A 60,973-nucleotide genomic window follows, 5' to 3' on the forward strand; every position below is an offset into this window, starting at 1 on the left:
CTATGTAAGAATGCTGTTCATCGATTACAGCTCAGCATTTAACACTATAGTACCCTCCAAACCTGTCATTAAGCTCAAGACCCTGGGTCTCGACCCTGCCTTGTGCAACTGGGTCCTGGACTTTCTGACGGGCGGCCCCAGGTGGTGAAGGTAGGAAACAACATCTCCACCCCACTGATCCTCAACACTGGGGTCCCACAAGGGTGCGTTCTCAGCCCTCTCCTGTACTCCCTGTTCACCCATGACTGCGTGGCCATGCACGCCTCCAACTCAATCATCAAGTTTGCAGATGACACTACAGTGGTAGGCTTGATTTGACAGAGGGTAGTGAGGTCTGCACAACGCATCACCGGGGGCAAACTACCTGCCCTCCAGGACACCTACACCACCCGATGCTACAGGAAGGCCATAAAGATCATCAAGGACATCAACCACCCGAGCCACTGCCTGTTCACCCCGCTGTCATCCAGAAGGCGAGGTCAGTACAGGTGCATCAAAGCTGGGACCGAGAGACTGAAAAACAGCTTCTATCTCAAGGCCATCAGACTGTTAAACAGCCACCACTAACATTGAGTGGCTACTGCCAACACACTGTCAATGACACTGACTACTCCAGCCACTTTAATCATGGGAATTGATGGGAAATGATGTAAATATATCACTAGCCACTTTAAACAATGCTACCTTATATAATGTTACTTACCCTACATTGTTCATCTCATATGCATACGTTGATACTGTACTCTATATCATCGACTGCATCCTTATGTAATACATGTATCACTAGCCACTTTAACTATGCCACTTGGTTTACATACTTATCTCATATGTATATACTGTACTCGATATCATCTACTGTATCTTGCCTATGCTGCTCTGTACCATCACTCATTCATATATCCTTATGTACATATTCTTTATCCCCTTACACTGTGTATAAGACAGTAGTTTTTTTGGAATTGTTAGTTAGATTACTTGCTCGTTATTACTGCATTGTCGGAACTAGAAGCACAAGCATTTCGCTACACTCGCATTAACATCTGCTAACCATGTGTATGTGACAAATAAAATTTGATTTGATTTGATTTGATTACCAACAACGATGAGACGGCCTACATGGAGGAGGTGAGGGCCCTCGGAGTGTGGTGTCAGGAAAATAACCTCACACTCAACGTCAACAAAACAAAGGAAATGATGTACTTCATGAAACAGCAGAGAGAGCAGCCCCCTATCCACATCAACGGGACAGAAGTGGAGAAGGTGGAAAGTTTTAAGTTCCTCTGCGTACACATCACGGACAAACTTAAATGGTCCACCCACACAGACAGCATGGTGAAGAAGGCGCAACAGCGCCTCTTCAACCTCAGGAGGCTGAAGAAATTTGGCTTGTCACCAAAAATACTCACAAACTTTTACAGATGCACAATCGAGAGCATCCTGTCGGGCTGTATCACCGCCTGGTACGGCAACTGCTCTGCCCACAACCGTAAGGCTCTCCAGAGGGTAGTGAGGTCTGCACAACGCATCACCGGGGGCAAACTACCTGCCCTCCAGGACACCTACACCACCCGATGTCACAGGAAGGCCAAAAAGATCATCAAGGACAATAACCACCCGAGCCACTGCCTGTTCACCCCGCTATCATCCAGAAGGCGCGGTCAGTACAGGTGCATCAAAGCTGGGACCAAGAGACTGAAAAACAGCTTCTATCTCAAGGCCATCAGACTGTTAATAAACAGCCATCACTAACATTGAGTGGCTGCTGCCAACATACTGACTCAAATCTCTAGCCACTTTAATAATAAAAAATTGGATGTAATAAATGTATCACTAGTCACTTTAAACAATGCCACTTTATATAATGTTTACATACCCTGCATTATTCATCTCATATGTATATACTATACTCTATACCATCAACTGCATCTTACCTATACCGCACAGCCGTCGCTCATGCATATATTTATATGTACATATTCTTATTTATTCCTTTACACTTGTGTGTATTAGGTAGTTGTTGTGAAATTGTTAGATTACTTGTTAGATATTACTGCATGGTCGGAACTAGAAGCACAAGCATTTCGCTACATTCGCATTAACATCTGCTAACAATGTGTATTTGACCAATAGACTTTGATTTGATTTGAGTTACACATGGAATAAACAAACGCACAGTCAATAACACAACAGAAAAGTATATATACAGAGTGTGCAAATGAAGTAAGATTAGGGAGGTAAGGCAATAAATGATGACCTGGAGCCAGTGGGTTTGGCAACGAAAATATAGCGAGGGCCAGCCAACGAGAGCATACAGGTCGCCGTGGTGGGTAGTGTATGGGGTTTTGGTGACAAAACGGATGGCACTGTGATAGACTTAGACTGCATATTGAGTAGAATGTTGGAGGCTATTTTGCAAATCGCCGAAGTCAAGGATCTGTAGGATAGTCAGTTTGACGAGGGTATGTTTGGCAGCATGAATGAAGGATGCTTTCTTGCGAAATAGGAAGCCTATTCTAGATTTCATTTTGGGTTGGAGATGCATAATATGAGTCTGGAAGGAGAGTTTACAGACAGACACCTATGTATTTGTAGTTGTCCACATATTCTAAGTCAGAACCGTCCAGAGTAGGGGTGCTAGGCGGGCGGGCATCTGCAGGCAGCGATCGGTTGAAGACCATGCATTTAGTTTTACTTGCATTTATGAGCAGTTGGAGGCCACAGAAGGAGTGTTGTATGGCATTGAAGCTCATCTGGAGGTTAGTTAACACAGTATCCAAAGAAGGGCCAGATGTATACAGGATGGTGTCGTCTGTGTAGAGGTGAATCAGAGAATCACCAGCAAGAGCGACATCATTGATGTATACAGAGAAAAGTGTCAGCCCGAGAATTGAACCCTGTGGCACCCCCATAGAGACTGCCAGAGGTCCGGACAACAGGCCCTCCGATTTAACACACTGAACTCTATCTGAGAAGAAGTTGGTGAACCAGGCGAGGCAATCATTTGATAAACCAAGGTCGACGTGCAAACTAAACGACACGTTAAACAAGCACACCCACTGGTCACATGAAACACTGCATCGAATGCGAACTACTGGAATGTCATTTTACACTTATATTCTTACTGTGACAAACAATACACAACTCAGTCTTCCAAAGTATTTTTTTTCTGTTAAGGTTTTGCGTAAATTGCAATAATATTAGTTCACCGCTCAAAGGTTTGGTCCTTGGTTTAAACACAGCACTGGCCCAACGCCTTACATTTCAGACATGAGAGAAAAGTCAATACTGACGTGTATCATACACCAATTTGGGATTAAATCTGGTTGGAAGTCATTTTCTTATTTGCAATGCTGGGATGTTTATGTTTGTGTTATGGAACTTTGGCACCCCCTGGTGGTAGAATCACTAACAGGTTTTTACACAACCAGAGAAGATACAATACATGTTCCCCTCTTTGCAACACACCCCAGGTCAGGTGTTTCCAAACTTGTTTGGCCCACGACTCTATTTTGATATCAGAAAAGTATTGCGACCCCACCATGTAAAAAAACCCAGCAAGTGTTTATTTAATTTTACTTGGGGCAATGACAGTTATAACAAGTCAGTCTGACAGTATTTTTGACAGTATTTCAATCTGAAGGAAAATACATTTAAAAAAATTATGAAATGCAGCCAAGAGGTCATGGGAAGATCAACGTCTAATTTTGATTCACATATGACTGAGTCTTCTAACGGGAATTGAATGTTAAATTTAAAAAAATAACCTTGTCATTAGATTTAGGTTAAGAGTTGGGTAAAAAAAAAAAAAAAAACATTCCTAAAATTCCTTTATAGTGATGACTGTTTGCAAATCCTATCAGTTTCCCACATTGATCGAATGTCATCACATTGAATATTTTTTTTGTAGTGGAAATTTGATTGTTTTAATTTCAATATTAGACGTACATGGAGGACAGCGACAGTGATCATTTATAGATTGAGCTTGATAGTTTAGCTGCATCTGAGTAGAAACCTGATGACAGTGACAGCTTGAGTTCCACATGTTCTCCACAGAAAAGGGATTCAATCAGTTCGTGCCCATTGGTTTTTACTTCCAACCATTCAAAAGTAAGAGCCACATTTGTAGGAAGTTAACAGAAACCGTTTCGTTCGTCCCAACTGCTTTCTCCGGTGACCCCATTTTCAAATTAGGACCCTTTTGTTTGGGTAATGTTGCCCTATAGGGGTGATAGGTTGCCTAGTGGTTAGAGCATTGGGCCAGTAACTGAAAGGTTGCTAGATTGTCACGTCCGTCGTTTGATGGATTGGACAAAGGTGCAGCATGGTAGGCATACAAAATACTAAAACGAACGTAAAAGCTACATGCAGTGCAGAACGCAACTACACACTAACATAGTCAGGATCCCACAACTAAAGGTGAAAAAAAAAGGCTGCCTAAGTATGATCCCCAATCAGAGACAACAATAGACAACTGCCTCTGATTGGGAACCATACCCGGCCAACAAAGAAATAGAAAAACTAGAATGCCCACCCAACTCACACCCCAACCTAACTAAATAGAGAAATAAAAAGGATCTCTAAGGTCAGCGCATGACATAGATTGAATCCCCAAGCTGTTCCTAGGCTGTCATTGTAAATAAGAATTTGTTCTTAACTGATTTGCCAAGTTAAATAATGGTTCAATAAAATAGGGTCCTCTTTTCCCATTCCGGTCCAGTGTAATTTGTATATAGAATGTATTTGTTGTAGTTATGATTGATGTTATCATGTCTTTATAGATATTTTTTTGTTGTTTTACTGCTGGTGACATGTTGCCCCACCTAGTTTTACCCAATTGGAGACCAGCCCATTTTGCGTGCATGTATTACTTATTTAGGACTTTACAGTGATCTTTTATTTAATTAATGTATTTTCTGTGCCTTATTCTAATTTGCATGAATTTCTATGGTTTGCTGTGCCTCTTCATCTTTTTGTGTTTTGTAATTGACGTATTGTAGACTCCTCCCCCTTGGCTGGTCTCCTTGGAGACGGGAGTTAGTCCAGGTCTGCCACATCTGGGCCTGATCAACTAACAAGCTACCTGAGCTCCTTAAAATGGTGGTCAGCTGCTGGAGGAGAATGACTAGCTCCGATCCACTGCTGTCACTATCTTGTGACTTTGATTATCTGAATGTGCCGGTGGACTTCTGTTAAGAACACTTTTGTGATGGGAAATGGCACTCATCCAAGCTCTAGGCCTCAGCCAGAAGAGGTAGTAAAGAGCAGTTTACATTGCTTCTCTGTAGCCAAACACCAGGATCGTTTTTGCAGAGGAAGTCAGCTGGTCACCCCAGCGCTTCATAGTGAGGGATGGAGACACTACTAAAGCTTTGTCGCCAGGGATGGAGAGGTCTTAGATCAGGCAGTATCAGGGAGGCCTTCCTAGATGAATACAGAAATCTAATTTACATAAGTATTCACACCCCTTTGCTATTACAGTCCAAATTGAGCTTGGGTGCATTCAATTTCCTTTGATCATCCTTGAGATGTCGCTACAACTTGATTGGAGTCCGCCTGTGGGCCAATTAAATTGTTTGGACTTGATTAAGAAAGAAACACACCTGTCTATATAAGGTCCCACAGTGGACAGTGCATGTCAGAGCAGTCCAAGCAACTGTCTGTAGATCTCCAAGATAGAATTGTGACTAAGCATATATCTGGGGAAGGGTATTAAACCATTTCAAGAGTGTTGAAAGTTTCCAAGAGCACAGTGGTCTCCATCATTGAGAAATTTAAAAAGTATTTGCATCCCTGCATAGAGCTGGCTGTCCAACCAAATTGAGCAACTGGGCAAGAAGGACCTTGGTCAGAAAGGTGACCAATAACCCAATGACCACTCTGACAGAACTATAGAGTTCCTTGGCTGAGATGGAAGACCCTGCCAGAAGGACAACCGTCACTACAACAATGAAACAATCTGGGCTTTTTGGGAGAGTGGCCAGACGGAAGCCACTCACGACAGCAAGCCTGGAGTTTGCAAAAAGGCACGTGAAAGACTGAGATCATAAGGCAAAAGATTTTGTTGTCTGAGGAGACAAAAATGTAACTGTTTGGCCTGAATGCAAAGAGCTATGTCTGGCGAAAACCAGGCACAGTTCATCACCCGTTTAACACCACCCCTACCGTAAAGCATGGTGGTCGCAGCATAATGCTATGGGGATGCTTTTCAGCATCAGGGACTGGAAGACTGGTAAGGATAGAGGGGACAATGAACCCTAGACCCACTACAATTTGCATACCGCACCAACAGATCCACAGATGATGCAATCTCTATTGCACTCCATACTACCCTCCCACCTAGACAAAAGGAACACCTATGTGAGAATGCTATTCCATGACTACAGCTCAGCGATCAGTCCCCTCAAAGCTCATCACTAAGCTAAGGACCCGGGGACTAAACACCTCCCTCTGCAACTGGATCCTGGACGTCCTGATGGGCCGCCCCCAGGTGGAAAGGGTAGGTAACAATACACCCGCCACACTGATCCTCAACAGGGGGCCCCTCAGGGGTGCGTGCTCAGTCCCCTCCTGTACTCCCTGTTCACTCATGCCTGCACGGCCAGGTACAACTCCAACACCATCATTAAGTTTGCTGATGACACAACAGTGGTAGGCCTGATCACCGACAATGATGAGACAGCCTATAGGGAGGAGGTCAGAGACCTGACAGTGTTATGCAAGGACAACAACCTCTCCCTCAATGTGATCAAGACAAAGGAGATGATTGTAGACTACAGGAAAAATAGGATCGAGCACGCCCCTATTCTCATTGACGGGGCTGTAGTGGAGCAGGTTGAGAGCTTCAAGTTCCTTGGCATCCACATCACCAACAAACTAACATGGTCCAAGCACACCAAGACAGTTGTGAAGAGGGCACGACAAAACCTATTCCCCCTCAGGAGACTGAAAAAATTTGGCATGGGTCCTCAGATTCTCAAAAGGTTTTACAGCTGCACCATCGAGAGCATCCTGACGAGTTGCATCACTGCCTGGTATGGCAACTGCTCGGCCTCCGACCGCAAGGCACTACAGAGGGTAGTGTGTACGGCCCAGTACATCACCGAGGCCAAGCTTCCAGGCGGTGTCAGAGGAAGGACCCCACCCCTACGCTGCTGCTACTCTCTGTTATCATATATGCATAGTCACTTTAATAACCCTACCCACATGTACATATTTACCTCAACTACCTCGACACCGGTGCCCCCGCCCGTTGACACATTGACTCTGAACCGGTACCCCCTGTATATAGCCCGCTATTGTTATTTACTGCTGCTCTTTAATTTATTTATTTTTCTTATCTCTTACTTTTTTTGGGGGGGTGTGGGTGTTTTCTTAAAACTGCATTGTTGGTTAAGGGCTTGTCAGTAAGCATTTCACTGTAAGGTCTACCTACACCTGTTGTATTCGGTGCATGTGACAACATTTGATTTGATTTGAAAGGACCCAAATACAGGCCAATTCTTGATGAGTACCTACTTCAGAGTGAAAACAAACTTAGACTGGGGCGAAAATGTACGTTCCAACAGGACAATGGCCCCAAGCATATAGCCAAAGCAATGCTGCAATGGTTTCGGAACAAGAATGTGAAAGTCCTTGAGTGGCCCAGCAAAAGCCTAAACTTCAATCTCATTGAAAATCTGTTGAAAGGCTTAAAGATTGCTGTTCACCGCCACTCTCCATCCAATTGAACCGAGCTTGAGAAAATCTGCAAGGAAGAATGGGAGAACAAAATTAAAACAAATCCAGATGTGCAAAACTGGTACAGACATACCAAAGATGACTCAAAGCTGTAATCTCTGCAAAAGGTGCTTCTACAAAGAATTGACTCAGGGGTGTGATTATTTATGTAAATAAGATATTTCTATATTTAATTTTCAATAAATTAGCAAAAATGTCTAAACATGTATTCATTTTGCCACTATGAGGTATTGTGTATAAATGGGTAACACAACAAAATGTGGAATAAGTCGAGGGGTATGACTACTTTCTGAAGGCACTGCATATGGTCAGTTTAACAGTGGTGAGAGAGCACATAAGGAGAAATGATGGTGCTGAGAAAGAACACTGTTTTGGTGCAAACACTGATCGTCTCCTCATCACCATGGAAATAGAATTAGAATTGGACATGGATTCAATTTCTATGCTCATCACCTGGTACGATCAACCTGTCAGGTGAAAACAGAGTTCAGAGACCGCCGGGTGATTTCTTTTTGACTGGATGGTCAGGGGCTGGAACATAATTACAAATATGAAAAATACTAAAGGCTGATCCGGGAGGACCATGTACACTGAACAAAAATATAAACGCAACATGTAAAGTGTTGGTCCCATGTTTCACGAGCTGCAATAAAAGATCCCAGAAATGTTCCATACGCACAAAAAGCTTATTTCTCTAAAATGCTGTGCACAAATTTGTTTTCACATTGTTGTGCACATTGTTTACATCCCTGCTATTGAGCATTTCTCCTTTGCCATCCACTTGGCAGGTGTGGAATATCAAGAAGCTGATTATAACAGCATGATCATTACACAGGTGCACTTTGTGCTGGGGACAATAAAAGGCCACTAAAATGTGCAGTTTTGTCACAGAAGACAATGCCACAGATGTCTCAAGATTTGAGGGAATGTGCAATTGGCATGCTGACTGTAGGAATGTCCACTAGAGCTGTTGCCAGATAATTTTATGTTAAGTTCTCTACCATAAGCCGCCTCCAATGTCGTTTTAGAGAATTTGGCAGTACGCCCAACCGGCCTCACAAGCGCAGACCATGTTTATGGCGTCGTGTGGGCGAGCGGTTTGCTGATGTCAAAGTTATGAACGTTGTGCCCCATGGTGGCAGTGGAGTTATGGTATGGGCAGGCATAAGCTATAGACAACGAACACAATTACATTTTATCGATGGATATTTGAATGCACAGAGATACCTTGACGAGATCCTGAGGCCCGTTGTCGTGCCATTTATCCACCACCACCGCCATCACCTCATGTTTCATGTTCCATGTCGAAAGAATTTGTACACATTTCCTGGAAGCTGAAAATGTCCCTGTTCTTCCATGACCTGAATACTCACCAGACATGTCACCCATTGAGCCAGTTTGGGCTCTGGGTCGACCTGTACGACAGCGTGTTCCAGTTCCCGCCAATATTTGGCAACTTCGCACAGTCATTGAAGAGGAGTGGCCACAGGCCACAAGTGCAAGGCCTGATCAACTTTATGTGAAGATGAGTCATGCTGTATGAGGCAAATGGTCACACTTGATACTGACTGGTTTTCTGATCCATGCCCCTACTTTTCATTTGAAGGTATCTGTATTCCCAGTCATGTGGAATCCATAGATTAGGGCCTAATTCATTTATTTCAATTGACTAATTTCCATATATGACCTGTACCTCAGTAAAAATGTTGAAATTGTTGCATGTTGCATTTATATTTTTGTTCAGTATAGAACAGGCAGTAATGAGAGCTCTTAGGTGTTAATGGATAGGGTTCAGCCACCACAGGTCTGTCCGGCAAGACCAGGTCTTGAAAATGTTGTGAAACATCGCAGCACAATTGAAAAATATATGGCAGACGGAAACCAAACAAGGGTGGGTGGTCTATAGTGATAGGTGGGATGGGTCTTGATGTATTCAGAACAGATTTATTCAGATGATGTGTTCACCACAACAAACTCCTTGAGTACTGACTGCTCACAGAAAGTGAGAGTGTAAAAGTGGTTCTATGGAAAGATAGGAGAAAACAATAACCATGAGTATAGGCTTACAAACAATATACAGGCCCGGTAGATAGTGAGGGCATACATGCTAGTAACTAGAATACATATGACATACACAAATAATGCAACAATATCTAATTTCCCTGTCGGACAAGGATTTGCCCTACTTTCAAGAATCCCTGATCTAATCTCTACACATTTTGCTGAGACAAAGAAAGTGTTGCAGTTTTACAGCTAATTTCCTGTAAATAAATGTTTTTATCATGGTTTATGACGTTTTCATATGCTATATGGTGGCTAAATGTCACCATCGTGCGTGAAATATACAGACATACAACAAATAAGAGCAATGTGGCGATATTTTATTTATTGATTTGTATTAGGGAACGAAATAATCGAATGGATTTTGGAGACCGATGCACGTGATGAAAGCTGTCAATCAAAATAAGTTTGGCGAGGAGTCCTGATTGTGACGTAAACTGCGACCCCCATTCTATTTCTAGGGTTCCATAGACGCAACATTCTAAACGCGCTGGAAATTCCAGTGTTTTCCACACACTGGCTCATTAGCAAAGTTACATTTTCTGCTGCTACATCTGAGTTTAAAGATTGCAATAATTACTGTATGAATTGGCTAACAAGACTCGGGTAAGTAGAAGGCAACATTTGATTCAAAAAGCACGGTTTTAGTCGGGGTTATTCGACGTGTCATCTATGCTGATTTAAACTAAAAAATGCGAGAAAAGTTTCCACGATGAATACTCAATCAGAAGAGAAATTGGTAAAAACTTGCTGTACGACTCAATGTTTGCCACAGGTTGACACTTGTCCAGTTTTGTGCTTTAAGTAAGATGACGTTGCCCATGACAACACTGACCAAAGGTGGGTTTAGTTTAGGCCTGGCATTTGAAATCAATCTCTCTTTATTTTTCTCACAGTCATGTCTAGAAGAAGTGCAAGGCTTCTTAATGGAGGGTACTATGACCAGTCCTCTGACGATGAATCCTCTGGCTCCATTGTCTCCTACAAGGAAAGCCCTGTGCCTAGGTGTGTGAGTGAGAGAGTATCACAGTGTGTGCTATGATGCTTAGTGCACTTAACTGTGTGTATCAAATCAAAATGTATGTGTGTCTGTCTCTCTCAGGGTATTCAACAAGAGGAAAATGAGAACTGGGGGCCATAAGGGAATCCAAAATCCAAATCGGCCAATCAACGGCGATGAATTAATTGGTATTGCTCACATCACTTCCTGCCTGCGCTAGGGGTTGTCCAGATTGATAAACCCTATCTAGTCCCTTGTTCTGTCTTGCCAACTCCATGACAACGATCATATGAGTTGTGACAGCACAGGATTAAGTCCCTAGTCCCTAGCCTGGGTTAGACACTTTTGTAGATTGGAAATACTATGCAATAATATGCTATGTATTCCTAAAGTTCTACCTCGCTCACCCTCTCCATCTTGTTCTCTCCCTCCCTCCCTCTTCCCCTCTGTCAGGCATGGTGCCAACTGTGAGGGCTGTCCAGAGAAGGCAGACCTTCCTGTCTCCTGCTGTGGTCCCTGTTCCTGTGACCCCCGCTACCTCTGTGGCCCTGCAGCCCAGCATGAGCTCCTCCAGCATTGGCTTCACCAGAATTGACAGCTCAGGCTACTGCTCTGATTCTGAGGAGCCACTGAGGGCTAAGCCATGCTCCAGCGGGATAGGCACTAGGGCCAGCGCTAGCTGCAGTGAGTTCAGTGTGTCTATGAGAGACAACATTAGCTTGGCATTTGCATGTCTCTATATGCTTGTAAAAATAAGAAGAGAAAAAAAGCCTTGTTTGTTATCATTAGCTTAGCATCAGTGTGTCTCCAATATTACATTTACTGTAAGGGCTTTTTTAATTTAAGTGTGTCTGCTTGTAGTTTGTTAGCATTAGCTAATCTCATGTCTTGTGGCTGGCTTGTGTGCATTAGCTTAGCGTTAGCTCGTTATTTTGCTTTTGCCTTGTTTGTTAGCATTAGCATTATCTTTGGCACTGTGTCCCTGTAGGCTGGTCATGTTTCCCGAATGGTTTCCCATCCTGGTTTGTCATCTTCCTCCTGCCTGTTCTCCTGACCTTCCGTGAGTGTGACGTCACATTAAAATCAAATTAAATCACATTTTATTGGTCACATACACATGGTTAGCAGATGTTATTGGGAGTGTAGTGAAATGCTTGTGCTTCTAGTTCTGGCAGTGCAGTAATATCTATCAAGTAATCTAACTATTCCACAACAACTACCTAATACACACAAATCTAAGGGGATGGATTAAGAATATATACAAATATATGGATGTGCGATGACCAAGCGGCATAGGCATGATGTTATAAAAATACAGTATATACATATGGGATGAGTAATGCAAGATATGTAAACATTATTAAAGTGACTAGTGATCTATTTATTAAAGTGGCCAATGATTTCAAGTCTGTATGTAGGCAGCAGCATCTCTGTGTTAGTGACAACTGTTTAACAGTCTGATGGCCTTGAGATAGAAGCTGTTTTTCAGTCTCTCGGTCCCAGCTTTGATGCACCTGTACTGACCATGCCTTCTGGATGGTAGTGGGGTGAACAGGCAGTTGCTCGGATGGTTGTTGTCCTTGATGATCTTTTTGGCCCACACATTCATGTTCACACGTCTAAATATCGTCCTATGCACCTGTCCTCTGTGTGACCTGTACCACAATGTCTTCCCTGCAGTATTTGTCTTTCCAATCGTGTTCCCCACCATGAACCTCAACATTCCAATGAACCGCCCGACTCAACCTGACTCTCCACTCGACCTGACTCCAAAGGCTACGGTAGGACCTCTTGTTTTTCTGGTGACGTCTCACATGGCACTCTATACAGTGCCCCACTTATGTGGACTCTGGTCAAAGGAAGTGCGCTACGTAGGGAATAGTGCCATTTGGTACAGACTGTTATCTATGTTTTGATTGGGTGAATGCTGAAAGCTATGCATGGGCAACACTCTTGTTGACTAGTTAAAACTCTTTCTACAGTATGGAAGTCCTATCATGGATTCAGCTCTCAAAAACAAAATGGACACCATCCAGGTACAAAACAGAGCGGGAGGGCTGGGTGGAGAGAATGCACAAAATGTTTGTACATTCATTTACCTGACTTGTGCTTGTCTTGCAGAGAGAGATTGAGATCCTTAAACAGAAAGCACACCAGCACCAAGGCATTTCCCAGGTGAGAATACTCTACCTATCCCTTTGTAATGACATACCAAGATTTTAAAAAAAAGTTTAAAACGCAGGTCTGGCGATGTATTTTGTCTGATTCTTTCTTTCGGATGAGAGTGGAAGTACCAGGGATTATTTTCTATTTTTCTTTGTGTAGTATTGACAGTTTGTCATTTGAGAAGTGGTATCAATAATTGCCCTTCTGGAATGAACAAACGCATTCAATTGAATAAATTGTGTCCACCAGCAGATGGTACAAAGACTGAATATAGACATGAGGGGAGTAAGGAGCGAGATTAACAACGTCAGAGAGAAAGTGAACAGGTGAGTGTGGACCAGTCTTGAAACAACCTATATAGCTCCCAGCCCATTTACAGTGCCTTGCGAAAGTATTCGGGCCCCCTTGAACTTTGCGACCTTTTGCCACATTTCAGGCTTCAAACATAAAGATATAAAACTGTATTTTTTTTGTGAAGAATCAACAACCAAGTGGGACACAATCATGAAGTGGAACGACATTTATTGGATATTTTTTTTTTTTTTAACAAATCAAAAACGGAAAAATTGGGCGTGCAAAATTATTCAAAAGGCACGCCCAATTGAATGGCAAAAGGTCGCAAAGTTCAAGGGGGCCAAAGACTTTCGCAAGGCACTGTAAAAAAAAAAAAAAGAAAGTTATGTTGTCTTCTATTCTAGACGACAAATATCTGATTCTCACAAAGTAGAAAATACATTTTATTTTTGTGTTTCATTCTATTCTATTGTAGTGTCTCTATTTCTGTCTCTGCTGCCGGAGAGCGTCTTGCCCAGGACGCTGCAGAGTTCAGCAGCAAGATGTCTGATTTCCAAGAGGAACAATCCATTACCACACAGCTGGTCAGAGCCCTGGAGGACACCAGTGATACGGTAACACGCACGTACACGCAGGCACATGTGCATACACACACACACACACTTCTCCTAATGTGCGTGATCTCTGTGTTCTCTAGCTGCAGCAACAGGTGACCTTCATTCAAAACCATCCTCCCCCTGCTCCCACACCAGAAAACATACACATGACGCCTGCCTTTAAAGAGGCCATGGAGAAATGGCTGAGTGACCGACTGGCCCAGGTGGGTTGATTTGATTTATTTTCTGGTAAAATAAGCAGATGTCAACTTTTAAAAACGCATCATCGTGTGTGATTGTGTCTCGCAGAATGAGAGATGGGACGTGAAACAGTTGATAAAGGATTGCAGTCGTCCATTGGCGGACCGACTGCCTGACTTTGCCTTGGAGTCTCAAGGTTTGTGACATCATCACTGTACTTCAGCATATTCTTTGTATCTGTCACAGAAATATTCACAGCACGTGTGTGTGTGTAGGTGGCAGTATTGTAACAAGCAGATGCTCTGAGACGTATCAGACCCGTTCGGCCTGCGTGAGCTTCCTGGGGATTCCCCTGTGGTATCCTGCAGAGACCCCCCGGACTGTCATCCAGGTTAGTACCTCTCTCTCCCTCTGTGTCATCCAGGAACCTATATCTCTCTTTCTGAAGTCTGTCGTTGTGACCACCATGTTTTAAATACAGGTTAACCCTTCTCCTATAATTGTCTGCCTGCAGAAGTCTTAACATGATACAAAAATCCCCATCAAAACCCGTCTGTTTTACCTTGAGACGTTTTTTTTGTATGGGTTGTCTCAATCCACCACATCCACCGATATACGGTTTGGCCTACAGAATATTATGATGAGACTCTCATGAACACAATGGTGTTCTGTTTTGCTCTACGTCCCCCACGAGCATCATGGGACTTGCGCATGTAATCGAAACCACAAATGCTGATGCTCCAGATACTCAACTAGTCTAAAGAAGGCCAGTTTTATTGCTTCTTTCATCAGAACAACAGTTTTCAGCTGTGCTAACATAATTAAAGGGTTTTCTAATGATCAATTAGCCTTTTAAAATTATAAACTTGGATTAACTAACACAACGTGCCATTGTAACACAGGAGTGATGGTTGCTGATAATGGGCCTATGTAGATATTCAATAACAAAATCAGCCGTTTCCAGCTACAATAGTAATTTACAACATTAACAATGTCTGCACTGTATTTCTGATAAATTTGATATTATTTTCGATGGACAACAAAATTAGCTGATCAATTTTTATTTTAATGAACAAAAAATGTGCTTTCATCAAGGACATTTATAAGTGACCCCAAACTTTTGAATGGTAGTGTGGATGCCTTCAAATTAGTGGATTCTGCTATTTCAGCCACACGTTGCTGACAGGTGTATAAAATTGAGTACACAGCTGTGCAATCTCCATAGACAAACATTGGCAGTAAAATGGACTTACTGAAGAGCTCAGTGACTGTCATGGGATGCCACCTTTACAACAAGTAGTTAAGTCAAAATTCTGCCCTGCTAAAGCTTCCCCGGTCAACTATAAGTGTTGTTATTGTGAAGTGGAAACATCTAGGAGCAACAACGGCTCAACCGTGAAGTGGTTGCCCACACAAACTCACAGAACGGGACCACCAGTGCTGAAGCGCGTACCGAGGTCCAACTGCCTCTGGAAGAACTGTTTGTCAGGAGCTTCATGAAATGGGTGAAATGGCTGAGCAGCCGCACACAAGCCTAAGATACCATGCGCAATGCCAAGCGTTGGCTTGGTGGTGTAAAGTGGTGTAAAACTGACCACCATTGGACTCTGGCGCAGTGGAAAGGAGTTATTTTAGAGTGATTAATCATGCTTCACTATCTGGCAGTCCGATGGCCTAATCTGGGTTTGGCGGGTGCCAGTAGAACACTACCTACCACAATGCATAGTGCCAACTGTGAAGTTTGGTGGAGGAATAATGGTCTGGGGCAGTTTTTCGCGGTTCGGGCTAGGCCCCTTAGTTCCAGTGAAGGAAAATCTTAACGCTACAGCATACAATGAATGACATTCTAGGCAATTCTGTGCTTCTGACTTGGTGGCAACAGTTTGGGGAAGGCTCTTTTCACCATGACAATGCCCCGATGCACAAAGCGATATCCATACAGACATTTGTTGATCGATTTGGTGTGGAATAGCTTGACTGGTCTGCACAGAACCCTGACCTTAACCCCATCGAACACCTTTGGGATGAATTGGAACGCTGACTGCGAGCCAGGCCTAATCGCTTAACATCCGTGCCCGACCTCACTAATATTCTTGTGGCTGAATGGAACAAGTCCCTGCAGACATGTACCAACTTCTAGTGGAAAACCTTCCCGGAAGAGTGGAGGCTGTTATAGCATAAAAGGGGGACCAACTCCATATTAATGCCCATGATATTTTTTTTATGAGATGTTGATGAGCAGGTGTCCACATACTTTTGGTCATTTAGTTTAGTGCCTAAAGTAAGGGGTTTAACTACATGTAGAAACATATATTTAATAAAAATTATGTTTGATCTTTTTTTTCTTCTCAGATATAGGACAAACACTTCAGAACAAACTTCCTTTAGATTTTATTTGGGGGTGGGGGGAAATGTCTGTTCCATGTAGTGAATCTGTTATACAATCTATTTCTATGGGCTAATATCAGTAATGCCAAATTCAATGTTTCATCAAATTGTTTTATGTTTTGAAAATTAAAAATCAAATAGCTAAATGATCCTTGGTATGACAATCTTAAAACAATTCCATATGTACAAAATAAAAAATGTCTTGTAACCCTGCACAAGCAGACCTGATTCAGCTGATCATATAACCCTCAATAGGTTGAATGAGGGGTTTGTCCAGGGCTATAATGAAACAGTGTACTGTTGGGGGTACTGGAGGACCAGGGTTGGGGGTACTGGAGGACCAGGGTTGGGAAATGCTGCTCTAGAGTTAAAGATCGATCATCTTTCATCTCCTCAGGGCCAGCAGGTGCTGCCTGGCAAGTGTTGGCCATTTCCTGGGGCCCAGGGCACTATGACCATTGCCCTGTCTCACCCCATCCACGTGACCCACGTCTCTTTGGAGCACCTCTCCACTGCAGTCTCCCCTAATGGGCGCATCGACAGCGCCCCCAAGGACTTTGCCGTCTACGTGAGTTACCTCTGACCCCAGTGCCTGTATTCACAGTGTCTCTGAGTAGGGGGTGGCTCTTTTCTTCCCTGGTCAGCACTCCTACTCTGAGACTGTTTCCTTTTTTGTACCACAGAATTTGCACAGGGATGTTTTAGTGCTATGTTGAATACCTTTTAATTGACTCCCTCACACGTCTCTCACATTCTTTCTGTGTAGGGAATGTCTACTGTCGGCGAAGAGGGATCACTGCTCGGAATGTTTACATATGACCAGGCTGGAGATCCCCTACAGACGTTCGAATTGCCTGTGAGTCAAATGCTGACAAACTATTAGAGATACTCATAGTAAAGATGCAGGCTAATGAGACAGGTAGATAATACCTTTTGGGGCTAATGTGTATGCAAAACAATGGGTTGAGTAAGACTTCTCAAAATTAAATATGCTTGGACCTCTCTCGCTCTCCCCCCCTCCCTCAGAACCCTACTGCAGTGTATCGGTATGTGGAGCTCCATGTCCTCAGCAACTGGGGTCACCAGGACTACACCTGTGTGTACCGCTTCCGGGTTCACGGCAAGATGTCTTTCTTTTGAGGGCGATCGGCTATCCATCTCAAACCCTGTGTTTGTGTGTGTCCACCTAACCCCAGAATTTTCATTATACTGGAGCATATATTTAGCCTCTAAATAAAATCTCTATTGGGCAGTGTTTGTATGGGTTTGGTCACAGTTCCAACTTGAGTGTAATGATGGTGGCCATATTGTATTCCCAATAGATTTGAATTACACCAGAATAGTTGTAAATGTCATAAGTGTAGTACACAATTCTAAAAGATGTATCTTATTTGCAAAACTCATATTTACAGATGATTAAACCCCCATCAAATGCTATTATGACAGCCATATTGGATTTGGAGAAAACTCCAGGGTGTCCCCCAAGGGCCGGTAACCCTCCATGCCCTGAAATACCCTAAGGAGTCCTTTGACTGAGATAAAAACATCACTTTTCTGTTTCTGCAGCTGGACCCTTTGTTTTCCTTAGCCAATTACAGTAGGGTTTCTAAAACTTGGGGGGGCCTGGTTCCACGTTTTGTTTTTCTGCCCTAGCACTACACAGCTGATTCAAATAGTCAACGCTTGTTGATGAGTTGGTTATTTGAATCTGCTGTGTAGTGCTAGGGCAAAAACCAACTTCATTGGCTGATCCCTCCTGGTGACCCTGTTGGAGGGATCAGCCAATATTAAAGAAGAAAATTGACTACATCAAAATGGAGATTCCCTCAATGGCTCTGGCCATGCTGTAACAGGTGCTATAATGGCACAGATACAAAGAGGAGTGCCCGATCTCCATGGTTGTGGTCTCCCTACAGCAAGGCTCTATGCAACATGGCAGTGTTGCCATTGTTAATAAAAGTTTTTATTAGAATGCCAAAATAAACATGTCTCCAGCCCAACCATACCACACCCTCAAACAGTAAATATGTGTTTACATTGTACCTTTGATCACATGGTATTTGTGAAGTTCATGCAGTTATCCCCATAATGCAACACACTTTGAAAGGCAATCAAACAATATTTTTTACATGACCATACATTTCATAAATGGGAGACATTAGAGATGTGAAAAAACATTGTGTTTTGTAACTTCTACCTTGGGTAGGATTAAAAAAAAATAAAAAAAATTTTTTAAATGTGGGGGCATTGCCAATAGAGCTCACCAGCTTGTAGTCATAAACTGAAGTTATTTATCTCATGCTCCTTCAGTCATTCCTAAGGGGGAAAGAATAGGGTTTTGGGATAAATGCTGAAAATAAGGTCTGAGGTTAACACAGGCTTATGAGAGCTTATATGTTTTGTCCTATGAGATATCAGTCAGTTAAAATGAACTTTATGAAGACTTGCCTTTTGTTTATTACATCAATTCAGAAAAAGTGATGTTGGCTGATAATCTTTATCTCAAAGAACAAAACGTATAAGATCTTCTAAGCCTGTGTTTACCACAGGCATTTATCCAAAAACCCTATAAAAACTACATTTGTATTTATTATGGATCCCCATTAGCTGCCAAGGCAGCAGCAGCTCTACCATTTTAAAAACATTACAATACATTCACAGATTTCACAACACACTGTGTGCCCTCATGCCCCTATTCCACCACGACCACATATCTACAGTACTAAATCCATGTGTATGTGTGTGTATACTCCGTATGTTATTATGTGTGTGTGTTTGCATGTGTTTGTGCCTATGTTTGTGTTGCTTCACAGTCCCCGCTGTTCCAAATTTTACTGCTGCATCAGTTACTTGATGTGGAATAGAGTTCCATGTAGTCATGGCTCTATGTGGTACTGTGTGCCTCCCATTGTCTGTTCTGGACTTGGGGACTGTGAAGAGACTGTTTTGTGGGGTATGCATGGGTGTCCGAACTGTGTGCCAGTAGTTCAAACAGACAGCTCAGTGCATTCAACATGTCACAAATACAGGTAGTGATGAAATCAGTCTCTCCTCCACTTTGAGCCAGGAGAGATTGACATGCATATTATTAATGTTATCTCTATGTGTACATTCAAGGGCCATTCATGGCACCTGACCACACGACTGTAGTGTGTAGTAGTTCAGGTGCAACAATTAGGGCCTGTAGTACCTGCCTTTTTGATAGTGCTGTTAAAAGGGTAGAGCCGTGCTTCATTATGAACAGATTTCTCCCCATCTTATCTACTGTTGTATCAATATGATTTGAACATGACAGTTTGCAATACAGGGTTACGCCAAGCAGTTTAGTCACCTGAACTTTCTCAATTTCCACATTATTTATTACAAGAGTTAGGGTTTAGTGAGTGTTTTGTCCCAAATACAATGCTTTTAGTTTTAGTCCTAAATATTTCAAACTTATTCCTTGCCACCCATTCTGAAACTAACTACAGCTCTTTGTTAAGTGTAGCAGTCATTTCAGTCGCTGTAGTAGCTGACGTGTATAGTGTTGAGTCATCTGCATACATAGACGCAATGGCTTTACTCATAGCCAGCGTTATGTCATTAGAAAAGATTGAAAAAAGTAAGGGGCCTAGACTGCTGCCCTGGGGAATTCCGGATTCTACATGGATTATGTTGGAGAGGCTTCCATTAAAGAACACCCTCTGTCTTCTGTTAGACAGGTAACTCTTTATCCACAATATAGCAGGGGGTATAAAGCCATAACACATGTGTTTTTCCAGCAGCAGACTGTGATCGATAATGTCAAAAGCTGCACTGAAGTCTAACAAAACAGCCCCCACAGTCTTTTTATCATCAATTTCTCTCAGTCAATCATCAGTCATTTTTGTACATGCTGTGCTTGTTGCATGTCCTTCCCTATAAGAGTGCTGAAAGTCTGTTTAATTAATTTACTGTAAAATAGCATTGCATCTGGTCAAACACATTTTTTACCAGAAGTTTACTAAGGGTTGGTAACAGGCTGATAGGTAAAAAAAATATATCTGTCGTTCTGCCCCTGAACAACCCACTGTGCCTAGGCTGTAATTGAAAATAAAAAAATGTTTCTTAACTGACTTGCCTAGTTAAATAAAGGTAAAAAAAAGGGCGCTTTACTATTCTTGGGTAGCGGAATGACTTTAGCTTTCCTCCAGGCCTGAGGGCACACACTTTCTAGTTGGCTTAAGTTGATGATTTGGCAATAGCGTCTGCTATTATCCTCAGTAATTTCCCATCCAGATTGTCAGACCCAGGTGGCTTGTCATTGTTGATAGACAACAATACTTTTTTCACCTCTTCCACACTGACTTTACAGAATTCAAAAGTACAATTCTTGTCTTTCATAATTTGGTCCGATATACTTGGATGTGTATTGTCAGCGTTTGTTGCTGGCATGTCATCCCTAAGTTTGCTTATCTTGCCAATGAAAAGGTCATTAAAGTAGTTGGCAATATCAGTGGGCTTTGTGATAAATTAGCCATCTGATTCAATGAATGATGGAGCCGAGTTGGCTTTTTTTCCCCAAAATTTAATTTAAGGTACCCCAAAGCTTTTTACTATTATTCTTCATATAATTTCTCTCTGTTTCATAGTGTAGTTTATTTTTATTTAGTTTAGTCACATGATTATTTAATTTGCAGTAAGTTTGCCAATCAGTTGGGCTGCCAGACTTATTTGCCATACCTTTTGCCTCATCCCTCTCAACTGTACCATTTTTCAATTCCTCATCAATCCAAGGGGATTAAATGTTTTTTACAGTCATTTTCTTAATGGGTGCTGCTTATTAGTAACTGGAATGAGCAATTTCATAAATGTGTCAAGTGCAGCTTCTGGTTGCTCCTCATTACACACCACAGACCAGCAAATATTATTTACATCATCAACATATGAATCACTACAAAACTTATTGTATGACCTCATATACATTATATTAGGCCCAGCCTTTGGAACGTGGCTTTTCCTACATATGGCTATTATATTGTGATCACTACATCGTATAGATTTGGATTTTGCTTTACAGCAAATTTCTGCAGCATTGGTAAAGATCTGATCAACACATGTTGATGATTTTATTCCTGTGCAGTTTGTAAATACCCTGGTATGTTGACTGACAACCTGAACCAGGTTGCAGGAACTGGTTACAGTTTTAATTTTTTTCTTGAGTGGGCAGCTTGATGAGAGCCAGTCAATATTTAAATCACCCAGAAAATATACCTCTCTGTTGATATCGCATACATTATCAAGCATTTCACACATATTATCCAGTTACTGACTGTTAGCACTTGGTGGTCTATAGCAGCTTCCCACAAGAATGGGCGTTAGGTGAGGCATATCAAATCAAAGTTTATGATGAACCTGTAGCCATATTACTTCTACAGTATTTAACATTAGATCGTCTCTAAGCTTTACAGGAATGTGGTTCTGAATATAGACTGCAACACCGCCCGTGTCTGCATTTCTGTCTTTTCGGTAGATGTTATAACCATGTATTGCTACCACTGTATCATCGAAGGTATTATCTAAGTGAGTTTCAGAGATAGTCAGAATATGACTGTCATCTGTTACAAGCTAGTTATTGACTTCATGGACCTTGTTTCTCAGGCTGCATATGTTAATATGGGCTATTTTTAGCACTTTTCTGGGTTGCTTGATTGTTTTTAATGCTGTACTGAGAAGCTTATCTTAAGTAGACTTGCCCATGCTATTTATATTGGAGCTGATAGTGCAGGGTGAGCTGCACAAAGTGGTCTTCCTACTAGGGCACACCGCCTCAGTGCTAACAGTGTAACTGGTTCACAGGCTCATGATTACTGCATAGCTGTAGTATAATCCGAGGTATTCATTGCAATTAGGGTCACAAAAGTTAAGTTACTTATGTTGTGTTTGCCAATGCCCCTAGGATACGGTACATTTGATGCAGCATTATGACGACTCATTGTCACAATGGTAGGAATTAACTGAGCTGGTCTTGGACAACTGAAAAGTAATTGTTTCAATGCAGACTTGAAGTGCGTGGACAGAGTCCAGGAGCCAAGATGATTTGGATGGACGCCGTCATTCCTGTAGACTACCTACTGTTTTCAGGTGTCAAAGTTATCTATTAAAGTAACTCCAGCAGAGCTACAGTAATCTTTTAGACAGATGTGTAATGCCAGCAGTCTGCTGAATCTTTCACACCTGCGGCCCAATGATGGTACTGGACCTGAAATGATTGGCTGTTTTAATGCTTTTAATGCTAAAATCAGTTCTTTAAAATCCTTTAAAATGTTCCAAGCTAGCTCTCCGGATGTCTTTTGACCCCACATGGACTACGACAGTGTCAGCTCCCGGCATCTGTGGTAGAACAGTCGGAAGCAGCCTTGTGATGTCCTGTTCTTGTGCTCCCGGGTAACACAGGGTTTTTGCCTTAGGAACCGAGATGTTTCTCACCATAGAGCTGCCATTAATTTTTCCATAGGCTTTGTCCAACAAGTTAGAGCCTACAAAAAGACGCCATTACTATTGCTCTCTATGGCATACTGTTCCAGACAGGTCCCAGAGGTGTCTTTTTGTATTGGTGTGGGGAGAAGAAAAAAAGGAGAAGAGGGTATCTGCAGCTCAATGTAGCGAGTGGGTGTGTCGAAAGGAAAGTAGTGGGCGTGTCGAAAGGAGTGGGTGTGTGGAAAGGAGTGGATATTTGGAAAGTTGTGTGTGTCGAAATGAGTGGGTGTGTGGAAAGTAGTGGGCGTGTCTAAAGAAGTGGGCGTGTCAAAAGGAGTGGGTGTGTGGAAAGGAGTGGATATTTGGAAAGTTGTGTGTGTCGAAATGAGTGTGAGTGTGAAAAGTAATGGGCGTGTCTAAAGAAGTGGGCGTGTCAAAAGCACTCTGCTATACGTTAGACATATTTTTTCCTAACATACAACCTTACATTGAGCTACCATACCCAGTTTGGTCTTTGTATTTCACTATTAGTTTTACACAAATTATTTTAAATGTTCAGTTATAAAACCAACGATGGTTTCTTTTTGAAAAAAAGTACTGATGATGGGTGAACTGTTGCTTCATGCGTTGCATGTGTGTGCTTACTGTGACTGTCACCCTGATACTAGGTAGCTACCTCCCACACTGTTGCTGGGCGGTGGTGCTTGTCAAATGAAGGTGTTCCCAAGGAAGCTAAAGTAACTGAGCTAAATGACTACCGCCCCGTAGCACTCACTTATGTCATCATGAAGTGCTTTGAGAGACTAGTCAAGGACCATATCACCTCCACCCTACCTGACACCCTAGACCGACTCCAATTTGCTTGCCGCCCCAATAGGTCCACAGACAACGCAATCGCTCAGCCCTCTCCTGTACTCCCTGTTCACCCACGCCTCCAACTCAATCATCAAGATTGCAGACGACACTACAGTGGTAGGCTTGATTACCAACAACGACGAGACGGCCTACATGGAGGAGGTGAGGGCCCTCGGAGTGTGGTGTCAGGAAAATAACCTCACACTCAACATCAACAAAACAAAGGAGATGATCGTCAACTTCAGGAAACAGCAGAGGGATCACCCCCCTATCCACATCGATGGGACAGTAGTGGAGAGGGTAGAAAGTTAAGTTCCTCAGCGTACACATCATGGACAAACTGAAATGGTCCAACCACACAGACAGCGTGGTGAAGAAGGTGCAGCAGTGCCTCTTCAACCTCAGGAGGCTGAAGAAATTCGGCTTGTCACCAAAAACACTCACAAACTTTTACAGATGCACAATCGAGAGCATCCTGTCGGGCTGTATCACCGCCTGGTACGGCAACTGCTCCGCCCATAACCGTAAGGCTCTCCAGAGGGTAGTGAGGTCTGCACAACGCATCACAGGGGGCAAACTACCTGCCCTCCAGGACACCTACACCACCCGATGTCACAGGAAGGCCATAAAGATCATCAAGGACAACAACCACCCGAGCCACTGCGTGTTCACCCTGCTATCTTCCAGAAGGCGAGGTCAGTACAGGTGCATCAAAGCAGGGACCAAGAGACTGAAAAACAGCTTCTATCTCAAGGCCATCAGACTGCCATCACTAACATTGAGTGGCTGCTGCCAACATACTGACTCAACTCCAGCCACTTTAATAATGGAAAAATCTTGCCATCTTGATGTAATGTATCACTAGCCACTTTAAACAATGCCACTTTTACATGTTTACATACCCTACATTACTCATCTCATATGTATATACTGTACTCTATACCATCCACTGCATCTTGCCTATGGAGGGAGGGCATGAACAGCAACGCCACAGTGCCCTTCAAATCAAATTTTATTTGTCACATACACATGGTTAGCAGATAATAATAAATAAATAATATTAGATATTTATTGTGTAGGCTGCTATCCTACTTGAACTAAAATCAAGGGAGGGGGAAAAATAGCCACATTAGCTACCATTGAGTATTTCAAGTTGAAGGCACACCGCTGTACCCCAGGCATTGTTTCCAGAAAACAGGATCCCCCACTATAGTGAATGGGAAAACGGCCATCTTTGTAGTCAATATCCGTGGATATAAAAAAAACATTTGAACACAATGATGGTACCAATAATTGCTTTTATTTCACCAGATGTATATCCTTGAACCGATTACTTTAAAATCACACACAGATTAAGTTAAAAGGATAATTTAGTTGCTCATGGCAGCCTGCAGTACCTCAGTCGGCCTTCATCTTGACATACTCCATGAGAGTAGCCTCCAACGTCACAACCTGGAGTACCTCAAACTGCACATGCAATGTTTCCAAAAACTCCTCCAGATAGCAAGATGGCGACACGCTGAATTGACACTTCCTGATCAAACGCGCCACTGACTTTTTAATAATATATATATTTTATATATATATTTTTAATTAACAACAAATCAATACATAAAGCACACGAGGGAACACAAGCATACATAGATTACAAACAATGGACAATCGCGCTAGGGGCGGGGCTAGGGGCGGGGCTAGGGGGTACAATATCACATTACAATTACACAAGGACCTTAAGGGACATACATGTACTTACAACTCTAACAGCTTTTTTGTTAGTAGAGCATTTAACTGTCTTAAAATACAGTTCAATTTATTTTTGTAGGGTATGAAAATGTGGTTTTCTGTTTGTAAATGTACATTTGTGTATATGAAATTTGGCCAAAAGAATAATGAAAGGAATTACATTTCTATTGTATGTAAAGAATCCAAACAGTACATCTCTCCATAATAGTATAAAATCTTCATAAATGTGTTCAATTATAAACCTACTGATGTCTTGCCACAGTTTTCTTACATGTATACAATGCCAAAAAATATGCAACACTGTTTCTGGGTGGTCATTACAAAAGGAGCAATTTGAGTTGATGTTTTCCTTAAACTTCTTCATATAGTGGTTGGCAGGATAATATTTCAGAATAATTTTAAAGGAAACTTCCTGAATTTTGCTAACAAGTAGTTATGTGTGTGGCAACATCCAAACTTTTTCCCAACAGATATTATCAATAAATCCATTCCAATAAGGCATGACATAATACAACATCCTGCTGAAACAAGGTTCGTATTGCTCGGTTGTTGAATGGACCAAAAGAGAAATAAATCTTTCCTACTGATGAGTCAACAGGGTCAATAAAAGGTAGGCTTTGAGGGTCAGGTCTTGACACGTTCCTGAATAACATAGCAACACCTGAGGGAATGGCATCTAAAACAATTGCAAAATCTTTAGGTGTTACAGGGACCTTGCAAAGTGATAAGAATTCTTTATAACCGAGTAAAAGACCCTCTGCATTTACCAGTTGGCTCACCAATAGGATATTATTTCGGAACTAATATTCTAAAAACAAATTTTTTTTAATACAATATATCCCGATTATTCCATATATAATATCCGTGTCGAGAAAAATTGTGTTTATAAATTAAGGACCATGACAAGAAAACTTGCCGATGAAAAGCTGGAACTTTGTCAATGTTATAATTGCAAAACAACATGAAGTTAAGGCCACCAAAAGTAGAGAAGACATGATGAGGAATAAAATTCCAGATAGAAGTGGGTCTTCTAAGGGATTGTTTTATCCAATTGATCTTAAAAGTATTATTTAAAGTAGTAAAGTCCAGAAAATTCAGTCCAACATTCTCATAAGTATTCATTACAACAGTTTTCCTAATGTAATAGGTACGGTTTCTCCAAAGAAAGTTGAAAAGCATCTGGTCTATCTCCTTGCTTATTTTACTGTCAAGATCTAAAGATAGAGCACCATATGTTAGTCTAGAGATACCTTCAGCCTTGGTTATTCGGACTCTACCTTTTAAAGATAAGTCCCTCTGTAGTCATTGATTTAGCTTCTTCTGGGTTTTTTTATAAGAGGGTTAACATTTAGTAAGCCTCTAGACTTCTGATCCTTTGTAATGGTTATGCTTAAATATGTACGTTCTTATTTGACTGGAATACCATAATATGAAGGTGTCACACGATCTTTGACAGCTATGAGTTCACATGTATTAATGTTAAGATATAGACCAGGCGCTTTGGAAAAGGATTGTATCACAGTGATCGATATGGGAATTTGGTTAGCATCTTTCAGAAAAAGTGTAGTATCATCAGCCAGCTGGCTTATAATAATTTCTTTACCAGCTATGGAAATACCTTGTACAGGACTATTATTTAAAGAATTCGCCAGAAGTTGGGTGATTAATAAAAACAGGTACGGAGAGATAGGACAATCTTGCCTAATTGCTCTCTTTAACTCAAATCTAGGTGAGGTGCCATATTTCAATTTGATAGAACTGTTACCATTTGCATAGAGAGTCTTAATAGCCTTACATAAAAAATCCCCAAAGCCAAGTCTTTCAAGGGAGTGGAAGAGAAACTGATGCTCTACTGTGTCAAATGCTTTATAAAAATCAAAAAATAATATGAAGCTATCCTCAGTTATTACGTCTGAGTAGTCAAGTATGTCTAATACTAGTCTGACGTTGTTAGAAATGTCTGTTCCTCATGAAGCCAGACTGTGATTCATCAATGATTGCATGCAGGACTTCTTTAATTATTTTTGCAAGTAGTAAGGCTAATATCTTAGTCATTATTAAGAAGACAAATTGGACGCCAGTTATCGATGAGCAGCACTTCTTTTTTAGGCTTAGGTATCAGCGTTAATAACCCCTGACTCATTGTAGGAGGGAGAACATTGTTTTTAATACTCTCTAAAAAGACTTCAAATAGGAAGGGAGCTACTTGTTCAGAAAATAATTTGTAAAATTCTGATGTAATTCCATCAACACCTGGTGATTTATTGTTCTTTAGGTGTTTGATAGACTCTATAATCTCTTCAACTTTGATGGGTTCATCACACTGTTTAGATTCTATATCACTGAAAGAGTGAATATTTCAGTGAGTTAAAAAACATATCCGTGGATTCCTGACAGTACGTAGAGCTATACAATTTTCTGTAAAAATTGCTACAGTATTTAGCGATTAATTTTTGGTCATCTGTAATAACGCCATCAATGTTTAACTTATGAATAGTTTTATTTTTAGAGTGAAATTTCGCAAGTCTAAAGAAATAGGATGAATTCGGTTCTCCCTCCTCAATCCATTGTTTCCTAGATCTAATAAAGGCTCCTTCTGCTTTTAATTTATATATATTATCCAGTTTATTTTGTAACTCAATTAGTTCCATCTTCTCCTCCCCCGAGAGGTCAGCTGGAGACCTCTGAGAAAGTTTTCTTAATGATCACCTTTTCCTCCTCAGCTCTTCTAGTCTTAGCAAGATTACTACTATATTTTCTAAGGTATTTGGACACCTCAAATTTAAAGAGCTCCCAGTTCTCGCAATAAGATTTTTCTTAACAAGCCCTTTCCCAAAAGTGTGAGAGCAGATCTTTAACCTTAAATTTAACTATGTCATTATTTAATAATGAGCTATTTAGCTTCCAGTAGGATGCTCTACCAAGGTTAGTATCAGGGGTAAATATTTTGATATCAATGTAAATAGTCCTATGGTCTGTGAGGGGAGTAGTACAAATATTTGTAGTAACACACTCACTATCAATACATTTGGATATAAGCCAAACATCTATTCTGGATTGTCTGGAACCCGTTTTGTTACTCCAAGTGAATGATCTGTTGGCCGGAAACCTCTCTCTCCATATATCAGTAAGATCAAACTTATCCATAAAAAGTATTAAACCCAAATTCTGATAGGTTGGCCTACCTGGGGGCCATCTATCAGTTGAAGTATCTATTGTAATGTTAAAGTCCTCTCCTATCAATAATAACGAATTGGTAAATGTAGATAACCAATGAAGTATATGTTTCTCTATAGATTCAAGCAACTCATCATTCTCATGTTTGGTGTTGTACCTGTAGAAGTTACAGTAATGAGCGTAATGTCATTGTAACTCATCATTCTCATGTTTGGTGTTGTACCCGTAGAAGTTTACAGTAATGAGTGTAATGTCATTGTAATGGATCACAAGACAAATAAAGTGACCAAAGGGGTCACATTCCGAGTGTAGAATATTATCACCAAAGGTATTTTTCATTGTAGTGACAACAGCGGAGTGTTCAGATCCATGGGAAAGCCAAATATCGTTGCCCCACTGTGACCTCCAGAAGTTGGCACCAGCCGAAATTGAGTGAGACTCTTGAAAAAAGCAAAAATCTGTTTGAAATTTGTTTAGCAAATAAAAATTAGGCCTTGCGCTTCACATTGTTTCGTAACCCCCTAGCATTAAGAGAAACTATAGACAAAGACAAAACAACAAAGATTATATAAAAGTATAAACTGTACTAGGATGAGTCAAAGACGTAGGAGCAGTGAACGTAAACGATAAGGAACCGAGATCTGCCCCATTTAAGTCAATTTAAAGTGAAAATAGCTTATTCCATAACCTTTGAGCTAGACGTTATCTGGCTTTGAAATTCAACTCAACTGAAAATTATGTTCAAGACCAAACCAAGGGTTCTTGTAGTAAGAGAGACTAAAAACCCTCTTTAGTGTAATCAGGAACTATTCTGAGAAATAAAACAACAAATAATAATTTAAATAAAAGGGTACCTACTATTTTAAGTGCATATGAAAACTGATCATAAAATAATAGATTTTTTAATTTTTTTACATATAAACGTTTCTAAGACCTTTTTTGGAAATAAGTATTAATAACTAAATAGAGCAAATAACCGTGTAAAGTCAGAGCAGACCTGTATGCCCTTTAAAACAGTATCTTAGTTACTGTATACATAAAACATAAATACAGCTTTCAATCTTCTTCGTAAGTTTGTAAACAAAATAGGTCTTCTGGTCATACAAGAACAAACTCATAAATTGAAATACCTGAGTATTCCTGAAAAATAGTCACCTGATGCTTGTTTGGTAAACAACATAAGGAAAATGAGAATACCATGGCTGAAACCGTCAACCTGTTCCTTCAAGTGAGATTTTAGGGAGGAATATGGATTTCTTTTAGGGAGGAATATGGATTTCTGAACCGTTGATGAAGCCTCGTCCTCCGACGAAGTAAGCAGCCTTTCCCTCATTTCGTGCTATCATGATCGTTGGCCACAACTTGTTCTTTCTTTCTATGTCCTCCGGGCTGAGATGCTCGGGCGAAACGCGCCACTGACCATTCTCATAGGAGACAATGGGGTGACGTCATCGATGGCGTCGTTCATATTTTTTTTTTACAGTCTATGGCAGCGCCACATACGTGGGAAAAAAGGGGGGCGGGGGGTTATTCACTTTGGCCAACGAGATTCTCGCGAAACATTGCTGTATCAGCGCCATTTTGGGAAGGAGACAGGCAAAAGCGGCAAAAATTAAAAAATAAGCGAGGAATTTGCAAACACTTAAACAAGTTAATGAGATGGTCAGTGTGATACGGTTTATACGTACATATCAGCGTCTTAACTTAGTCTTACGAAACAACAAAAAAAGCGAATGACAACTGCTTAAGGGGGCACGAGCGAGTAAGCTGTGACAGACTGATTCTGCAAGCTAACGACGCTAGCCAACATCAGCTTGTGTTGAACCGCATGAAGGAGTCACTATCTGCAATGTAGCTAACTAACGAAGTTTTCGGAAGAGCTTTGGCATCATTGAAAGGTAAGTATTGTGGAATGGCTCACTGAACGTATCAATAACATGGAGTAGCATTAGCTTGTTTGGCTAGCTACCTGGTCAAGTAGCTGAGTTAGCTAGCTGACATTCAAGAGTTGAGTGAGCTAGCTAGCTAACGTTAGCTAGTAACATCAGCTAACTTGTGTACGTTAGCTGGTGTTTAAAATGTAACGTTATTGATCGTAGAGTGAACAGCCATGTGACCCATATTGCAAATTTAGCACAGGCTATAGTCAAATACTTTTAACTAACCCTTAGGTTTCCCTTTTTTCTGCGCTATTAGTCTATTCAATATAATGCCAACTAGGTAATATTACGCTAGCTGTAACTGTCAAAGGTACCGCTAACGTGACTTTCTAGCCTGCTAACTAGCAATCAGCCTTATGTATCGTTTAACGCAAGTCTTAGCGAACTATACTGCTATCATTCTTTCTCTTTTGGAATACAGGTGAACACTGAACTTCATCACGTTATAGGATATCCCAATCATCAAGGAAGAGAGACGTGACTTGCTACTATTGGCTCAACGTCCGAGTTGCACTGAATGGGATAAATCAGCATCTGAACATGTGGACTGGTTTTGTGGAATTACAGAAGAACTATTTAATTTAGCATTTTATTTGAGACTTTGATATGTGTGTGGACTTACATCCTGCACTGACCAGCTTTAGTCTCCTCTTCCAAGTTTTCCAAATGTTTCTCAAAAAATTAATCATTTTTGAAAGCTGTAGTTACTATTAGCTAGCTAACTTTATTTTTGGCAACATGTGATCACACTAACACTTTATCGCCTGATTTGAACAAATATGAGTTAATGGTATCTGGGCAGTTAAAACCCCTACAAAATCACTGAATCCTTCCTAAGGGGATTGTAGCAAATCCACCCCAAATGTCTCTTTTGTAAAGTCGGGTGAGAACTTCGTTGGATTTCCTTCAACATCTCTAAAGGATTTAATCATTCTGGGAACTGGAATTACGTGGCAAAAATGGAAAGTTAGTTGGGATTATCAACGTGAACATTTTGTAATTGACCCTATCTGCACGATACATGTGGGGAGCAGATTAACTGGATAACTGACTGTGAGAACAAAAACACTAGGAGAATTTTGGGATTACAGCACAGGAGACGCCTCTGCTCAGTCCTCCGTAGCTGGTTTGTATGACTTTGAATTTATTGCACCCAAATGTTTTGCAACAACAAGGATGACTTGATATTTGCATTGTTATACATCAAGCCATGGTAGTAAGCAATGTTGATATATTTTTTTTCCTCTTTCGTCACCTATCCAGCAACATGTACAATTAGTATTGTTCGACCTCAAAAATGTTTGGCTTGTGAGCTACTCGGCAATTGGAAACAGATCTGCAATGGTCTGTAGTGAGAGAAACAAAAGGCTGCTGGTTGAATCTTGATTCTGACCTCTTATCTCACTAGACGGTCATGTTAATAGTTCAAACACTGTCTGGCTGTTGAAATCAAATGCGACGGCAGACTTCCCAGTGTTTTGATTTTAAAGAGATTAAAACGCCTCCCAGTTGGAAGCAGTTAATGAATATTCCATAGAGGTCCCTAAGCAGTTAATAATCTTACATAGAGGTCCCTAAGCAGTTAATAATCTTACATAGAGGTCCCTTCTATGCTTTGGTCTCTTGTCACAATGATTATGTTGCTTGCTCTGTGTGGCATTCTGGTCCACTGAGATAATGAAAGGCTCTGACATATTTGAACAAAGTGTTGTTTGCCGATAGCAGGATGCATAATCATATAGTAGACACGCATACCCAGAGAAATATAGTGCAAGGTTCTTTCTCACACAACGTTCATGATTCATGAATTGTCATTTTGACAGCCAGTAGTACAAACCATGCTTCCTTTTGTAGTATTTGATGTTTCCATTCACAACTGTGTATTTGGGAGACTACTAACTGATGACCAACCCTGAGAGAACCATTTTGTTATCCTCCATTTTCTAGTTTTCCAGAAATCCAATCCAGGTGGGTATAATTTGTGGAACATTCCAACAGGAATCTGTTCCAAACACTTAGTAAATAACAAGGTTGCCAACAAACAACACATACAAAGTCGTATAGCTGCAGAATAAGATAACTGGTAGGGAGTGGGCTATTTAATTACGTTTTTACTCACCACGTTTATTCTGAAAAATGTCTGTCACTCTGGTAGCCTATGGACAAACATAAAAAAATAAGCTACGTGGTGAGTTGATGCCTATTCTGTAGCTAGTAAGCTAGGTGAATTGATCTGGCTACTTTCTATGCGTTGTTTGTTGACAACCTTGTACTTCTCTACGTTTTTGTAACAGATTCCTGTTGGAACATTCCACAAATTATACACACTCATCCTATCCTGGTTGGAGGTTTATACATTTCCTCCTTATTCCCTCATTACGGGAATCTTCCAACTGTGATTTTGGGAAAGCCAGGGACTTTATTGAAAGAACCTTGAATTTTGCATCCCTAGCCGTGACACTGTCATGGTCCTTCTGATCTCCTTCAGTCGGGCCCTGTAATGGTGAATAGCTCTGTTGCATCAGCTTAAACTTCCATTGGACTCTGTTTCATGTCACGCAAGGGTTGGATGTCACTCACTGCCGCATGAATTTTATCTGCTGTCTGCTACACCTAATGGGAAGCTAAAGGGACTGGAAAAGGAACAACTCCATTCAGTCCCTTGCATTGTATCAGTTGGTTGGTAGTGTGCCACTTGAAAGTGAATTCAATTGAGAAGTCATTGGGCTTAATGCCCATAAACAAACTGTCATAAATCCTGGAGTTGGCTCAGTTACTACAGTCTCTCTCTAAGACTCCACAGTGCCTCTTTCTCACTGTCTCTCTATATCTCTCCTCTATCTCTCTTATTCAGGGGCTGGAGAAATGATGTGTTGATGTCTTGCCCACCTCACTGGAGACGCAAACCTAAATGGCGCAGCATGACTTCACTCCAGCCTGGCTTAACTTTCCCACAGCACCCTCATCAGCCAAGGTACCTTTTGTGTTTGTGGTTTTGTACTTTTCGTGTGTTTGTGTGTATCCCATGTCCGGTGTGGGTATGTGCACAAGAAGAAACATGTGTCTTCTGTTCATGTCAGATGCACACCGTACATAACGTGATGGTTGTTGTCCGGAGGATTCGTTAGCCTGACGGTCTGTCCATTTGTGTTAGCCCTCTCAGGTCTGTGACAAGTCTTTCCAGTCTCCTGCCAAATGTCTGGACAACCACGGGGATGTGAGTCGCAGACGCCACAACTCATCAGACGACTCAGAGCCTGTCAACGGACGCACTGGGGGTATGGAACTGGGTTAGAACGTCTAATGTTAGCGAGAATGAATCAACCAAGAGCTGGGTTCACTCAGTGTCTCTGTTAACCACTTGCTTGTCTGGCTGTCTACCCATCTAACAAGCTATCCATCCAACAAGCTATCCATCCATGTGTCTGTCTCTGTGCGATAGAGGGACACTATACCAGAGCTAATCAGCTAGATTCAGCGGGACAAATGTAAAAAATAAATAAAGCGTCTTGAGTGGGTGGTCAGGGGGCCGGAACATAATTATAAATCATTTGTAGACTAAGTTGACCGCAAGTAGCCAAACAGATCAAATATTTGACTAAAACATAATCATTTCAAATCTTGCTTCCATTTGTATACAATTACACATCTCTCTATTATACATCGGAATACTTTGGATCATATTCCCTGAATTAAAATCACTTGGAGCTGATTTGTCTCTCGTCCAACAACAAAATATATATTTTTTGCTCAACTTAGGGGGCCAAATCAAATTGCTGCCAGTTGGGGAACCCTGCTCTATATACTCTTTGGTAAAGCCAAGTTGTATGTTTCACAGGAATCTTCTCTAGGAAGGAGGGTAACGGATGGGGGGTCCGGAACGGCAGCGAGGGCTCCAGCTCACGCCCTCCCCTCCAGCGTGGCGGACCTTCTCCTCGCTCCAAGAGCAAAGGCCTGCCCGAGGGCCAGCAAGGCCACAGGGACGATGGGGACAGACGCAAACAGTTTGAAGCTGAAGACTTTGTGAGTGGTGTAGTGAGGAAGCCCAATGACCCACCCTACGAAATAGTCCAATAAAAAAAAACAATGTTTGAAGTCATCACCCAATCTCACGCAATTATCGTCCAAGCCATTACATATTGGTTTGGCTCTCCCAACTCCCCTTTAGGAAACACTCCTCAATCTGTCTCCCCTAAATTCCTCATTTAGTATTTAACATTATGTTAGTGTCTTCCATAACACATGGATAGGGAATTTTGTCATATTATTTAAAGAACTTTGTTTTTGCCACGTATCAGATTTATCCTACACAACTTGCTTGTGTTGTAAGATGCCTGCTGTTATTCTTTCAGCCATCACTCCATCCTGATGCGGACCGAGAGGTCAGCCGTGACAAAGCTGTTGCCACTGGAGTATGGGGTGAGCTCCCAATCTGTTCTCTCTCTATCCCCAACTTGATTTGACTTTGATGCAGTTGTCTCCTTTGGTTGCCCATTTGGACAAAATAGGATAATACATATTTAAATCTAAAATATGTAACTTTTTGTGCAACGCTGACCAAATTCACAGCGAATTGTGAGTTATAGCTCTGTCATTCTCATTGAAAGCAAGTCTAAGAAGCAGTAGATATGTGAGCAATTTCTATGCTTTCTGTTCTTAAGTTCTGTTTTTGCATATTTTACTTTTGGTTATGTACACCAGCTGAAAAAAACAATTTTCTGTTTTTTAAAAGATATTCACAGCAGTTTTTAGAAGGTAGAATGATTCTATAAACTCGACTGCTTGTTTTGTCACACAAACTGAAATTTGGCAAACTATTAGAATTTTAGCAACCGGGACATGGCGGAGCGTTTTTTAAAGGCATATTGCAGCTTTAATGACTGTACCTTTTTAAATAACCTTTTTAAATAACTGTACCTTTTTTTTTTCTAGTGAGGCTTTTACATTTTGCAGTAAATTGAAAAGCTGTGGTATTTCGTCCTGCTTTGTCTATTTAGAACACCCACCCAACCCTCAATCCAGGGGCTCGAAAATGATGGTGATCAAGCGCGTCTCCAGGGAGCAGCCCACACCAGCACAGACCTGCACGTCCACTCCTCAACAACAACAAGCCCCTTCCCGCAACGGCACTGGCCCCTCCCTCTACAAGGGCCCCATCCCCATATCTGTCAGTCTTCCAGTCAAGGTGAGATTGTCATGTCATGTTGTGGTTTCATTTTCGGTTGGCTTTGTAAAAAGCCAATGCACACAGTTTTATAGTATTGATTGAAGAAACAAATTAACCAATGATTGATATGTTTTTATTTTTTTATAAATTAATGGTTGATATTTGGTTTGGTGTCTATTGACGGATTTATTGATTGATATAGGCTAGAGGGAAGGAATGATCGTTAGGAATGTACATTGGAATGATTGACTAATTGCTGTGTTTCCCAGGCGAGTCGCTCCAGCTCGTCATCTCCGGTGGACAAGGGCAGTCAGCCGCGGCTCATGATGCGTCTGACACGCATGACACGCTCAGACCGCAAGAGCACCTTCCTCAAAGCCCTCAAAAAGGACATGGTGGACGAGGAGGACCTTTATCACCACTGCAAGGTGTGTGTCACCCAAAGAGAGAAACAACTTTTACCCCTCAAGAAATGTACAGAGAAGTGTGTTTTGAAGGTGTATCAGTCACTGACATCACTTTGAATGGCCATCATACAAAGAAGTGGCTGTTGTAACACCCTTAAACTCCCGTCATAACGTCGTCTTTCTTGCCTTTACACCTTCATGATGACAGACGTTCGCCTGCCCATCATCCTATCGTGTTTAAATAGTTATTTCAGTGAGAAGTTGTGTGATGTGACACAGCCTTGACCTTTGCTCTCTCACCCCTCAGCATGATGATGGTTTCCATCCGCAGAACTGCAACGTGGGCTGCGGGGACGAGAACCGCAACCGTTGCGAGCGAAGTTTCTCGCAGGAGAACGGCAACATGACCACACTAACAATGAGGCAGCAAGTGCTGCGCTCCTCCACCTTCCCCCAGCAGGAGGTGCTATCCAGCTCTTTGGAGGCAGAGCACAGGTAAACACTGGACCGTTCTGACAACAGTTGGGTTAGTGCTATCCGAATTCCTTGGGACGTCCCTACCCTAAACCTTAACCCTAATCATTTTAAATTTCAACTGCCATAAGGTGATGTCAGAGTTGGATGTCCAAACGTTTGTGGATCTGAAGCAACCAGATGTTATTAAAGGGATACTTCACTTAAATTACAAAATGGCATTTTGGTTTCCATACCCTGTAAGCAGTCTATGGCCAATGTATGACGGCAATCCATGCTTTGGTTTAGTTTTTGTCTTTAACATTTTGTGGTCATGGGACCGGTATTAGCATTTTGTCTCAAATAGATTTTGATGCTCTATTAAGTAACTTAATGCACACATCACAGGTTTCCGGTCCCTTCATATCTGCAAATACTGAAGTGGTCGGGGCTAGTAGGCAGGGCCTAAGATGTCTATTTCACCAGCCACGTTGGAGGGTGGTCAGGGCTCCACAGTGCCAGCATTTCACTCGCATTTGTGAATACAAATAGTGAAGTAAAACAAATGCTGCAGTAACTGTTTTCAAAGTATTTCTGCCATTTTGTTTCAAATCTGGTAAATTAATCACACAAAGTAATAGAACTATGAATCCTATAGCCTATCCCACCTCACGCAGAAACACTGGCCTGTACGCACGTGAAGTGCTGAGCAAAGATACATTTTTAGAAGCGCTGTGCACAGGCATAAGTATGTTTCTTGGCTATTTAAATGGTTTTGTTCACAAGCCAGGTTGTTTTTCAATGTTTGCGTTTCAGCTGTTAGGGAAGAGAAGACAACGTGGCTACTAGTCACACTCTCAAGCTCAGGCACGAGTCGTGTTTTCACAGTAACCTCCCGCCCTTAAAGGGGCAGGTGAAAATGTTTCATCATTTTGGTTAAAAGAAAATTAATTGAAATTAAACAATATACCACATTACTTCTTATAGTAATACATGTAGTTTTTTAGTAACATTACAAAGCATGCTTATGTCTTTTCTGTTTTGTTGGTGTAATTCTGGCACAACATCAAACATTTGGCTAGTCAAATATCTTGAGTGGCTGGTAGATTTTAGAAAATTTCCTTCCACAGTGGCTGGTAGACAAAAAACGTTTTAGGCCCTGTTAGTAGGATTGTTTTGGAGGAGCAACCGAGTAAGTGGGTGTGGTAAAATGTGCTTCCCTTTTGTCTGGCTCATAATTGTAGAGGCACAATTGCTAGAAAATAGAAATCCTAAAAGTGAATATCTTCCCTCCCCAGGTTATTGAAAGAAATGGGTTGGCAGGAGGAGAGTGACGAGACGTGTGCCCCTCTGACGGAGGATGAGATGAGGGAGTTCCAGGCCATCAGTGAACAGGTAGTTAGTTACTCCTCCATCCATTCATACTGCAGTATTCTCCACCCCCTCCCTTAGAGCAGTGGTCTGTTACTACACTTTTTTGTTCCAGTCTGTCATAAAACACTCATTACTCTGTCACATTTGATGTGCCCTTGTCAAACAAATCATTATAGTTTACAATAACCATACATTCAGTTGGAGTCGGAAGTTTACATACACTATAGCCAAATACATTTAAACTGTTTTTCACAATTCCTGACATTTAATCCTAATAAATTCCCTGTTTTAGGTCAGTTAGGATCACCACTTTATTTAAAAAATGTGAAATGTCAGTTAATAGTAGAGAATCTCTAATAGTAGAGTGATTTATTTCAGCTTTTATTTCTTTCATCACATTCCTAGTGGGTCAGAAGTTTACATATACTCAATTAGTATTTGGTAGCATTGCCTTTAAATTGTTTTACTTGGGTCAAACGTTTCGGGTAGTCTTCCACAAGCTTCCCACAATAAGTTGGTTGAATTTTGGCCCATTCCTCCTGACAGAGCTGGTGTAACTGAGTCAGGTTTGTAGGCCTACTTGCTCGCACACGCTTTTTCAGTTCTGCCCACAAATTTTCTATAGGATTGAGGGCAGGGCTTTGTGATGGCCACTCCAATAGCTTGACTTTATTGTCCTTAAGCCATTTTTCCACAACTTTGGAAGTATGCTTGTGGTCATTGTCCATTTGGAAGACCCATTTGCGACCAAGCTTCAACTTCCTGATGTCTTGAGATGTTGCTTCAATATATCCACATCATTTTCCTTCCTTGTGAAGCCATCTATTTTGTGACGTGCACCAGTCCCACCTGCAGCAAAGAACCCCCACAACATGATGCTGCCACCCCGTGCTTCACAGTTGGGATGGTGTTCTTCAGCTTGCAAGCACCCCCCCTTTTCCTCCAAACATAACAATGGTCATTATGGCCAAACAGTTCTATTTTTGTTTCATCATACCAGAGGACATTTCTCCAAAAAGTCCAATCTTTGTCGCCATGTGCTGTTGCAAACCGTAGTCTGGCTTTTTTTATGGCGGTTTTGAAGCAGTGGCTTCCTTGCTGAGCGGCCTTTCAGGTTATGTCGATATAGGACTTTTACTGTGGATATAGACACTTTTGTACCTGTTTCCTCCAGCATCTTCACAAGGTCCTTTGCTGCTGTTCTGGGAGTGATTTGCACTTTTTGCACCAAAGAACGCTCATCTCTAGGAGACCGAATGGGTCTCCTTCCTGAGCGGTATGACTGCTGCGTGGTCCCATGGGGTTTATACTTGCGTACTATTGTTTGTACAGATTAACGTGGCGTTTGGAAATTGCTCCCAAGGATGAATCAAACTTGTGGAGGTCTACAATTTATTTTCTGAGGTCCTGGCTTATTTCTTTAGATTTTTCCATGATGTCAAGCAAAGATGCACTGAGTTTGAAGGTAGGCCTTGAAATACATCCACAGGTACACCTCCAATTGACTCAAATTATGTCAATTAGCCTATCAGAATCTTCTAAAGTCATGACATAATTTTCTGGAATTTTCCAAGTTGTTTAAAGGCACAGTCAACTTAGTATATGTAAACTTCTGACCCACTGGAATTGTGATACAGTGAATTATAAGTGAAATAATCTGTCTGTAAACAATTGTTGGAAAAATGACTTGTCATGCACAAAGTAGATGTCGTAACCGACTTGCCAAAACTACAGTTTGTTAACAAGACATTTGTGGAGTGGTTGAAACACTTTGGTTGGAGTCATTAAAACTAGTTTATGTAAACTTCCGACTTCAACTGTACATTTCTAGAAATTCACTGCCTTTCACGCCTAGTCGCCCACAAGGTCACGAACACCCACACATTGTCACAAACAACCACACTAACTCACCACCACACTCTCACTCCAGCTCTCTGTAGGCTTTGACAGACATTTTAAGTTCATTCCTTCTGAAATCAGTCCCTTACCCCGCCCAATTGTTTTCTTCCCTCCAGCTGCAGAAGAATGGTCTGAGGAGAAACAGCTTCCTGAAGAACGGCCCTCCCATCGATTCCCTGGCCGTGTGGAAGACCAGCAACCTCCAAATGGCCACCGACACCACGGAGGAGACGGAGACCAGCAGCAGCGACACCTCGGACGACGATGCCTAAAGCAGCCTTCATCAATAACCCTATTCACTGCTACTACACCTAACCCTCTCTCACCAGAGGAAAGAGACATTTACCCCCTGATGCAGAGCGGGCAATTCAGACGTCCTCCCACCATTTCATTTCACAGGCCCCCTTCAAGACATGGACAGATGTTCCGAATGGACTTGAGAAAGAACACTGCTTAATGGCTTTGTAGCAAGGCCCCTATTTGTTGGGGCCGGGGGGGGTGGAGATTTCAATGTTGGACTAAATGTTTGTTCCATCACTGAAAAGATTGATACTATGTACCGTATGATGAATGTGGAAAAAAAGGTCCGTTCTGGAGGCTATTGAATAAAATGATTGCAATTCAATGTATTTGTCTGATGGAGGTTGTTGAGGTACGTGTCATACACCTGTCCTAAGTGTCAAAATACTGTAGGTTACCTACATCCCCATACTGTAGGTAACTGTGAATTTGGAAGTAAAAAGGGTGACATCATGAGCAAAGATGACAAATGACGGGAGAACCTATTGCCACCACATCTTTTTACTTTCAACCACATCCCTTGTTGAACCCAACTATTGATGGCTAATTTCAGATGTTTGGAAGAAATGGCTAGCTCAACCAACCCAACACGCTTTTCACTCTTACGCCTCATTCACAATTGAATTGTGTAGTCTGTTACATTACGCTGGAAGTGAATTATTTCAATGGTGCACATTCCGCACCGGCGCTGCTTACATATAATTTTTTTTGCAAACAGTCCGTCCAGGGTCTGACAATAGAACAGGAAGTTACCAAACAACCACTGATCATATTTTTATAAGCCCTTTACTGATGTTGGTTGCCAGGAAGAGGCCAAATGTGGGCAGGAAGCCAGCTCGTCTGCATCAGTACTTATAGATCATGTCTTCCACAGACCTCACATTCTTATGTTTCACACAGCCAGTAAGGTTTCCTACTAAACCCCTCTCCACTCTAAGTGCACTGTTTAAAAAACAATGTCTATAGTTTTCCTTCCCAATTGTTTGTTGTACTTATTTGCAAGACCAGCACTCAGGCCTTGGAAACCCCATATACCAGGGTTCCCCAACTGGTGTTCTGCAGGCTGAAGCAGGTGATTTTACCCCCCCCCCAAGTTCTGAGTAACATTTTTTCATATAAACACTGCTCAAAAAAATTAAGGGAACACTAAAATAACACATCCTAGATCTGAATGAATGAAATATTCTTAAATACTTTTTTCTTTACATAGTTGAATGTGCTGACAAAAATGATCAATGGAAATCAAATTTATCAACCCATGGAGGTCTGGATTTGGAGTCACACACAAAATTAAAGTGGAAAACTACACTACAGGCTGATCCAACTGATGTAATGTCCTTAAAACGAGTCAAAATGAGGCTCAGTAGTGTGTGTGGCCTCCCTACAATGCCTGTGCATGCTCCTGATGAGGTGGCGGATGGTCTCCTGAGGGATCTCCTCCCAGACCTGGACTAAAGTATCTGCCAACTCCTGGACACTCTGTGGTGGATGGAGCGAGACATGATGTCCCAGATGTGCTCAATTGGATTCAGGTCTGGGGAACGGGCGGGCCAGTCCATAGCATCAATGCCTTCCTCTTGCAGGAACTGCTGACACACTCCAGCCACATGAGATCTAGCATTGTCTTGCATTAGGAGGAACCCAGGGCCAACCGCACCGGCATATGGTCTCACAAGGGGTCTGAGGATCTCATCTCGGTACCTAATGGCAGTCAGGTTACCTCTGGCGAGCACATGGAGGGCTGTGCGGCCCACAAAGAAATGCCACCCTACACCATGACTGACCCACCGCCAAACCGGTCATGCTGGAGGATGTTGCAGGCAGCAGAACGTTCTCCACAGCGTCTCCAGACTCTGTCACGTCTGTCACATGTGCTCAGTGTGAACCTGCTTTCATCTGTGAAGAGCACAGGGCGCCAGTGGCGAATTTGCCAATCTTGGTGTTCTCTGGCAAATACCAAATGTCCTGCACGGTTTTGGGCTGTAAGCACAACCCCCACCTGTGGACGTCGGGCCCTCATACCACCCTCATGGAGTCTGTTTCTGACCGTTTGAGCAGACACATGCACATTTGTGGCCTGCTGGAGGTCATTTTGCAAGGCTCTGGCAGTGCTCCTCCTGCTCCTCCTTGCACAAAGGCAGAGGTAGTGGTCCTGCTGCTGGGTTGTTGCCCTTCTACGGCCTCCTCCACGTCTCCTGGTGTACTGGCCTGTCTCCTTGTAGCGCCTCCATGCTCTGGACACTACGCTGACAGACACAGCAAACCTTCTTGCAACACCTCGCATTGATGTGCCATCCTGGATGAGCTGCACTACCTGAGCCACTTGTGTGGGTTGTAGACTCCGTCTCATGCTACCACTAGAGTGAAAGCACCGCCAGCATTCAAAAGTGACCAAAACATCAGCCAGGAAGCATAGGAACTGAGAAGTGGTCTGTGGTCACCACCTGCAGAACCACTCCTCTATTGGGGGTGTCTTGCTAATTGCCTATAATTTCCACCTGTTGTCTATTCCATTTGCACAACAGCATGTGAAATTTATTGTCAATCAGTGTTGCTTCCTAAGTGGACAGTTTGATTTCACAGAAGTGTGATTGACTTGGAGTTACATTGTGTTATTTAAGTGTTCCTTTATTTTTCGAGCAGTGTATATAAAACATTACATTTTCTTGTTGGACATTTAAAATAAAAAAAACACCGGCAAACCAGCTCCAAGTGATTTTAATTTTGGAAATCTGTTACGAAGTATTCTGAACCATAATAGCGATACTGTATATGTGATCATATACATTTGTAAGCAAGGTTAGATAATATTTGACTCAAATAATATTTTCAGTTTGATCTACTTGCAGTCAAAAATAATGTGTCATTAATTTCCTGCCCCCTGACCATTCACTCAAGAAATATAACCGTCCTTTGGCTGAATCTAGTTGAGGATCCCTGTTCTATACCATATGATTCTTTCTCTGTGATTTGTCCTGCAGAATGAATGTTTGCATGTGAATCTTATTGTAACACGTGTTGTGTTTTCATATTCATGTTCTAGTAAGTAGTAAAACATGTAAACTTAAAAAGACCGTCTTCGGACGCGTTCCAGGCCGACTACATTGCAGACATTGCATCAATGGTCGTCTGCGATGTATCCAGCCTGTAACGTGCCCACTGTCTTATTTTCCCCTTAGGTGGTTACTGGCTCCAAAAGTGGCAACGTCAACCTGTCAATAGGCAAAACGGGTGGCGGCAGCAGCGTCCCCCCTGGGAGTGATGCACCCTGGGAAACACCTCTGAGATGTGAGATTAGTGAGCTGTTCCATTTAGATCTGCTTCAGATATGAATCAGAACAGGTGACTATGTCTGTACCCAGTTTCGCACTCGTGGTTGGACTTCTAACGTTTGGTGTCCAGGGAAGCCGCATAGGTGAATACCGATGATTTTTGGATGCGTGAGCTGCATTTCAATGCTTGTTAGTGTAAGAGCGAAGTGGAATGAGTGATTGAACGTTACAAATTTGTTTGCTTTCTATATAGAAAGGAACTTGCTGACCTCAATAAGGTGTTTTTAACTGTAACAGTTCAGTCTACAAAACATTTGAACACGCCTCAGATTTGTGAGGAATGTGTGTGATATAAATGTTGCGCTTTGGTGTGTTTGGAATCAATAGAAAACTGGAATGACGAATTTGAGAAGGATTGCAATTATCTATAAGCTTGTTTTTTTTTGTATCTGTTTGAATTTTAACGTCAACTAAGCCTCATAGGATGCATCAACCAGGTACCTGTTTTTCAGGTTCATGCCTCTTTAAAAAAAGTGATACTTTTTCTTACTTTTTAACTCTGCATTGTTCGGGAAAGAGCTCGTTAGCAATTCTACACCTGTTCTATTTGACTCATGTGACATATACAATTTGATTTGATGTGCACAGGCAGTGTTCCTATCCAATAAGATAACAATAACCTCATTAAATGAATGCAGATGTAACCGATGTGAAATGGCTAGCTAGTTAGCGGGGTGCGCTCTAATAGCGTTTCAATCTGCGACGTCACTCGCTGAGACCATGAAGTAGTAGTTCCCTTTGCTCTGCATGGGCCGCGGGCTTTTGTGGCGCGATGGGTAATGATGCTTCGATGTGTGCAGAGGGTCCCTGGTTTGAGCCCAGGTAGGGGCCGAGAAGAGGGACTGAAGCTAAACTGTTACACAGGTAACAATTTGTTGCATTAGATTCCCTAATAGTATAGTATAATTTGTATGTAATATGATGTTCTGTACTTGTATTGAGTGCAGCAGAAATATCAAACGCAAACTAGGGTATTTCAGGATTTGAAAAACATTGCTTTTATCTGCTGTTTTACCTGTTCTCTGCTCACAATGCTCAGGCTACCTGCTGTTCTATACTGTTAGAATGCTCATATACTGTTATGCTCAGGACAGTATCTTAATTAGTGTCTCAAGTGGTTATTGTTGAGTCACATATTCCCCTGGAAGTGAACATAAATAGCCCACAGTCAGTCAGACTCACCATTTCCATACAGGATTTACCCAGTGTTTTACCCAAAAGGCTCAGACCTTTCTGTTTCCATCTACTCCTGCCGGTACCGGTGTCTCACTGGGCCATGGCTCCGGCCAGCCCTGTTCTCACTCGTGGCCAAAGCCTGGCCACTGATACATTTCATTTTGCATTTACATAACAATGGCTAACTGTAACTTTAACTCCTTTAAATATGGATTTTTAACCCTTGAGATAATTGAGACATGGATTGTGTATGTGCCATTCATAGGGTGAATGGGCAAGACAAACGGTTTAAGTGCCTTTGAACAGGGTATGGTAGTAGGTGCCAGGCACACAGGTTTGAGTGTGTCAAGAACTGCAACTCTGCTTGGTTTTTCACGCTCAACAGTTTCCCGTGTGTATCAAGAATGGTCCACCACCCAATAGACATCCAGACAAGTTGACACAACTGTGGGAAGCATTGGAGTCAACATGGGCCAGCATCCCTGTGGAATGCTTTCAACACCTTGTATAGTTATTGCCTGATATATTGAGGCTGTTCTCGGAGAAAAAGGGGGTGCAACTCAATATTAGGAAGGTGTCCTCATTTTTTGTACACTCACTCTACATTAACATATCATTTATATAATTATCTAAATTAAATAAGCCGATTTAATATTCAAATGTATTTTCGTATGGTTCCGTTGAATCCTTTGTGCATCATCGTATTGTTTATTTCTCTCTACTGTTCTTTCGTGATTAATCAAGTCACTCTGAAGGTGGCGGTGACATATGGCCCTGATGTCACAGTCACATGGGACGGCGGTGGTGGCTTGATTACCCAGTGTGCACTGCTCGTGACTGTGGAGTGGGCGCAGGAGGTGGACATCTTTCTTCTGCCAAGGTGCAGGTTTAAAGAGCACTTGATCAGCAGTAGACGATTAAATAATGGTGAATTTCAGATGCATTCGTTTTCCTATGTGTTTTAACCACAGTTTTGATCAAAGCCCTTTTCACATCACTAGTTCAAGTTTTTTTTACAGTTTTTAATCTGCATCAATTGACATGTTTACGATTTAGGGAGGTTAGGGACAGCAACTATAGGGCTATACATGCTTTATTACGGTCTTGTATGAACATTAGGCTGATGTATAACATGTATATTTCTATGTTCCCCTCTTAACAATTCAATGAACCATTTGATGAGTCATGTTCACATTTCAAAATGTTTGCCTGTGATTATAATCAATTAAATGCTATTACTTGTTGTTTATTCTCAGCTCGGGCTCCTTCCTTTTTCTGAACCTTACGGAGGAGGTGACACACTCATTCCAATGTACATGCTTTGACCAATCAGAGGGAGTCTACAAGTCACAGAGCATCAGTGTTGTACCTGGTGAGTGACCTTGTAATGAGAATCAGTCAACACTAGGATGGGGTTACTCAGTACTTTTATTGCTTCAAATATATTCTAAGTATACTCTATTTGCTTATTATAGCTCAATATATTGATCTATTACTCAATTTGGACAGTGTGATCTGGCATGTCAGTGTTGGCTTTGCAGTAACTTCCAAGGCTGACGGTATGGGGATGTGTGATCTTCCACTACTACCATTTGTCATGTTGTACTTCAGGTTCACCAACTACCCCTCCACCATCAACCACCAACCAGGTGACCATGCTGGAAAGCCATGCAAATCAGAACAACACGTAAGCTTGCCATGTCTCTCTGGATGCTAAACAATGAAATGACCAGAATAAGGACGTGAATCAGGGTCTTATTGAGGGTAGCCATTGACATGTTCATACTGAATTGATTTCTCTATGCCACTAGAGGGCACAATACATATATTTTTGTCCAATAACAAGCTGAGGCTTACTTTAAATATGCTTGCACCGTCTATACAGTATTGAGAGGATAATACGAGTTTACCAGTAAGCTTATGACAACCATATAAAAACATTCATTCATTTAAGAATGAGTTCATTACATTTTTAGGTGGATAGACAGCACCTTGATGCCACAACATGCATTAATTTATGCTCTGGTCATCTGCCATAACATTTCTCTCATCTCTAGTAGAGGAAGTTTACTTTTCATAGAGTTGCTAGCTGAACTTTATCTCTTCTGTAAACTTGGCAAGCACAGGTGTTCCGTTTCCCCATGTTTCCCCACAATAGTTGTGCCATATTGAATTCCCAGAATATATCTTATCACTGATGTTAAGACAAGGGATAGTGTTGTGCGTATATGATGTACGTAATTTTGTTTATAACCTCTCTCATGAAATCAAAACAGTGGGATTTTATCCACTTTTGCCTTGAAAAGTGGCCCTGTCTAAACAGCTGGAGGCCCATTTTTGTACTGGTGGTCAGGGAGCGTGACGAGGCTAGGTTAACTCAATGACTGCATCACAACTGTAAACAGGAAAGGGAAACTCCAAGACTCAGATCTGATCGGAAAAAAGCTTTACCCCCTTAGGACTCTTCTGTGTCAGAAGTACTCTTTGCGTCTCGATTTGGTCCTCTCCAAGTCTTCAAGAAATCCAATAATGTCAATTAACCTACTGCAATGTGATAATTCCTTTGATACAAAGACCAATAATTTATATATTGATTGTTCTGACAATTTCCCAACCAACACACACCTTTTAAAGTCAGTGTATGAAGTTTTATTGAAAGTTATGTCAAACCGGTATAACTTTGTTAATTCTCAATCGTTGATCTGTCACAACATTACGTTATGCATCACGAAAACCCTCTGGGCCATTCTGTAAGAACAAATCTTACTTGAAGTTACTGATGACACCACCTTATTGAAAACTTCACTGACTCACTCATAAACATAAACACTCTACTGCAAGTGCACAGTTGTTGAATCCATGTTTATATTATCTCTTTGTTGTGATGAGGTGACAAATAGGGAGCATCATTATCCAGCTTGTCAACCTGGGCCGTGTGTGTGGGTGGGTGTTTGTGTGTATGGGGGGTGGGTGGACGGACGGAGGGGGGTGTTGTTTATCTGAATACTGATGACTTGCAAATGACAGCGAGCAGATAGCATGACTCCTGAGCCATCTAGCCAGTATTGCATAAACAGTCAACAGCATCAAGCTTTGGTAAGTCAGGATGGTTTGTAGCAAGCAGCCACTGCTAATGCAGCATGAAGTCCGCAGCCTCAGATCCATTGGCACTCTGCTCTCATGTTTATCTCATGTTTATCCCTGCATCAGAAGGAGTCAACAACGCAACAATTCTGAAGTTGCTTGTTTAATGGCAGTGAAGTCAAATGAACAACTTACACGGAAAATTGCAGTTTTTTTCCTCACCGTAGAAAAGTGAAAACTTTCCATCTATTCAACATTTAATCCATCTATTCAACATTTAATCCATCTATTCAACATTTAATCCATCTATTCAACATTTAATCCATCTATTCAACATTTAATCCATCTATTCAACATTTAATCCATCTATTCAACATTAAATGAAATACAGTTCATCACAACAGATGAACAATGTTTGTTTGGTTTAATTACATGAGATAAAAAATAATAATCCTTGGGCATTTATAGTGTGTTGTCTTCTCTCAGTGACTCTGTAACAGATGGTGTCTTTGGGACCATTGCCGGAGGCCTTCTCCTCTTCATCATCTATGGCTTCTGCAGGAAATGGCTGGGAGATGAACGACTGAGAGCCATCTTCAGGTACAAGGAGCGCTCTGATCAGTTTCCCCCTGACTGTTACTGTAGGCAGGTTAGACACTGTAACATGGGTCAGTCCCGTGAATGATTATCATTGAAGAGTTAATTGTACTTTCACTTGCTTTTCTTTAGGTTTCCTCGCCTTAATCAAGTGGTAATTTATCAGATGTTCGACCACTGATCATCATCAACCAGACGATACTTTCTAGCAGGTTGATCTGCCTGAATGTGTCGCTCAGGATAAGAGCTTTGGATAAATTACCAAAATGTACTGTATGTATTAATGAACAAGGAAACCATGTTCGGCTGTGATCAGAGCTACTTTAAAACCATGTTGGGCTGTGATCAGACCTACTATAATACCATGTTGGGCTGTGATCAGAGCTACTTTAGTACCATGTTGGGCTGTGATCAGAGCTACTTTAAAACCATGTTCGGCTGTGATCAGAGCTACTTTAAAACCATGTTCGGCTGTGATCAGAGCTACTTTAGTACCATGTTGGGCTGTGATCAGAGCTACTTTAATGCCATGTTGGGCTGTGATCAGACCTACTATAATACCATGTTGGGCTGTGATCAGAGCTACTTTAGTACCATGTTGGGCTGTGATCAGAGCTACTTTAAAACCATGTTCGGCTGTGATCAGAGCTACTTTAAAACCATGTTGGGCTGTGATCAGAGCTACTTTAATGCCATGTTCGGCTGTGATCAGAGCTACTTTAATACCATGTTGGGCTGCTTTGAAACTATACTTCATAGACCCACAGCTTTGACCTTAAAATGATTCTGCATGTGCTGTGAAATACTTCATTAGCCAACCTACCAAGTACTTAGAAATTCATGTTTATTTGAAAGCCCTTCATCTTGAATTTACGCTACAGTAGCATGTGTAACCTATCAGCCTTGGTTAGGTTCACTAGAGTCCCCATGGGGCCATATTAACTAGCACGAAAGTTAACAGAAAAGAGTATTAGGACACCAGAGACCTTCAATCTCCCAACCAAAAAGAGAGTGCGTGTCATTGCGAAGACTGGTTGTCATTTAAGCTGTTCTGTAAAAACTTTCTGTGGGTTTTACCGGTGTTTTATTTTTAGGTGCATTTTTCAGAAGTAAGTGGAATATAACTAAGAACAAAACTCAAAACTAACACTTGTAATACCCTGTCTTATGTCCTGAACCTTTGATTGTGCATTCATTGTTTCACACATCTTTCACCCGAGTCATTCATGCAAAATCAACATTTTTTTGTGAAATATCATGAGAATATTTCAGTCAGTCATTTAATCCACCAAAAAATACCTGATACAATTTTCTAAACAGATCCTTTTTGAAGTGCTGAACAAAAATAGTAATAGTATTTAGCTGTAACTTGACATTACACATTTTTCAAGTCTACTGCAAACCAAGATTTGGAGCATGTTGAGAAAAATGGCACATACAGATGTAGTGTCTTTATATAGCGGCAGGTAGCCTAGTGGTTAGAGCGGCAGGTAGCCTAGTGGTTAGAGCGGCAGGTGGCCTAGTGGTTAGAGCGGCAGGTGGCCTAGTGGTTAGAGCGGCAGGTGGCCTAGTGGTTAGAGCGGCAGGTGGCCTAGTGGTTAGAGCGGCAGGTGGCCTAGTGGTTAGAGCGGCAGGTAGCCTAGTGGTTAGTAGCGGCTGGTAGCCTAGTGGTTAGAGCGGCTGGTAGCCTAGTGGTTAGTAGCGGCAGGTAGCCTAGTGGTTAGAGCGGCAGGTAGCCTAGTGGTTAGAGCGGCAGGTAGCCTAGTGGTTAGAGCGGCTGGTAGCCTAGTGGTTAGAGCGGCTGGTAGCCTAGTGGTTAGAGCGGCAGGTAGCCTAGTGGTTAGAGCGGCAGGTAGCCTAGTGGTTAGAGCGGCAGGTAGCCTAGTGGTTAGAGCGGCAGGTAGCCTAGTGGTTAGAGCGGCAGGTAGCCTAGTGGTTAGAGCGGCAGGTAGCCTAGTAACCGAAAGTTTGCAAGATCGAATCCATGAGCTGACAAGGTAAAAATCTGTCTTTCTGCCCCTAAACAAGACCGTTAACCCACTGTTCCTAGGCCGTCATTGAAAATAAGAATTTGTTCTTAACTGACTTGCCTAGATACATTTTACAAAATACAGGGAGACTTAGAAGAAATCATCCCATGCCATTTCTGCCTTATGCAACTTTGCACAAGATCACCTTTTCGATATGACTTGTTACTGTAACTACTACAGTATCACCTCTCTCTGCTTGACAACATTTGTCAGCTTAGTGTATCAATGAAATTCAGATAATGAACCTTTCATTCAATAGAATGAAATAAGAAGTATAGTACAAATATATATAATGGGTATCAGAATAAAAATGTCAACAACATCAACAATAACAAAGTTATTTTGAGTATGATTTGCCCTGCCAAATAAAGACGTAAATAACCACAACAGAGGTGCAATGACCTCTTAGAATGAAGTGAGACAAATGACGAATCCATTAAGCGAACATATTAAGTAAAGATTTCACTACAACAAGTATACTGTTCTATTCAAAACAGGTATTTCATTGTTCATTTCACCATCATTTAAAATGGTAGCATATTCACTGAGTATACCAAACATTAAGAACACCTTCCTAATATTGAGCCCCCCGATACTCCTTTTGCCTTCAGAACAGTCTCAATTCTGCGAGCATGGACTCTACAAGGTGTAGAAAGCGTTCCACAGGGATTCTGGCCCATGTTGACTCCAATGCTTCCCACAGTTGTGTCAAGTTGGCTGGATGTCCTTTGGGTGGTAGACTGTTCTTGAGGTGACCTGGGAAACTATATAGCGTGGAAAAACCAGCAGCGTTGCAGTTCTTGACACAAACCGATGCTCCTAGCACCAACTACCATATCCTGTTCAGAGGCAAGTATTTTATCTGGCACTTTCACCCTCTCAATGGCACTTGTACACAATCCATGTTTCAATTGTGTCAAGGCTTAAAAATCCTTTAACCTGTCTCTTCCCCTCCATCTACACTGATTAAAGTTGATTGATTTAACAAGTGACATCAATAAGGGATCATAACTTTCACCTGGATTCACCTGGTCAGTCTATGTCATGGAAAGAGTAAGTGTTCTTAATGTTTTGTACACTCTTTTTAATGTTATATAAAATGTTCCTTACCAAGGTCAAGAAACCTGTTCAAGCACTCAAGGGCACATACATGTTCTTACATGTGATTGGTTGATGGAACTTAAATGTTCTTACATGTGATTGGTTGATGGAACGTCAATGTTCTTACATGTGGGTGGTTAATAGAACAAAGACACTCAGATGCTCCAGTGTAATTGTACCCACAGTCTTTGCTGATGTTCTGTGGGTGTCTATCCTGTCTCCTATGTTGCTGGGTACATGAGTTTCCTTCAGTGGAGGCTGGTGGGGGGTGCTGTAGGAGGACAGTCATCGTAATGGCTGGAATGTAATTAAGGGAACGGTATCAAACACATTAAATATATGGAAGCCACATGTTTGACACCGTTCCATTTATTCTATTACAATGAGCCCGTCCTCCTATATCTCCGCCCACCAGCCTCCACTGGTTTCATTACAGAGTGGTTGCTATAGTACAACGTCATCATTTTTGGCACACACAATCTCAGGTAACTTTGTCTTCTGTATATTAGGTTTATCTATAAATGGTTCCAACAATGGATTGAATGAGAACGTTGCTGTTAATAATAATACATTCTGACTTTGTTTGTGTGACTTGTAACACTTTAATGTAGCTTTGATACGGCTGTGTTGTAATGAATTTATAATAGCTTTGCAGTAGTAAATTGAACCGCATCAAAGCGAATGAGTAACACTTAATCAAAGATATCCAGGTCGTGGTTAGACCTTTTCATAGCACTTATGAATGAGAATGCATAATGAATTCCTCGTACAAAGCTTTGGCAATGAACACCCACACACACATCTCTCCTACACACACTTTCATTTGATAAAGTGAATTGCAAGAAGTTGTTGGGCCTTCCTGTCACGTGTATCACTCTGTCTTGTAAACTGTAGCTGACTGTTGCTTGTGACTAATTGCAGAAGAACTGCAGTCTTCACCACAAAGGGCTCTGGGTTCTCTGCGTCACGTTGTGCCAAAATGAGGGGTTCTTAATTAGACTGAAAAAGTGCCTCCGTGGCATCTGACAATAGAGATGTGTTCAAGAGGAGGTGTTTTGAAAAAAAAAGAAACTATTCAATCAGGATATTGTGGTGTGGCGCTCTCTCACACACACACACACAGTCCACATAGCAGGACCTTTTAATATCATTCAGCAGTAGTTTTCCATGTCTTGTAGCTTCCACAAGAGACTTGTTCAGTTTTTCTATGTTGATGCAACCTCAGCTCTAACACTGTTGTATTGTTTACCAAACACTTAGTCTCTGACTCATAGACTTTATCAGTTCATTTGTGCCGAAACAAAATAAGAAAAGACAGTCATAATGTACTATGCTTTACTTAGCCAGCTAAGCAGTTGAAAATGTAGGACTTGATTTCAGATAACCTGTTTTATCTCAATCTGAAACTGGAATTAAGCTATTTTGACAAGTGTTTGTTTATAAGAATTGCTTTATTAGAGTTAGTTAATAGCTTCGTCATCTAATCTAATCACTTGTTTTTGGACTGACTTTAACCACAAATCTCCATCGGGGGGCGATATAGTTTCACCAACCACACACAACCCTGTGGATAAGAAGAAACAGCAATGAACGGGTACCAGGTTAGTCCTTTGTATTAATGAGAATATATCTCACAGATTTGTATTTCGCTTTGTCAGCCATACTAGTGCGACTGTGAATGTAGCAAACTGCTTCTCTTCATTCACAGCAAAGATCCATAGTGAAGTAACTGAAAGCTATTGCAAATGGCTTTATACACTGAGTGTACAAAACATTATGAACACCTGCTCTTTCCATGACATAAACCAACCAGGTGAAAGATATGATCCCTTATTCATGTCACTTGTTAAATCCACTTCATTCCAGTCTTCTCCACTGATTGTTTAATCTTTTGTCTTGCACATGCACCCTCTGCATGCTACAAATACAGAATCCATGTCTCAAGGCTTAAAAATCCCATCTTCTCCCCCTCAAAGGGATATTATTAAATTTTTCACAGTATCTTGCCGACATGGGTCATATTCACTAGACACCAAATGGACCGAAACGGGGAGGAACTACCTTAACATGTCTAATAAGAACCTCTTGCTGTAGTTGCACAACGTTTTCCATAGCAAACCAGCTTGGTATGGTGTGTACCAATGAATACAACCCTGAAACAAACTGTGCTGCCTCGTATTTTCTTTCCACATTGTAATTTTCAGTCTAGTTCCAGCAACTACACTCCGTGTACAAAACATTAAGAACACCTTCCTAATACTGTTTTTGCACCCCCCCGGCCTCTACAAGATGTCGAATGCGTTCCCCAGGGATGCTGGCCCACGCAAACCCAGCAGCGTTGCAGTTCTTAGCACAAACCGATATGCCTAGCACCTACTACCATACCCCGTTCAAAGGCATTTAAATATTTTGTCTTGCACATTCACCCTCTGAATGGTACACATACAGAATCCAAGACACAAATGCCTCTAGGCTTAAGTGCCTTTGAACGGGGTATGGTAGTAGGTGCTAGGCACATCGGTTTGTGCCAAGAACTGCAACGCTGCTGGGTTTTTGGGGGGGGGTGCAAGGCAGTATTAGGAAGGTGTTCTTAATGTTTTGTACACTGAGAGTAGTTGCTGGAACTGGACAGTTCAGTTCAGGGTTGTATTCATTGGTACACACCATACCAAGCTGTTTTGCTATGGAAAACTACAGCAAGAGGTTCTTATTAGACATGTTAAGGGAGTTCCTCCCTGTTTCGGTCCATTTTCTTTATGACCCATGTCTGCAAGATACTGTGAAAAAGGTAATAATATCCCTTTGGCATCTCTGTGACAAGTTGGTCCACTGCTCTGTGATCTAAGAGGTTTTAGCCCATAGAATTGGAGATTAGTTATTTAATAGGATATCTGTTTTTAGCCAGAGGGAAGATTTCATTGGGTCCTGTCCAGCATCAATACACCAATCGGATGCATCTGACCTCACTTGCTAACGTTAGTGTACCGGAGATGTACTCTAATAGGCCAGAATCACCGGGTACAATGTCACACGCAGCTGCTCAAGTACAAACAGATTTGGTTACCCAATGGGAAAGGGTAATATAACATTGTTCAGGACATCATTCATGTTTTCATGATTTGCTCTGGAAAAGTTTTTCTGATATGGATATCAAAGATGAAATCTGAAACGTGTGTCTTGATGAGAGCCTAATGAGGTCTACAGTCTTGTCAGGTTATGGAAATTGTTACACGTGTGTACGTTGGAGCGCACAAGCCAACACAGGGCTCTTCAAGGCTTTGATGTACAGAGGGGAACACTGATTGTCTTCAGTGTCAGGGCATGATTGGAACATTCCCTCTCAATGTCTGTGTGCCAAAGGGCACTCTGTTCCCTATATAGTGCACTACTTTTGCCCAAGGCCTATAGAGAATAAGCTGCCTTTTGGGACGCAATCTAGATTTTTAAGCAAATGGAATGTTGACTTTGGAATATGGCGGAATCGCTAGCTGGCAGAATACAGCGGGGCGGCCTGTCTTTACAGGTATACGGGATTCAGCGAATTTCCACCCTGTTCAATTACGGACAGCATCCTTGTCATTAATGCAGCTGGCATGCAACGGAATGCTTTCATCAGTGTTAATGGATGGTTACCCAATGCAACAACACATCTTAGTGATGTATTTTTCAGATATATTGAAACATTGCATTCCATTACATAGAGTTAATCTATGCTACCAGAGACAAAAAGCCTGTATCTCTTTGGATAATGACCCATATATACAGTATAAGATATGGGGGGTGGCAAAATCACAAAGGTCATGGCTTTGCTCTTTTCTCGTTGCCAGAGGAATATGGAAGTCCTATTAAATCAGTTTTATTTTTAAGGTAGGCTGTGCAGTAGGCCTATTTCAAGGTTTCATGGGTGAAAATGAATGAAAATAAAGACTTTGTTGACAATGGACATTGGAAAAGCTTCATGCAGCTCGTGCCGGCAGGCAAAGCAATTTTTCCTATGCTTACCAAGACAGTGATTTGAAGAATAGGGGTTGGCAGATAAATTACATGTGACAATCAAACCTACTTGAAGGTAATGGGGCTCACGGTTGACCCTAGTGACTAGTTTCCACATCGAATACTGGATTGTATCACGGGTGACCTGGCTGGTAACTATAGCTATCCTTAATTGGTTCATGTGGTTTATAGGTTAAAGTTGAGGAAATGTAAGGTAGCAACATTACCTGTATTTTCTATCACCATTGCTGTGGTGTGAATAAAGTAAATGATATATTGGGGAACAATCTGAATAAGACCCTATGACTTTAAAGGTTTATGATATTCCTCCCTGACATAGACTAGACAGTTTTCACTTTGTATCGATCCAAAAAGGGTCTTCATCACTTGCTGCGCCGAGTGGTGCAGTGGTCTAAGGCCCTGCATTTAAGTGCTTGTGGTGTCACAACAGAAACCCTGGTTCAAATCTAAGCTGTATCACAACTGGCCGTGATTGGAAGTCCAATAGGGCGGCGCCCAGTGTCCGCCTGGTTTGGCCCGTGTAAGCCGTCATTGTAAATAAGAATTTGTTCTTAACTGCCGAAGAAAAACGTGTGCTGCTTCAATAGCAACCATCCCAGGTACGAGCCCCATAGCCTAAACTTTAAGATATTTCTGAGAGAGTGCTACATCAAAATGCTCTTGAAACTACACGGGCTGAAACGACACTGAAAATACCCAAGTTATATGGAGCACAGTTAGTGCATGTCATCATCGTCATTATCATGGTCTAGGCCTGTGCACGTTGATAGACAGTGGACACCCAGAAGTGTATAGAAAAAAATAATAGCCTACAAATGAAACAGAGTGTACAGAGGAGAACTCCCACCTTGCCCTGCAGGCATATGGTTGGCTGTTGGGGGGGGGGTGTGGCAGCTGTGTCGAGGACGCCAACTCGAAAAAGATAGTGTCTCGGGTGTCCTCGCATGCCCGAGATGCCGGCTAAATTCCCCCTGCACCAATTAGGGTAACAGGTATGTGGTAATAGGTCATTTGGGTTAAAGGTAAGAGGTAAGAGGCAATCTGGGTAAAAGGTAATCTTGGTGTAACGGATGTGAAACGGCTAGCTTAGTTAGCGGTGCGCGCTAAATAGCGTTTCAATCAGTGACGTCACTTGCTCTGAGACCTTGAAGTAGTAGTTTGGCTTTTGTGGAGCGATGGGTAACGATGCTTCGTGGGTGTCAGTTGTTGATGTGTGCAGAGGGTCCCTGGTTCGTGCCCGGGTATGGGCGAGGGGACGGTCTAAATTTATACTGTTACATTGGTAAGAGGCAAAAGGTAATCTGGGTAAGAGGCAAAAGGTAATCTGGGTAAGAGGCAAAAGGTAATCTGGGTAAGAGGTAAAAGGTCATCTGGGTAAGAGGCAAAAGGTAATCTGGGTAAGAGGCAAAAGGTAATCTGGGTAAGAGGCAAAAGGTAATCTGGGTAAGAGGCAAAAGGTAATCTGGGTAAGAGGCAAAAGGTAATCTGGGTAAGAGGCAAAAGGTCATCTGGGTAAGAGGCAAAAGGTAATCTGGGTAAGAGGCAAAAGGTCAGGTAATCTGGGTAAGAGGCAAAAGGTAATCTGGGTAAGAGGCAAAAGGTAATCTGGGTAAGAGGCAAAAGGTAATCTGGGTAAGAGGCAAAAGGTAATCTGGGTAAGAGGCAAAAGGTCATCTGGGTAAGAGGCAAAAGGTCATCTGGGTAAGAGGTAATCTGGGTAAGAGGTAAAAGGTAATCTGGGTAAGAGGCAAAAGGTAATCTGGGTAAGAGGTAAAAGGTCATCTGGGTAAGAGGTAAAAGGTCATCTGGGTAAGAGGTAAAAGGTCATCTGGGTAAGAGGTAAAAGGTCATCTGGGTAAGAGGTAAACGGTCCCACTGCTTTCTATGCCCTTCTTATTCCTGTGTGTGTGTGTGCATACATATATGTGTGCGTGCATTTGTATGTTTATGTGACACATTTGTATCCAGGCAGCGTGCACCCATGTGTGATGACATCCCGGATCAGCTGGGAAAGGCTGTGGAGAGCTGCTTACTGCGGTGGCCCCACAAAATGAAGGGATTGATCATTCTGACAACTGCACTGACACCATGCTAAACATTCCAATGTCAGCCAAGTCAACAACACAAAGGGACAGTCATTGGTATGAGTGTCTGTCTGCATTAACAGCCTATAGGCCTACAACAACTACATTTGGTTTTTTGTCCTTACAACTTTTATTAATGCAATATACAACAATTATGTAACACATATAAAAATTGGAGCTCATTGATCATGGATTAATCAATTCTTAATTGTATGCTGGGTTTCCTGCAAGGAGAGGGAATGAAGTGTAATGTAATGCCTAATACACTGCCACGTTTTGCATTGACCAGCCAGTCAGTGGTGTAGTGGAGGGTATATGCTGTATACCCACTTTATTTTTTTGTGGTCATTGCGTATACTCACTTCTTAATCCCCATGATGCTTATCAAAGTAGTATAGTGGAGGTATACACCGTATAAAGTAATAAGGCTGATGGAACAGATCAGAATGTTTAGCTTAAAATGTTGATAAACTAATATTTCTTCATGTTTTAAGTGCAGCAATGTGCACATGGTGGAAGGCCTACACGCAAACGTTCCAATTTGCAATTTGCTGGAATACACCATTCTAAAATGTGCACTGCACATGCAAGCTGTTTCATGGACAGAGATGGAAATATCAGTTCAAAATTTTGAAAGAGGGGAGATTTAAAGATGCAACAACTTTCATGGGTTGCTAATGTGGCTAGGGAAATGCCTTTGACTGCTAGACAATGAAATGAAGTTGAAAGAAAACCCTTAGAAGAGGAGAACGCATATGAAGAAGTCTTTATAAAATAACTGCCTTCACGTTTCTATGGGGGGATTTTGGCTATAGGCTACTTTGAAGCAAGGTAAGACCTGCCTCATAATAGGAGGTAAATCAAATCAAATCAAATGTATTTATATAGCCCTTCGTACATCAGCTGATATCTCAAAGTGCTGTACAGAAACCCAGCCTAAAACCCCAAACAGCAAGCAATGCAGGTGTAGAAGCACGGTGGCTAGGAAAAACTCCCTAGAAAGGCCAAAACCTAGGAAGAAACCTAGAGAGGAACCAGGCTATGTGGGGTGGCCAGTCCTCTTCTGGCTGTGCCGGGTGGAGATTATAACAGAACATGGCCAAGATGTTCAAATGTTCATAAATGACCAGTATGGTTGAATAATAATAAGGCAGAACAGTTGAAACTGGAGCAGCAGCACGGTCAGGTGGACTAAAGGTAAAATGTCCAGGTTTCAAACAATTAAGGAACAGGAAACATATAGCAATGCTAATGATAACTAACTGTCTTCTGGTAGAAGGCTTTCCCTAAAACCGCCAATGAAATGTTAACTAGCTACAAAGCTACAAAGTAGCCTATGCCCACCTGGAAAAAATATATAATGATTATTTTCCTCAATCTAGTGGCCACTCCCTCATGTGCACACTGCTAACCAAATAACAGTGGTAGGTGTTTGTACAGTTGAATCTACAATCCAAAATCAAAACGTGATCGATTTTTTTTTCCCAGTCTTCAAAAGTCTTCTCCTGATGTGGTTTAAGCATTGTGGACATAGAACATCCAATTTGGCTGTTTTTCTATATAAAAAAAAAAGAAGTGAGATTGAGAGTGAAAACATGGGAAAAAATTAGCAAAATCTGAAACCTGTGAATTTTTGACTCCTTTAACAGCCTCATTTATCTGTTTCAATAGTAGGACTACTATTAGCCTACTTGCACAGTACAACTGGGGTTGGCCTGACTGTCAAAGACCAATATGGGATTCATCATTTTTAGATCATTCAGAGTGTATGTCACTGTTTGTCATATAATTTTTCACACAGGGCGCCTTTCCTTCACCGGCGGGCGTTTTGATATTTTGGGGCAAAATTAGACTATACTCACTTTTCCGGGCACCACTACACTACTGGGTGCAGTGGGACCTCTTACCCAGATTGGTGCAGGGGAAATCTACCCGTCATCTCAGGCATGCAAGGACACCCGATACGTTCTCTGTTTACAGTTGACTGCCTCGATACATCTGCCACAAACACAAAGATCTGCTTCCCTGTTTGTGTGATATCAACACACACAATGAGACACACGGCTGATCTGTGAATGAGTGAATGAGGGATCTTTTGTCCAGGTTGCAGTGTATGAGTGTATGGAGAATGTGTGTGACAAAATAATGTACCTTGGAGAATACGGGCATCGATCCCGCTACCTCTCGCATGCTAAGCGAGCGCTCTACCATTTGAGCTAATTCCCCAGCTGTTAGAAGTGGCCACACGGAGTATTGTAGAAGCTTCCGCCGTGGCCACAGGATCCTCTTGGCTTACTTGGTAACTTACTCGCTAGCAGTTGCTGAGCCATCATGACTCGTAACAGCTGTCATTTCTGGCAAGTTGGGCTGGTTAGCTCAGTTGGTCAGAGTGTGGTGCCATCAATGCCAAGGTTGCAGGTTCAATCCCTGTACTTGCGATAAGTTGTTTTTTGAGTGCTTATGCTCTGTACCATTTGCAGATGTGGTGTGTGCTTGAGAGGGAGAGAGAGATACCTTGCTATACACAGTGGACTATGTATCCAAACCCTTCCATAAATAATATAAATAATGCAACCATGGCATCTGACAGGTGTAGGCCTATCATACGGCTGAGAGGTACCAGCTGTACATGTAAAAACTCTGTAGTAACAGATCTTCTAAAGGTGTTACATAATATTACAGTATTATTATCTAGACTAGAGCCATACTGTAACACCTGGCTAGGGGCAGTGCATCAAAAACAACAGTCACATTGACACATAGTATTGATAGTACACCAAGGTTAGCTAGTGTACTGTTTTGCACATCCCTGCATAATGTGTGGTGTCAGTTTGGAAGCAGGACTGGGGACAACTTTGCCCAGAGCTCCCAAAACCCTGGGCTATTTCCCAGGCGTATTGATTCTTCCATGACAGACAAAAGACTAAATGAGGACAAGGATATTGATCTGAAACTGGATTAAAAACGAATCTGAAATATACCCTGAGAGTTTAGGTATCTGTAGATATGTTAGTATCGTTGTTGTACTCCTAGAAGCCACATTCCCTGTAACTGTATCCTGTCTTCCTACCTTTTATCTGTTTAGACCAGTTACCCAGTGCTATTTGTGGATGTCACTGCAGTTTAGTTAGTAACAAAACAAAAGTATACTGACCTTCATTAGGCTATAAAGTTATTTATTTATTAGCAGATCACTGAATGACAATCAAAACTAACTAGTAAATAGAACTAGTGATGTTATGTTCTCTGACATCTTGAACAACTAGCTGTTGCTTCAAGTTGACCTTTATATCTCCAAACCAGTAAGTGGTGTCCATCCAAACCAGTAAGTGGTGTCCATCCAAACCAGTAAGTAGTGT

General features: G+C 41.7%; 2 protein-coding genes and 1 non-coding gene across 7 annotated transcripts; 2 read left to right on the top strand and 1 right to left on the bottom strand.

Annotated features, from left to right (window-relative positions):
• The first annotated feature begins 10,212 nt into the window (after window positions 1-10,212).
• LOC112220002 (SUN domain-containing protein 3-like) lies at window positions 10,213-17,695 on the top strand. 3 transcript variants are annotated; one of them, XM_024381534.2, is made up of 16 exons: window positions 10,213-10,404; window positions 10,695-10,803; window positions 10,901-10,986; window positions 11,252-11,482; window positions 11,787-11,858; window positions 12,479-12,579; window positions 12,781-12,834; window positions 12,920-12,973; window positions 13,214-13,290; window positions 13,734-13,872; window positions 13,956-14,078; window positions 14,164-14,251; window positions 14,331-14,446; window positions 16,841-17,011; window positions 17,210-17,299; window positions 17,470-17,695. In XM_024381534.2, exons 2-16 carry the CDS (start codon window positions 10,697-10,699, stop codon window positions 17,581-17,583), a joined length of 1,623 nt encoding a protein of 540 aa, XP_024237302.1. In that variant the 5' UTR covers window positions 10,213-10,404; window positions 10,695-10,696; the 3' UTR covers window positions 17,584-17,695. The 3 variants fall into 3 exon arrangements, with proteins under 3 accessions (XP_024237302.1, XP_024237303.1, XP_024237304.1); XM_024381535.2 differs by having other exon boundaries at window positions 13,217-13,290; XM_024381536.2 differs by lacking the exons at window positions 10,213-10,404; window positions 10,695-10,803; window positions 10,901-10,986 and adding an exon at window positions 11,041-11,132.
• A 12,487-nt stretch (window positions 17,696-30,182) lies between these two features.
• Window positions 30,183-40,521, top strand: LOC112220001 (vasculin). 3 transcript variants are annotated; one of them, XM_024381533.2, is made up of 11 exons: window positions 30,183-30,554; window positions 31,018-31,722; window positions 33,451-33,570; window positions 33,751-33,874; window positions 34,435-34,619; window positions 34,949-35,015; window positions 35,594-35,781; window positions 36,033-36,191; window positions 36,502-36,665; window positions 37,922-38,018; window positions 40,013-40,521. In XM_024381533.2, exons 3-11 carry the CDS (start codon window positions 33,508-33,510, stop codon window positions 40,166-40,168), a joined length of 1,203 nt encoding a protein of 400 aa, XP_024237301.1. In that variant the 5' UTR covers window positions 30,183-30,554; window positions 31,018-31,722; window positions 33,451-33,507; the 3' UTR covers window positions 40,169-40,521. The 3 variants fall into 3 exon arrangements, with proteins under 3 accessions (XP_024237301.1, XP_024237299.1, XP_024237300.1); XM_024381531.2 differs by having other exon boundaries at window positions 30,184-30,554; window positions 36,478-36,665; XM_024381532.2 differs by lacking the exon at window positions 31,018-31,722 and having other exon boundaries at window positions 30,184-30,554; window positions 36,478-36,665.
• Window positions 40,522-59,767: 19,246 nt separating this feature from the next.
• On the bottom strand, window positions 59,768-59,840 carry trnaa-agc. Its single transcript has one exon. It is a non-coding gene; the product is annotated as a tRNA-Ala (tRNA).
• Window positions 59,841-60,973: the final 1,133 nt, after the last annotated feature.

Source organism: Oncorhynchus tshawytscha, linkage group LG20, assembly GCF_018296145.1.
Source record: "Oncorhynchus tshawytscha isolate Ot180627B linkage group LG20, Otsh_v2.0, whole genome shotgun sequence".
NCBI classification, from domain to species: domain Eukaryota; kingdom Metazoa; phylum Chordata; class Actinopteri; order Salmoniformes; family Salmonidae; genus Oncorhynchus; species Oncorhynchus tshawytscha.

Coding starts and splice junctions, on each gene's coding strand:
- LOC112220001 (XM_024381531.2), top strand. CDS start 33,508: ATGGCGCAGCATGACTTCACTCCAGCCTGGCTTAACTTTCCCACAGCA. Junction 33,571..33,750: donor CAGCACCCTCATCAGCCAAG/GTACCTTTTGTG, acceptor CATTTGTGTTAG/CCCTCTCAGGTCTGTGACAA. Junction 36,192..36,477: donor ACCTTTATCACCACTGCAAG/GTGTGTGTCACC, acceptor CTCACCCCTCAG/CATGATGATGGTTTCCATCC.
- LOC112220002 (XM_024381534.2), top strand. CDS start 10,697: ATGTCTAGAAGAAGTGCAAGGCTTCTTAATGGAGGGTACTATGACCAG. Junction 12,974..13,213: donor AGCACCAAGGCATTTCCCAG/GTGAGAATACTC, acceptor TGTGTCCACCAG/CAGATGGTACAAAGACTGAA. Junction 17,300..17,469: donor TACAGACGTTCGAATTGCCT/GTGAGTCAAATG, acceptor CCCCTCCCTCAG/AACCCTACTGCAGTGTATCG.